Genomic DNA, 72,089 nt, shown 5'->3' with positions numbered 1-72,089 from the left:
CTAAAAACACTTAGAGTATTTCTCCCATGCAGAAATAAACACTGGCCAATTAGTGTTCTTATTTTTGGAACTATTTTAGCTGCCAGAGGAGTTGAAAATATAACCAACCAGACGTGGCCTGACACGGAGGACTGCGCTCTCAGTCCTGGACGTCTGCGTGTGGACATCCAGGAGCTGCTACCGCTATCAAGGGGGCGTACATCGGCCCCCGGGATAGTTTATGTCCCTGAAAATGAATCCTCGCCATGGAACAATAGCCCCACTATTATCCAGCACAGAGAGAGATGAATTCACATGAGGACAGGTCATCTTGATTTATGAAGTGTGAATTAGGAGCTGAGAGTTTGAGACCGAGGTGGGGTCGGTGGGGGTTGCGTGGCACAAACAGCCGTCTGTGTTGTAGGGGCTGGAGACACCGCGACCTCCCGTCATCCCCCCCTACCCCACCACCACCACCACCACTACGCCCTGACTCCTGGCCTGTTTGCTCATTCACAGGAGCCTCTGGCATGGCTACAGCTTTGGCTTGTGATGATCTGTAGAAATCCAGCCAGATTGCCATGTGGGGATCAACGCCTCAGCTTCGGCAGGGCGCTGAAATGCGCTAAATGCCCCGCTAGCCGCAGCAGACGCCCTGCTGTGTGTCTGTGCTGCTCGTCAGGCTTCATTTATATCTCACGGCAGGTTGATGGAGTGCTGAATCATCCATCAAGAGCACAAGTATTTACTTTGATTCCAGTAGAATAAAGGCTGATCTAGAACCGCTGACCTGGGCTTGCTCTGAAAGCCAACATGTTAAAGCAACAGAAAGTACATGGAGGTAGTGTGAGCCTTCGTACTTGTGAGTATTAGTACTTCTAGGGTTTTACCGGTACAAGCTGATAAGGATCCTGTTGAAGTATGGCTGACTCTTACCTCCACCATGTAGGTAACGTTTGTCTGGGAAAATGAAATATTTTCATGGGATCTGGAATCGTGTAGCACTGGTCAATGATTTTTGGAGCAGATCAGATCCCGTCATGGATACAGAGATTGTTTTACTTACTAATTTACATTCTAAGATTGGCATCTGTACTGTGGTGTAGTTAAAGAGAACATACTATGCTCATTTTCAGGTTCATATTTGTATCTTGTGCCTCTACTGTGCAACCCGGTATCATGGCAAGACGTGAACATGTGACGATTTACCATGCTGGGAGACGTGAATATGTCACGGTTTCGTCCCTTCAAACGTGACAGTTACACAGTATTGTTAACATGGCCCAACCAGTGGAGAAATACCCGGAAGTGCCAAGCAAATGCTCTACCACGACGGTCGGTTGTTATTATCAATATTAATATAATAATGATTTATTTTTTAATAGTCACACTCGATTTCACCGATTTTCTTGTTGCCCCAGCTGGTCGACACCTCTTTTAGCAGAAACAAAGGCTACATTAATGTATTAAATCGATGTTAATCCATGTGTGTGGTTGTGGAATTAACGGAGGTGACGCTGTGCGATTGCGTTGCCAGGCAACAGCTTGGGTTCATGTTAATTTACAAACTCTTCAACTAGAACCCTAGTTATATTTAAAAACATTTTACAAGGCCTCACAAAATACTTTAATGTAAATTAAAATTTAAATGTGAAGGAATGTGTGTATAACAAAATACATCCGTCATAAACAAAACCGGAAACAGACGTAGGCAAGGTCCTCAGCTCGGTGATTGGATGTTTTAGCCGCAATGCACGTTGGGATATGGTGTTTATGCGATGTGAAATCCGAAAACATTTAAAGAAATAAAAATAATACTTTATTACGAGTGTGCTTGCTTTTCTCTTTAAAAGTCATCACATAAATGCATTGTAATACACGGTTCGGCTGCATTAAATATTACACATCTGCCGTAGTTCTCTATTTATAGAGCCCTGATGAGAAGACTTCTGGACAAACTGGAAGAACTGCCGCCGAAACTGAATACGTGACGTGGATCATAAATATATCAACAATTAAACAACATCTTACATTTCTTTTCACACAATACGTCTCCTTGCAGTATCAACACTAATTCGGCTGACTTTTATATTTGATCCAATTGGTAGATAGGCTGTATTTACACCATAACGTTTTTTTTTAATGTTCAAAAAGCTCTTTATTTTTCTCATACTGCCTGTGCTGCAGCACCTCTTTTCACCCTCTGTCTGAAACCAGAGCCCAGTCTGCTCTGATTGGTTAGCTGGCCGGCTCTGTTGTGATTGGTCAACCTCTTGGAGATTTGTCGGGAATGTACACTGGCTGGAGTGCTAGCCGCTCATTTGGGATTTGAGCCTTTGCAGAACATTTACATACACAAAAACCTGGGCCTGTTTTAAAATAAGTGGATAGCCTGCATTTTTATAGCGCTTTTCCAGTTTTTAAGACTTGCTTGGCCATGCCATTGGGAGGATTAGGGGTTAGATATCTTGCCCAAGGATACATCAACATGTTGACTGCATGGGCTGGGATCGACCCTAAGTCATAGTTTAGGAATAAGTTGTCAAAATATACATTTGACCCAATTATGCGCTTTACACTTAAGCCAAACTACTGGAAACTTAAATCTTATCAACTGTGTTATCTCTCCAGGACTTGAGTTTAATATGGTGACAGTTTGGTATTTTATTCAGCTTCCCCAACAGACAAGAGGATGAGCACTGTCACGTTTGCTTGTTGTTGTTTTTTTTTCTCACGTGTATTATACTGATAAAGTCGTCTGTCACCTGAATGCCTCAATACAGACTCAGTCTGCAGAGTAATCACTGAGTACTTTGTTCTGACTTTTAGTTTAATGACTTTGTTTGGATGCAGAGGTTGTGTCTGTGAAAACTTTTATAGAGGCTTGGATGGAACACACACTGGAGCATCAACTCTGTACCTCTGGGAAAAAAGGAGCTAAATGTGCTAATTATGGAGCTTGTTAAGCCCCAAATATTTACGGGTAGATAATAGAGACTTCACATGAAATGTCCATTAGAGTAATCTATTATCTGGCTTTAATCGTTATGATGCACTACTTTCTACTTAGAAATGTGAATAAAATCCAAACTTTGCAGTGTATTTTAGTCGATTTTAGTCGCTATTAGAACATTGATTTAATGGCATTGAGAATAGGAAGGTAAAAGAGTCCTTATGAATAAAATAGTGTGACTTCCAAGAATGCAAATTTGCCATTCGTCTCTTGGTCAGTTGTCAGAAGTAGCAATTAATTTTAATTAAGCTCCCAGCAGGAGTGATTATTGTGATTGTGTGCTCTTGGATTGCAGAGGAATGGAAAATAGTGCTAAACAAACTAGCAAATTGCACACCTCCCAAGTGCCAGAGCAAACAGAATAGCACCCACTCCATGTCTGTGTGTATTCAGCTTGGCAATGTGGCCTCAATTAGCACGAGGTGTGAAACAGCGTGCTGAGGGAGATAAAGCGCCTGAAAGGTGCTTTGTGTTTTCTGAATGACACTGTAACTGCTTTCTGTCATTGATAACCTTCCGCATAGAGGTGGGAAATCAAGCCTCGGATGATTTATTTTTCGTTAAATGACTAAAGCAGTCTTTCTAAACATCTCAGGCCTTTGTTGTGTGCTCTTGCATGGAGGAAAGCGATTAAAATTCTTTCTGTTTCTACCTGAGCGTGCCTTCTCATGGTACCAGCGCTGAAGTCGCCTGCCAAGAGAGAAGTCTGCTTTCTCTCACTAAATGAGAAATCAGCAGGGAGGGCTACAATGACCTGCGCACGGCTCAAACAAGGAGATTCATTTTGAGCGCATATCCTTAAGTGCAAGGTTTAAAGGTCTTCTCAAGAACCAGACCCTGCAACAAAAAAAAAAGTTCATTACATCAGCCGCTTTATTAGCCAAAGGGAACTGTGTTTGTTTAACTCAGGAATAAAGAAAAACACCTCAATTAAGCAGGCGTCTGTCTCAAGTAGCCTGTCTTTTTAAGTAAGGGATATTTCACTATCAAAATGTTCCTGTGGTAAAACAGTAGGAAGGGATTAGAAGAAACAAAAACAACTCAGCGTTAAATGAGCCTGGCAATCCTGATGACACTTAATGAGAACCATATTTGGACTTGCAGCCACATTAGAAAATGAAATATTCCAGCCGTGTAATATTATTTAACAGGCCGGTTTTATTTTGAAAACCCTGAGAGTCATTTCGACTACCTGGCTTCCATCTTTATGGGTGTTTTGGTTTTAAACTTTGCGATATCTTGCGTTCTGAATGCTCTGAGGCTGACATTAGGTTTAATCTGCGCGTTTACTCTGCACCATCCCACAACTTGAATGCACTGGATTGATCTGTCAAGCGTTTTTTTAGGGGAACGATAGTTTATGATACGTGCTGGTCAGATGAAAAATATAAGGGTGACATTTTCCAGACTTTTCGCCATCATTTACCTTAAACTAAATGAGTCGCTCAAATGCTTGTGTGAATTAGCTCATTCAAAATGAAACAGAGATGCATTTATCTAAAGTGGATAGTTTATGGCTGATGTAGCTGCTGGCTAAGTTCTTCCATTAAATTATTTTTCAAAGAATGATTCTCTGAGCGTGAGTTTAGACAGGTTCGCAAATTGTGATACTTTCCATGGCTGCTGCTTAGTGAGCGTTGTTTATTTGGGCGCTAATTTGGCCCGCTTTATTGAGAGGCTCGCTGTGGCACCGTTACAGAAATATTGTCCCTCATGAGCTGGACATAAGCAGTAAATACCCTGCACAAAGTGGAGTCAACAGGCCATTTTGTCTCATATTAAGGCGGTTAATTGCAAGTATTCTGCATATAGTGTGCCGTGTTTGATTGTCTTGGGCCTTCTTTAAAAAATGTGAACATCGTGGAGCCCTCTACTTTTGGAAAAATTGTACAATTTATGAACAAATTGCAAAGTACCCCTTAACGTGCAGCATTTTCTTTATGATCCCTCCTAACTTCTGAGGCTTTAACAAAGTTACATAATCTTTACAGAATTATAATGTAGTTATTGCCACTATAACACATAGATTCTATATCAAGATGTTCCTCAATACCAAGACTCATTTTTTTACATCCTGGAAAATCTATGTACACAATATTCTATCTGCCTCATTTTGTATCTTTATAGACTTTGAAATCTCTACTAGAATCTTTTTATAAGATTTTGTAGTTTTGAACAATATTTGGCTGCGCAGCATTCATCCCAAAGACTGAAAGCTTATTTAATGCTTAAAGAATTATAAGATCTCTGGATGAATTAACTTATTGAGGATATATTTCTAACTTATTAAACAATAAATGTCTGAACAGGCATAGCCATTTTTGAGCTCTTCTAAAGTAAGTGTAATATACTGGAAGTGTATTTATTATAAAGTGATGTTTGGCCATAGGGACATAGGTCACCATAATGTCCAAATGAATATGGTACTAATAGTTTACATATTATTTTACTCTTTATTGCAACCTGCATTGAAAGACACATTTACATCAGATAGGCATCAAGTGGTTTAGTTGACCCATGCTTTTGATTAGGTCTGTGTTCGCCAGGTACAATTTGACTTTAAATACACCTGAAAGGTTCTCAGTTAAACCGGAAAAACTTGATATCGTTGCGTCATTAATTCTGTGCTGAAGCAGAACCATTGAACAACTGATTTTGAAGTGGTCAGAGAAATATTTTGATCCTTTTATTAAAGTAAAAGTAGGAACTAAATGCAGTGTAGCATTTTAATATATAAAGTAACATGAAATGGGATTTAAAATTCCTCAAAGTTGTACCTAAGAACTTTATAAATTAATGTTCCTGGTTATTTCAAAAAAGTTCAGAATGTTCTGGGAGGCTTCAGACTGCGCTGGGACCTTTGGGTGCTCTGCAGCTCCAGCAGAAGGATTCTCCAGATGAGAGACTTCAACAATCATTCCCACTGTGAGACTGATTTAAGGATGTCTGGAAAACCGACAGGGGGCGTCTCCTCTCCCTGCATACCCCCGCCCCCCCATCCACCACCACCACCACCACCCCCCTCAGTGCGGTGGAAGAAGGAGGTATTGGGGATCTCCTCCTAGACAACAAACCCACATTCAAAGAGGGGGCACGCGAGTTACGTCACGCTCCGTGAGGAGGATATAACGGAGGTGCACTCAGTGCTTTTCTGTAGAGGAGACAAGTGGAGCATCATGCCGCGCGCACGGATCATGAGGCGAGAATTCTGTCACGCACTTTGTCATAAAAAATAATTTTGGTTGAACATTTCTGAAACGGATTTTCATCATGGGAAACTGTGTTTTTTAAGGGACACTCGAGACGCAATTTTGGATACGGCTCACGCGTAATTGCGCACAAGAAAGTGTCCCATTAGCTTCTCCCAGTGCGCGTTGATCCCACCACTGGAGGTTTCTGCCATGGATCAGACTCAGCAGTGTGTAGCCATGTATCTTCTGGTGCTGTCCCTCGGACTGCTGATGGACAGGGGGACTTGTCAGCACTACTTACTTCTGCGCCCCATCCCGAGTGACAGTCTGCCGCTAGTGGAATTAAAAGAGGACCCGGACCCGGTGTTCGATCCCAGGGAGCGGGACCTTAACGAGACCGAGCTGAAGAGCGTGCTTGGGGACTTTGACAGCCGCTATTTGTCCGTTTTGCCGCCCGTGGACGACAAATACACCGGGAACGATGAGCTCGATGACTATGATTTCCAAAAGCCCGGTGGAGTACTGCCGAAAGAAATCAGAGCGCTGGATTTCGATGTGCAGTTCGGGAAGAAGCACAAGCCCAGTAAGAAACTGAAGCGGCGGCTGCAGCAGTGGCTGTGGGCGTACTCCTTCTGCCCGGTCCTGTACACGTGGACCGACCTGGGGAACAGGTTCTGGCCGCGGTTCGTGCGGGTGGGCAGCTGCCTCAGCAAAAGGTCGTGTTCGGTTCCGGAGGGCATGGTGTGTAAACCCGCGAACTCGACCCACCTGACGATACTGAGATGGAGATGCGTGCAGAGGAAAGGGGGGCTGAAATGCGCCTGGATACCGGTGCAGTACCCGATCATCACAGACTGCAAATGCTCCTGTTCCAGTTAATACACAAAGACTCTGAATTATAAATTATAAGCTCATTATTTTTGTGATTCTTTTTTCACGTGCACTACCGAGTGTAGGAATGTATTTTCTGTATATGCGGTGCCATGCAGTTATATATAGCTCCCTGTACAAAGTCAGTATTATTTGTAACCAGAGCCTACTTTATTTGTGGAGAATAATGGTTATATATTTTGTATTTATGGAGATATGGCGCATAGAGCCACGTGCTGTTTTTCCATATTTGGATGAAGCAGATCGACCTCAGAGTTTAACGTGGATTATTGATACAGCCGGGTATCGGTGACTTGTTTTATCCTGTAAATTAAGGAAATGTGCTATTTATTCTTTATATTCGTACAATAAAACGACACTGAAATGACTTTAAAATTATTTTATTCTGTCTCTTCTTTCTGTCAATTCCAACCATCCTGAATGAGTGGACACCTTTAAGTCACCTGCCACATTGTGCACAATGTAAAGTTCTCACACTAACACCATTTTACGCATCACCTACTTTTTTCAATCATGCACTTATATTCTGACCCACGGTATACTTTACTTTGTTTCAATGAATGTATGTGGCACCACCAGTAATAGAAAAAAGGTTTCTTGTAGATATTGGATTTATAATGCAATATCAATGTTTGATTTCTTCACCACATGTGGTCACTAGTTCTCTTCTGGTTAACCAACACTATCTAATCACTATAAAAGCGTCAGTCATACATCAGAGCCATTACATGCTGATAAAGGCAGGGGCAGGGATTCAGTGATTGAAGGAATCAGCAGCTGCTAACAGCTCTCATTCTTTCATCTGCACAACCCCTCCTCTCTATTTGAAGCCCAGCAGGAGCCCAGCTGAAGAAAAAAAGCTTATACTCCAGCAAGGAGCGTTTTACTGAATATCTTCCACCATTGAAATATAATAGATTACAGGTTATTTTCTTTCATATAAATCAATCATGGAGAAACGGTCTACAGCGCTATTCAAATACAGATTAACACCCCGGGGTCTTTGTAGGAAAACTGCAGTTAAATACACCTAGAGAAATTCAAAGGTAATTGATTAAAGGATGGATCGGTGGTACATGAAAGTGACATTGAGAAACACATTAAAACAATGAGCACTTAGCAGCAAAAAAGTAAAATAAAATAGTGACAAAAAAGCAAGAACTCCATAAAACAGATTAAAAGTATGCTCATAAAATGTGATAGAGGTGGAGCTTAACTACTTTATATACTGTTTTAGATCCTACAGTGCATCCTGTTTTATTAAGTAGCATGTGTTATTAGTGTTCAAATAGATGAAGTAAAATATAATTCAGTAACTATAGCTGTTAGATAGTAAGAAGTGCAGTATTTTCTGAAATAAAGAAGGTACAACGTTTTGCGTTTAAACCATTAATAATAGTTATTGTGTACTTTAACAGTGTGTCTCTGCTACTTTTGCTGAAGTCAGAGATCTAAATATTTCTTCCACCACTGTGTAATCTGTGATTGCTTCATATTTGGCAGGCGTGCACCTTCCTTCTCATTTTACTACCACCATAACTACTACTGACTACTGGATCTGATGATGCCAGTTAATCTCTTGCACTCTCAAACTCTACTTTCTTTTTACATTTAGAAGAAAACAAAAAAACATCATTAACAGCTTCACAGCCACATCAAAAGGAAATATTGCAAATGTTCCCATAATCTAAAGCCCTGTGTGTTTGAACCATGAGTTTATAAAGATGGAGCCACTGGTTGGTCATGTAGAATATGAGAAGTAAAAAGAATATTTTTCAATAAATAAGTTGCGTTAAGCTTCTGATTTTTGCGTAGCAGCTTCCCCCTCACACTGCCTAAACACAGCCCCCCCTCCCTCTGTTCTGCCACTGCTCAGTGGGGTAGACTGTGGGGCACCAGAAAGCCTGTGTTTTGTTTCACTTGTGTTTAGCCCCGTAATGATGCTCCTTAGCCTCAGAGCCCTCTGCACGTACACATGCGACAGACAAATCCCCTGTACTTGTCACCGGATAGCGGCGTAAGGGCGATGATCTCCACTATACAGCTTAAACTAACAATAATAAATAGCCTTTCATGTAAGAGTGTGTGTGTTGGATCCGCATTGTTTGACAGTGATCCTCTTGTCTTTTCTGTTTGTCCTGCTGCACAAAGCTCATGATGGTCAGGCTTTGCAGTTGACAAGCTGTGTGGATATCCACCTATTTCAGGTTTATGTGTCATAGTCAGGAGGGCGTTAAGGGATTAAAGGCTAGGCTGTTAACAGCTGCCCCTAAAAACACACATCATATAAACTTTCCCACCACTTTCTATTATATTTCAACCTTATTCTGTCTGTTATGTTGGTCTTCTGCCTAATCTATTACCATTCCCCTGTCACCTCACTGATAATATTTCAATATTTATTATTTTTCCAACCACATGGTAAAGATGCTGCCTTTCTAAAACCTCTGAGAAACTAAAGTTATTCCTCTTCAAATATTCTATCCTTCTCGCCATTGGTGCTGACACTGGTCAAACGATTGGGATGTTTATTCCATGAAAATGACGCATTTCAAATAAAACTGTTAAAAGTTGAGCAACTGAAAGGATAAGATGGAAATTAAGTTTTCCACTCTGTTATTGTATTATCAGATTACAAATACACACATGCATAGGACCTATGGAGATTAGGTCTGATTACAGATATGCACAAACACATGCATTCTTATAGAGAGGTGCCAGAGCGAAGAGGCTGCCAGGTTGTCCGGCACCAGGGAGCAGTTGGGGGTTTCGTGCCTTGCTCAAGGACACCACCGAGGTGGAGCTACTAGTCCACACTCCAAAATGTTGTTCTGATCAGGATTTGAACCGGCAACCCTTCAGTTCCCAAGCCAAGTCCCTACAGACTGAGCAACTGACGCCCCAAAAAGGATGAGCTGTAATGCTCTGAATAGATATTCACTAATATATTTTGACCACAACCCTATAACAAAAAGGTACACAAAGTGAAGAAAGCTACAGAAAAATCTTTGGACATTAGACATACTTTCTTGCTATCTATTATATTTCAACCTGTTTTGTCTTTAGTGTCCTGCTGAGTGTATTTCCATGTCCCTGTCATCTCACTGTACATTTTTCTTTTTTTTACAACCAAATAGTAATTTCTATCCATCTCTCCCTCAGGTTTCCTGCTGTAAGCGCAGGCAAAGTGCTGACGCCGGTCAGATGATTTGTGTGTGTAGTAATACGTGTTGACAGAGCGCTTGGTGCCTGCTAATACCAGCTGCAGACTGCAGGATGCAGGGCTGCTAATGCCCTTCGTCACTCCTGAGCCGCTCTCAGCTCTCAGCGTCGCCCGCTCAGCGTGGCGCTCGGCGAGGCTCGGCTGTCCGCACATCCCTGTAGCTCAGATGCACAGCAATGTAATGCTTTTAGCCGCCAGTAATCCATTTACTTAATGATCTCTCTGGGAATGGGCTCATTTTATTGCTCCTCTACTCCCTCCCTCCGCAGCCTAATCAACTTTCTTTTTTTCTTTGGAGATATTCTGAAGCCAAAACCTTGTTGCTGATTAAATTCTCCTACAGGGCTCAGATATTTTCCTGATCAAAGCAAACTTCTCCTTGTGAGCAAGGCCAACAATATCAAACATGAGTTGTTCATTTTTCATTACAGATGATACAATTAGTTTTAAAATAACTCAGTCTGGCTCGTTAATAGTCCAAAGGTAGCCTCTGTGGCACCTTCATCACGAATGCAAAAAGCACGCCAGCTAAGTTTGTAAAAGTCAGAGCTAAGGGGTTGTTTATTCCCCGAAAATGACAAATTTCAAATAATGCCGTTAAAAGCTGAGCACATGAAAGGATGTACTGTAACGATCAGGTCGGAACGAACTGAATACATGTTCACCACTGTACCACAACTCTATAATAAAATGATGAAAGCTAAACAAATACCTTTTGATCTTCACAACGCTGGCAGCCCAGAGAGAGATCTGACCGGACAGAGAAACACATTTCATGCAAGAGAAATCATTTGAACTTAAAAAGACATGACAAAATTCTACATTCAACACAAGATTAATTTTCAAAATGTATTTTTTTCAAGAACTTCATTTGGGATTACTAACAAATATTATGTATATCCACAGCTTTAAGTGGTAAATACAGCCCATAATACCTGCTTTAAACTTATTTATCCCACTTTTTAAAATGTTTTATATTGTAATTTAATAGTCTTTTATATGCATGGTTACTTTGGTTCATTAAACTGTGGATCGTTTCCAAAATATTCTTGCCTCAAATGAAGCACACATTTGAAAAGTTTGTATTCCTGCCTTTATATTTTTGAGATAAATGAATAGAGATACTGACCAAGCCTGCACAAAAAGAAGAATGTGTCACCCTCGTGACTCCTGGTAATGAAACCTTTTTTATTCGGTTTTCATTTAGAGAACTAAGATCTGTCATAAACCTTTCTGAGTGATGGTAACTTGCATTTCATTAGTATATGTCAGTGAAGACAAACCCTGCTTTAATGACCTGAGTGATTTGTCTGCCTACATCTGTCAATATGATCAAATATAAAGTAGCTGCTGTCCAGCTGTGGCTGCAGCAGAGGCCTCAGGGAAGCATCCCTGAATGAAGACAGGTGTTGTGGAACAGGGAACAGCTGTTATGTGGTTCACACACCTCAGATATAAACCTGACGCCTCATTTTTTCCTCCAATATTTTAGTTTATGATCAAATAGAAAGACCTTTATGTTAGTTTTCCTATACTTCCTATATATGAACTTCCTATATATGAACTTTTTGTGTGTGCCACTGGCAGTTGGTTTCAGTTAGGTCTTCTGTTGCTAGTAGCAACAAGCACAATTCCAATGGTAGTTTCGGTTTAACTGACATTTTTGTCAGATCTGTGACCAAGCACATACTGACAAGTATCTTTTTTTCTCTTCAAATTCCTTTTTGACCATTACCTGAAGCTATTGTTTTTAGTATGCCGTTTTGTGATTGTTGATTTCGTTTTTTTTGCAATCCTTATCCGCTGACTGAGCAAGCCATTCACTAGCATGTTTGAGGCTGCCTTTGCATGATTAGCGGTAAAGACGCTCTGTGCTGGCTTTGCCGTTGTTTTCGTATGGAGAGCGCGGAGCCATCCTACTAGGGGGAAGCTCTGCTTGAACTTGCCAAATAGCACAGCGTTTCAAATGATGTCAAATTGATTGCTGCTGACCTTTCATAGCCAACCAATGAGATAGATCAGCTGTATGAAAGGCTTCACGGTCTTCAAAGCAAGGCACTGCACTTTGCCTTGTGGTGAGAAAATACCAAATCTTCCACAATGAGTTGCCAATACAGCAGCCTAAATAACTGTAAACTGAAACTTAAAGGGGCCCTATTATGCTTTATGCGGTTTTCTCTTTCCTGTAGTGTGGTATGTTTTTGTGCATGTAATTGATATGCAAAGGCTAAAATCCCAAATTAGTACCTTTTTAATATATGAATCACTGTGGCTTTGTAAAAATACAAGTGATTCTCGTAATCCTCTTATAATATATTGTTTAAAACTGCTCCAGAGTGAACACACAAGACATTTTATGACTGTAATTTGTTAAAAGAAGTTACATAAATCAGTGAGCACTGATTATGAGAAGCATTTATCACCGCCCCGCGTGAGCAGTTTGTTGGTGTGCAGTCCTCTGAACGGCAGACACGTCCTGTCAGAAGTTTTATTTGTTTGGTAAAGGATGCTGTTTGGCATGCGGCCCAGTTCATTGTGCTCTCCCACACATCAGATAATTGGAGGGCTTTTGAAATATCCTCTCTGCTGCTGCTGCTCCCCGTCCTGGTCACGATCTTCAAACTACGATGCGTGGCAAGGTTGATGTTGATATTTCCAGCATTTTTGGTCCGCTGTAAATTTCATGGAGCGGGGTTTGATGACTTGTGGGGAGGGATCCTGCTGTTTGATGTCCAGAGCTCGTTAATCCAAACCTCATCTGGTATGCAAGGTCAGACCCTACTTTGATGTGCACGGGCCAGCTCCGCCAAGTCTACAGAGTCGAGAGGGCACTGTTCGTTTACCAAAGATCAGGAACTGTAGCAACCCTGACACATTTTGGCTTTTGTCCACCAACTACTGTGAGGATGAGGTCTGGTTTGTTAAAGGGGCCTCTGAGCTTTCCCGCAGCAGAAAGCGCACACATGAACATTTTCCCGAGAAGCTATATCAAATACAAATCTTTTCCCAAACACACGGGGTAACCGGAGGAATGTGTTGAGCTTTCATGTTTTCCTCAGGGAGCCACCAATGCAGTTAATAAGAAGAAAGCTCCGTGATAACACAGACAAAATAACCAAAATATTAGCAAGTATTAACCTACAGTACTGCCTCCATTTGTTCTCACCGTGGATTCACCATGATTGTCTTTGCGATAAATCTTCAAAAACAGCTTTTACTTCTCCAACCCCTAAACCACATAAAAACAAGCAGCATTTACTAGTTTATTAATTTTGGATGAAGAGTTTTGTCTCTTAAGCTGATTTGTAAGATCTTAATCCCCGGTTGCATCTTTGGTTCATGTTCCTTGGAAACAGAGAGGAATGAGTAGAAACAGTGTGTTTGTTATGTAAAATAAAGCAACAACGGCCCCCACTTTGCACCCAGCGCAGGAATTCACTGCAATTAACTCTTGAGCGTCACATGTAAATATGAAGGTTTGGGGCTCTGCGGGCAGGGGATCCTGACTCTTTGTTCTCCCGGGGCTTTGGCTGGCCGCCACACTGCCTCAGTTGGCGGCACCTTGCTATAATTTTCTCACAATGGCTGGCGTGTGAGCCGTCCATCATTCCTCTCCCGTGTCTCCCTGTTTCTCCGAAGCACCCCCCCACTGGCACCTCGAGCAAATTCAGGTTCACCCATTCCCAAGTGCTGTCATCATGCTGTCATCTTGCCCAACTACACACGCCTCCTAAAGGATATTTATTTATACTCTCTTATCATTTCGCTGTGGTTTGATCAGAAGAGATCATCTCTGTTTCTCAGATGTTCCTAAGGATTCCTGCAAATTGTTTCCAGGTACACCCCTTTTTGATTTAGCCTCTTACGTGGAATAACTCCAGAAAGTATTACCAAGGGCTGCTGCTCTGATACCTAAAATATCATTCAAAATTAATTCCAAGCCAACAGAGCGTTATTGGAAAATGTATGGTGCAAAGTGATACAAACCAGCACAGATAAAGATGTTTAATCATGATTGAATCATCATTAGGATTATTCATTATTTCTTGATTGCCACATGCTCAATATGTAGGTTTGGAGAGCTCTCTTCCCTATAGTTGTGCTGAATTATGAATTTTCAAGTTTACTAGCTGATATGATATTAATGGTCAGAATCATTTAGTCACTAAGGGTTAAAAGATGTTTTCCATAATCTTGTATCATTTGATATTAATGCAACAACAACTTCTATTAAGTTGGCATTATTTTGGCTGACATATATATATGCTCACTATGTAACCAACACAAAAACAAACAAAGATATCAGGGAGAAAGAAACCTGAAAAGCAACATAAAAGCCTGGTAATATCGTATAATAAGCATGGTAATATCTACAGGTGAACTCTGCATCAAGATGAATGGTTTATGAAGGTCTGAAGCATTTAGTAATGTTTTTCCTTTCCTAAACTTTAGCACAGAGTAGAAGCAGTGCCTGATTGGGTCTCTTGCTAGCGTGTATATCACATTATGCCTAAGTGATCAGCTAAGGTTTCTGGCACACTTCATGATGCTGAAAGACTACTGTTGGCCAATGAAGGACACCAGGCCAAACTCAGTGCTATTTGGCTGGAGGGGCAAGAGGCAATGCTGTAACAAAAAAACTTGAGGAGGGAAAGAGGAAAGTCAAAAGAGAATTATCTTAAGTTGAGCAGAAACTTTAAAAGAGAACGTGAATATAAGCCAGAGTTTAGCTGAAATGACAGTTTTGGCAGCCTTACTCAAATGCAGGGTTACCGAAAGTTAGTGTAACGTAAAGGTTATCAGGAGCAAAGCCCTCCAGCACCAGCAACGGAGACTAAAACAACTTCATGTCTCCATCCTGATGACACAGCACCCTCATTAACACGCCTGTGCGTTGCTGATATAATTGCCTTCTGTCAAGGTGCTGCACAAACATGTCACATAAATACTGTAGGTTTCATGGAAACACTGGGTGCCTACCTAATGCATAATCCCAGAACTCAGCAGTGATATGTCAGCGTGTTTGTCTCTTGCAAATATACTTATCTTCATCATACTTGTTGAAAAGGAAAACTGCCTAAAACAGTATATCACCTTTGACCTGCAGGGTTATATGCTTGCAGTACATGGCATTTTAATTTTGATCACTTGTCACAAAATAGTTCAAGCACGTAATACCTCCTAAAACCACACATTTTTAGGTTTCTGTTTTGGAGTTAAACCAACAAGCTACAACACGTTATTAGTGAGCTTTAGTTGTTGGCAAGATGTGTTATTTACTTTGAAAAGAACCTGGCTAACTGTTTCACCATGTTTCCAGTCTTTATGCTAAAACCAGCTAATCTTCTACCGTCTCCAGCTCCGCATTTTTACTGCATTTTCCAATATGCTGTGACTCGTGCCAACAACATGGTTATCATAAAGAAATCAGTTCAGAATCCGATCTTATAATGGATCTGTATTAGGTCATGTAATTCATTTTGTAACCAAGTTAACATGTTTGCACATTCTCCCTGAATACAAGTATAATATGTAACATTTCTGAACAAAAATATATAAAAACGTATGTTATATGTTTTGTTGAGTTATGTGATAATCCAAAAAGTTTCCCAAAAATATTTAGAGACTCAGAGAAATCTTTCATTTGAATCAAGGTTATATCCAATGGACTTTGAGCATGCGTCAGCATTGTGGTTGTGGACCGCTTTCGGTAAAAACCTCCTGAACACTGAAGTAATCCTAAACGGGGGAACCAATTGTAACTCACATGATCCAACGCTACTTCACGACAGCAACACACTCCCTAAGTAGTGGTTAATTACATTTTTTCTAATAGATCAAAAACTGCTGTGCTTGTATCAATGAAGCTCATTAAAAAGTGTGAGACAGCACACAGTAATAACCCTACGCACCTAAGTAATTAGACGCCTCCTTCTCTTCCTGTCTCTACCTGTTCGTCATTATTCATAACATGCGGTGGATTTGCAGTCTAATAATATTAATTGTTATTTCTGTGATAGCACTTTGTGACACCAAAAAACAAACACAAACAGAGACATTGAAGTGCTGCGTAAACTTCTGTCTGTCCACGAAATTGGATTTTCCCACGTCGATTTTGATGAAATGGTATGATCACCAGAACTGTCCAATGACCTAGCTAATGGTAAACCTGTAAAACTTCACACTTCATTTATATTGGTTAGTTTGTAAAAAGTCAGTGTGAACAGGAACCGGACCCGAACCAAAACGTATCAAGTCAATTGTAAAACATTTTGCTTTTCAATTAGACTCATTTAGAAATGTTAGGTACCTATTTTTTGGCCCGCCTCAATTGCAATGCAGATCTGAACCTTCAGCCTTTTTTGCGAGCAAAGCAACCAACTGGTGCCTGATCAGAGAGAGGAGAAGAACGCTTATAAAAGAGAGGAACAAGGGAAGCAGGCGACAGAGTTTGGAAGAGTACAGATTTATCACCCAGGCAGCCATGGAGTGGAAAGAAGTGCTGCTAGTCTGGAGAGTGGATTTCCACTTCAGTTTAATTCAGTGTGAAGTGTTTAAGACACGAATGTGGTTTCTGGAGATAAATGGGAAAGCCAGGCTTTTTCCGTGGAGACTGACACCTCTCTGTGTTCCGATCTATAATGAACTCTCTCCGTAGTAGTTGCCACAGTTAGTTGTTTATGGGGCTTTAGTGATAATTTGCTGCATGTGGAGTCTGTATTTGAAGCATGTCTTGTTTTGGGTTTAATTGATTAATTTACTTCTTCTTAGCCGGAGCAAAGTCCTATCTTTTTTTCTGACACAACAGGAAGCCATCATATTTGCATTTTCATTGAAGGAATACAAATGACAGCTGCTGCTTCATTGAAGTATTTCAGTGGATATGTGCCATCTAGTGGTACAGATGTGTGCAGATGTTTTCCATAGCTTGCAAATGTTACTGCCAGTATCGGTGATGATAGATGCAGCATGCAAACTGCCATGATGGAAAAAAACAATTGTTCAGCATGTTAACTCGGGCTAGTATTAGCACAGGACATTAGCTAAGCTTTAATCTGATATATTTAGATCCAACCAAAATGAATCATGGTATATCATGCCCTCAAAACAGTGGATCCTAAAAAAGTTGTTTGTATCTCAGACATTAGTTGTTTTTAATCATGTTACATTTATATCTATTTGTTTGGTAACATTTGATATCAAGATACAGTACATATCAAGTTAATGGTAGAATGCAGTCTTTATGCAGGCATTATCAAGTGCTTTATAATTATTAACAAAGAGGCGAAATTATATGCATGCTTATAATCAACAAGTGATTGGTTAATAGTTGTACCTCAAGCTAAAGTGTTTCCATTTCTTTTTTATAAATACACTGCATGCCTGTGTGTTTAAAGACAATTCCTTCTGCACTAAATGGCATGAACTGATGAAAGCTGAATGGCTCTCACATTCTGAGGTCATGGGCCCTTCAATGGCTGCTTTATTACCATAGCATGTTAACCTGAAGCACCGCTTGCGGTCTCAGAAGAAGCAGAGGAGCTGCATGAAAATGATTACACCGCAATTATATCAGCCACTTTGTTGCGACTCCTCACTGCCCAGCTGTCTGCCGCCTGCTGCCAAGAAATGGATTAGTTTCACTGCTCCCCTAATAAGACCGTTAGACCAACAGCGTGAGCTCAAATAAATAAATGAAAGCTGCAGATAGGGGGACAGAAATAGATTAATATTGTCAGACAACGGCTTGTGTCTTCGTGCAGTCATAGCTGGAAAACTGGCAGAAGCAAGCGGAGATATCTCATTATCTGTGAGCAACAGTGAACAGCCAGAAGACTCTCACCGCGATCTAAACCTGTCAAACGTTCTCACACAGGACAGGCCAACGTCAAACAGAGAGTGTTTTGTATCCCCGGAGGGCTGAAGTACAACCCAGGCGGTAATAAAACTCAGGCAGACCATGTTGGTCCTGTAAACGTAATCTGCAAAGTGTTAATTACAACCTGGCGCCTCTGTGAAGCTGTGTATGCTGGAAGTCAGCTGAGTCGTCAGCGGCGTCCTGATCTCCCCTCCCAAACAACACGGCCAAGCCATGGCGACAGCCTTGGAAACGAGATTTTCTCTCTGTTGATGACCCTGTTTGAATGGGCTGCTTTAAACAAATTAAGAGCCAGTCAGATGCCGTGTTTGTGTGAGCCCTTTCTCCTCAGGGGTGGAGGGTGGGGGGGCCCCAGCCACAGATCCTGTGTTGTTTACTGTCATTCATGTGAAGTGTCGAGGGCTTGTGTGTTTACCACACAAACCTTCTCACAGATGACACTCAATGAAAACGCTCTTAAAGCTGCGTGATGGCCCACAAAGCAAGGAGAGGAGGCTGCTGCAGAGCTGCAATGATTAATCCATTAGTCTATGGGCTAAGAATTAATTGGCACTATTCTTTTGATAATCTTGTACATTTTTACCCAAAAAGGCCAACCATTCTCTAGTTTCAGCGAGTTTTGGAATGCTTGTCGAATAAGGAAATTCCATTTTTTTAAAAGGGCAAATGACAAAACTGTTTAATGAATAGTCGAGAACATATTTGACAGACTGATCAATCATTAAATAATCCTTAGTTGCAGCATTAGTTGTTCTGTTTTTATACTTTTCCAGTTTCTTATTATTTTCATTCATCATCTTTCAGCTCTGTTTGATCCTGCAGAACTGTTTATACGTTTTAAGGAAATTCAACTTAATTCCAATACCTTTTTCTCCTTGCCGGCTCTCTCTGTAGCCTCGGAGGACAGGGTTCATTCAATGAGCCCCTCACTCAGATTTTGTTATTTTGTTATTGTGTAATGGCCTCCAAAGGTTGAAGGATGGCTCCTCTACAGGTCTCCCTGAGGAGCAAACCCTCTATCTAGACATTAATCTACTGCTGTGAGACAGACACGCTTGTTTAGCTAGCACAAAGCCCAGTAAGCTGTTGTCTCTGAGAAAAAAGCTGCCCGTCTCCAGAGCCACTGGAGGCTGCGATGGCTGGAGCCAGAGTAATGACCTGTGAAATTCACCGATAGAGTTGTCCTGTTGCACACAGGTCCGCCGGCACCGGGCCTTGTTTGTGGCCCTGCTGCTGATTTATCAGCGTGCCTCTCATGGTGCCACTGGCTTTATGGAGTTTTATGTGGTTTGACCAAAGGACCCCAGTTTTGGTGGAAATGAATGGCGTATTCAGGAATGTCAAAGCTTGAAGTCCTGTGTAAATATCATTTTTTACCTTGTTTGTCTATGTTCAAAAGGAACAACTAGACATTAAATGAACCTGTAACTTAAGTCATTTACATTGAAATAAATAGTTAAATTGTTTCTAAAATATTTGGCTAAATAGTCAGTATTTGTGCCCCATTTCCACAAGTGTATCATAGTAGTGGTTTTAAATATTTACACTGCTTTGTCCTGTGAAATGGTCAATATTTTCTCTCCCCCTCAATCGGATTAGGATGTGAGGCTGAGAGTTAAGGAGAGGAGCCTTTGAAGGTGGTAAGGAGAGAAGCTGTGTCTTCCCCAGAGCAGATTATGCAAAGATCAGAGGGGCAAACTTCCCGCTGGCACCTTCTGTCTGCTAGATACAGTTTGACTTTGTTACCTTAGTTTCACAGCAGAGGGAGATTCCTCCTTGTTCCTGCCCTGTGGGGGTTAAAATAAACTGCTTGCTGGAAGAGAAATGGGTCTTCTTGTCCAAAAAAGATAATACAAAAACTCCTCAGACTCTTTGTGGTACTCCCTTCGGTTATATTTTACTTTCTCTTGTTCTTTCTGTTATTTTGTAGCAGTGTTTTACCAAATTGTATTTTAGTGTTATAAGGCAACACATAATTATGTAAGACGTCGGAAGAGCCAGACCAGTTGAGCGTGTCAGCATGCTAACATTTGCTTTATAACATTAAACACAAACTACAGCAGAGGCTGATGGGTATTGGTTTTGTTTTCATGAATTAGGTCATAAATCATCATGGCAGTCCATTTATTATTGGTCAATATTTCAGTGTTGTACTAACCAACATTAAGAGTCATGTCAATAGTGTGTGTAATGAAAATGCATGGTTCATACAATGAAGAACACAAAAGTCAATTTATGTCAGTTGATGTAACTGAGTTCTGAATTAATCAATATTTCATATTAACATTGAGTCGATGACTATGGAAGGTTCATTCGCAGTGACAAACCACTGGTTTCCATATATTCTCCTTTCTTATCTATATCGCACTTTAAAATCATGCTTTTTTTCCAATCAACAGGAACACATTATTTGGGTGCTAAAAAGTCTACTTAGTGGTACTGTTTGATATTTAATGATACATGTCACTCCAAAGATCTACTAAATACATTAAATTAAAAATAGGTATTTAATACTTAACTGAAAATGTGTTTTTTAACTATGACACCTCATACGGTGTGCCTCAAGGCTCAGTTTTAGGTCCTCAAATGTTTTATCTTTAAACACTATGATGTCATCCGGATACACATCTGTTTTAATGTTTTGCAACTGCTTGTTGCCATTTACAAAACATTAGGCCCTGTTGCTACTTTTTCTAACAGTATGTTAGATAGACAGTAGTCATCTTACCACCTGACCAAGACTCACATTTTGTAAAATGTATGGGCTTCTCCGACAGAAGATTTACTGTCTACTAGGCTACGGATATTGATATTTTTACTTTAAAAAAGATAGTGTTATTATATTCATCAATTCATATTTTCCTGGTCAGTTCTTTCCCTTACACACTTTTTTTATTTATAATATGCTTCATTCTTAGCAAAAAGTCAATTGTGGTTATCCCAAATTTGACTGACCATGAGTGGAGGAAGTAAAACTGTCATTCAAAGTTGTGTTCTTTTAATATGTAAAATGTATAATTTATCTAGGGTTGTCCTGCTCATTATTCGAAGAAGACTTAACTTAAACTTGTATTCACTTTTAAATAGCTCACCCTTTTAATAGCCTCTTCATGAACCTGACTAAAGCAGAAACCGTTGATAATATCAATCACCAACCTTTTTGCTTCAGTTCTAAATTATTATTATTAACTATTTAATTCTCATTTGTTGATTATTTTCTGCTTTTGTAGGATCAAACATTAACATCACTCAATATATTGAATTGTAAAATGTTAACTTTATCATTTGTTACATGGAAGCTTTATTCGCAGAACCACCCAATTAATAAATGTCCTTATATTGTCATTCCTTACTCATGCAGTCATTCAGTTACATTATAATTACATTTGTTATGTTAAATGGGACCTATCATGCAAAATGCACTTTTATACATGAATATGTGTCCCCGGTGTTCCAGGGAACTCACCAAGTGTCAGAAAACACAACCCTCTCTATTTTCCTCCATACCCAAATCTCTAAAAAAGGGGCTGCAACGGATCTGATAAAAACTGATCCAGATTTGAACACTTTACTGACGTCAGTAAAGTGGCGCTACGGCTATTGGGCCAACTCTCCACCTATCAGGGGAATGTGGGGTTGGGCCACGGCCGGCCATTGCCGCTCGAAAGCGCTGGAGACGCTGTAGTACATATGCCAGGCCTGTAAGTGGCGCTGTAGTCTGCCACAAAAGCAGCGAAGAAGACTTCCCGCCCATAGTTACGATGGTTACCCTTCTGTTTATTCTCCGCTGTGGATTTTTTTCTCCCTCCCCGAGGCAAGCGTTTGCTCCCGCTGCTTTAATTCAATGCAATCCCTCCCCGAGGCAAGCGTTTGCTCCTGCTGCTTTAATTCAATGCAATCCCTCCCCGTCGAGGCAAGCACTGTAATTCTCTCCGGTTAGTCCACCAGCAGATGACAAACACCCACCTCTCCGCCTCTTCCAAGGAACGAGGGGACCGTGCGGCAGAGTTTCAGTTTCAGTTTCTTTCGCCGGTCAAGATGTCCGTTAAAGTTTAAATCTTCCGGACAAAATTGGAAAAGTGCCGGTCAAAGGTCTTCTTTGTTATTTATTGAGCTTTAAAACAAATGAATAACGACTCTATAGGCCTATAATAATATAATAAATCACGGAGGACGGAGATCTTTTTTTCTCCCCCTCTTGACTTGATCAGAGCACGGCTCCCCTCTCCTGCAGGGGGGCGTGGTCAGCTGCAGCTCACAGAATCAGCCCCGTAGACAGCAAACAGCACATAGAGCGAAATGAGGCATGGCTAAAATGCATGATCTGTTTGGTATTTTGAAAACAGAAACGTATAAATATTAGGGCTGTCAAGTTAACGCGTTAATAACGCGTTAACGCAAAAAAAAATTAACGCCACTAATTATTTTAACGCGATTAACGCATGTGTATTTTTTGTCCTCGGCCGCCGTAGTTTCAGAGCGCATCGAGTTTAAAATACCATCTACAAGCTGATGCTGACAGCCCCGCTCCTGCTGCCCGCTTGTGGCAGACCACACTTCCACGCTCACCGGCAGGCCCGGACTGGCCATCGGGAGGACCGGGAGGGTGTGTGTATGTGTGGCGCGAGCGAAGCACACCTTACGTGTTGTTGTTAGCATCTGGTGCTAGCTAGCTGAGCTAACGGATATAAGGAGCTGTTTCAATGAAAACAGAGGAGCGACATTTCGCCGACAACTGCGCCGAGCACTTGACTTTATGCAGGTAGCCAGACAGCACACTCAGCACGGATAGTGCGCGCAACACAGCTCATACACACAGGCATATATGCCTTGAGCTGCCTTGAACACACACACACACACACACACACACACACACACACACACACACACACACACACACACACACACACACACACACACACACACACACACACACACACACACACACACACACACACACACACACACACACACACACACACACACACACACACACACACAGTATTGTATTATTGTATGAGAGAGGTTCTAGGTTGAATTGAGGCGAATATTTGTAATGTTCAGAGGTTGTTGTGTTTAATATTCATGAGAATATTTGTCATTGTTCAAATGATAATAAACAAACATATAAAGCATAGTTGTCCACTCATATGTTGATAAGAGTATTAAAAACTTGAAAAATATCCCTCTAAGGTACATTTAGAACAGATAAAAAATGTGCGATTAATTTGCGATTAATCGCGATTAACTATGGACAATCATGCGTTTAATCGCGATTAAATATTTTAATCGACTGACAGCCCTAATAAATATACCTTATATAGGTATATATAAGAGTGGCTCCAACATTGCTCTCTCACGTTTTACAGGTAGCTGGGTAGCAGTTGAAAAAGTGTTTATGGAGCCAGGATGACATCAGATACCATGACTAATCAATAGGTTTTCTCTGCCTGCTTGCCCTTCAGGTGTCCGTGAATTCAGAGGGAAGAAGGCGGTTCATCTGGTGTAATAAAAGTAAGCTTGGAGGAAAATGTGACAGATGTGGAGAGGCCTGTGCCAGCGAGAAAAGCGAGAGTGGGACTGTCAGACATGTCGACTCCGGCGAAGTGATGGATGGAGAGTGAGGTAAGACAGATGACATCGTCTGTCTGAGGCCGTGTTGTCATAGTGGAGGATTGCCGCTTGTCTTAACCTCTCAATATCAGAGAGCAAACTGAAGTTTGTTTACACTGCTCTAGTGGAGTGATTTAGAATGAGGGGCGAGGGAGACGTGGGTGTAGAAGGTATGCTCGCTGGAGGGTCGGATCAGGTTTCTAAACATTCCCTTTGAAATCGAATAGCAACCATCCCAGGCGTTTTTTAAACTCCACCAGCCCCGTTTGGTTACAATCCTCAAGGTAGAGAGGAGGCCAAACGCAAACACAAACAGAGAAAATGAAATATCAATATCAGTTTTCGTCTTTAAATACCCATAATAGTCAACATCCAGCCTGGAGCCTGGAGAATAATAGTAGTGGGGGAAAAAAAGTGTGTTTGGTGTTGTTATGGAGCCTCATAAAGCAATAAAGGACACAATATAACTGTTATTAGAAGCCCTACTGTGTACTTTTCTGAATAGAATACATTTTCTGACCATTTTCTATATTTTGTAGTATTATTCTTACCCTGCAAATCTTTTCTGCAAATGAAAAGGTAGGTGAAAAAATAAGTTCCCAACGTCCCTAATCACCCCTCTGGTTTCATCCTTCATATCAATTGCTTACTTTCAACAATGCCTCATGGAAAAAGCTTATTTTTGGCGTTTAAACAAAGACCGGAGTTAAGCTAAGAGCTGATTGATTTACGACATCTTGTGTTGCTAAAACAATAAGGCGTCCAGGGGAAAAAACAAAAACATCCCCAGAGATGAACTTGCTGAATGCTCTTCAAAACAACATGGTTTGGGGTGTGTGTTATTGCGATGGAAGATGGATTGGAGTCTGGCTTATTTTGCCAGGAGTCAGGTGTGGGTGTGGGGGGGTGCCGGGGATCGGGGTTGGTGCATCGGCGCTGGGGGTGAGGAGGGGGTTTAGGCTCATTTCCAACCCCAGGCTGAAGTCAGGGCTGGGCTGGGCTGGGCTGGGCTGGGTGGTGTGTGTGTGTGTGTGTGTGTGTGTGTGTGTGTGTGTGTGTGTGTGTGTGTGTGTGTGTGTGTGTGTGTGTGTGTGTGTGTGTGTGTGTGTGTGTGTGTGTGTGTGTGTGTGTGTGTGTGTGTGTGTGTGTGTGTGTGTGTGTGTGTGTGTGTGTGTGTGTGTGTGTGTGTGTGTGTGTGTGTGTGTGTGTGTGTGTGTGTGTGTGTGTGTGTGTGTGTGTGTGTGTGTGTGTGTGTGTGTGTGTGTGTGTGTGTGTGTGTGTGTGTGTGTGTGGTTGGGGGGGGGGATTACACTGTCACACTGTTCATACTGTTTATGCATACCAGGCCACTGTGAGTGCCTCTTTGTCGCGTAAGTGTTTACTTGAATTTATTTTGGGAGAATTCCACATGACTGGGACGGGGATCTCTATAAATTATGGAATCGAGCGCTTTGTGTAATGATAACTTTTGTCAGTTAGTCAGCCTGTGTGACAGTGTTTTTAAGCGTGTGTAAATACAGGGGTGGTGAAGGAGGGAGAGGGGTGTCAGCGTGTTGAAAGGTGCTGCAGACGTTCTTGTTCATTTAGTCTCTTCAACAGAACAATAACAATGCTGTAAAATGAGCTTCTTACACCACTACCCTCACTGCAGTGAGGAATGTCATGCTATTAGTTATATCTACTCAAGTACTGTACAATTTTGATATATTTGCACTTAAAGGGTTAGGGGTTAGAGTCAGGGTTGCAGTAAAGAAAACATTTATGTCCTGTCAAAAACAAATATATACTCTGCTGTTACTGAGAGATTATAAACTGAGATTTTACCTTGAATTTTTGGAGAAAACGCAGTTTTTCTAGCATACCTCAACGGTGATGGGGAATCAAAAAAAATGAGTAAAGTCTTGATGGATTGAAGTGATGGTGGCCAAGTATAATAACAGCAATAGTATATCAATACATGCGTTTACAAACTCTCACACAACTCTTGCTGCATTACCCATATCTCCATTACTTAGTCGTTTGCTCACAACATATGCATTTTCACTAAAACTAAAAGTCAGGACGAAATACACCCCTTTGCAAACTGGAGACAGGTGCGTAAGTGTTTTAAAAAGTACGGTTTTAGGGAAAACCGGATTTGATAAATGAGACTTGTATAATACAGGGGTATATGATATAGTTTTCCTTCTGTTAAAGGCATGCCCCCATTTACTTCAATTCATCAAGACTTTTCCCTGTTGCTTTGATTATGAAAAAAGTTTAACGGTAACACAGGGTGAGTAATTGATATACAAATGATCATTGGGTGGCTAAAGAATTCCTTTAAGTTGAGTATCTCCATTTCATGCTGCTTTACACCACACTACATTTCCATATTGGGAAATATTGTACTTGCTATCCCAATGCATTTGTTTGACAGTTTAAGTTATTTTCCAGATTCAGTTCTTACAGTACATATGCAAAATCAGCTAGTAAAACATGATGCATTAGTTGATTAACTATTGGGTATATGTAATACCGTTTTGTAAATTCCAAGGCCGATCGTTTCATTTTCAATTATCATATTTTGTGTGAAGGGACAAACTCCTAGGTATGTAAATGGATTGATACAAAGTATAGAAAAGCTGCATATTCACTAAAGCCAGAACCTAAACATTTTGGCGTTTTTTTTTTTTACAAGTCAAAGTTCATTTGGGTTATAGTCTTATAGATTCTCCATTATTTTTCTGTATTTTGGCTTAACGAATAATCAGCCACTTGTGTCAGTAAAGAGAACATATCTGTCCTGTCACTCTGCTGTTACTGAGAGATTATTTAATTTGAACGACTGAGTGTCAAATCAAAAGTGGAGTTATTCTGCGGTTGCCTCTACTGTTCTCAGTGGAGCTACTCCAAGTTTGTGGTGTTCAGGACACAATGTATTGCAGTGCCAAGCCACACACATACCCAATACCTATATGGACCTGAGGCAAATCACATGGAATGAGTGGCTGAAATTGAATCAATGGCCATACAGTGAAAGTGTTGGCATGTCAGAGACAGGTTCCCTATGTTTCCAAGATCACGAGACGAGGATGCGGTGGAAACGCTGGACCCCTACATTTTTCTTGGCAAGCTCTTGAAATAAAAAATGCTAGTCACTCAAAACCATTGTTGAGTAAAGAAAACGTCTTTCACTGAATAGGAAATACCAGTGTATTCTGCTGCACTGTTATTATACTGAAGAGAGAATACTATTGTGGAACTGTATTGGGAGCTGGATACAAGAAATCAGAAAATTGACTGTTTTCTTTGCTGTATATAATGAGATAATGAGACATAATGGCATCATCTCGAGTGTTTAAACCAACAGATTATATAATTATGGTTAATTAGGAAACTGAAGTGCCCTTTGGTGTCTTTGCCGTTCAGTACACTAGCACCATCTAGTGGCTGTTATACTGTTATCTTGTTTCTGCACTAATGGATGTGACTAATTTAGTAGTGGCCAATGAAAACCACACTGCTTCAGAGGGGATGCAAGATCAAATCCAACAGAATAATTAAGTCAAACAAAAAGTCCATGGCATCTTCTGAAAAGACAAACATATTCTGACTCATCTCAGTCTATTCTTATTGGAGTAAATGTGAAATACCCCTAAATATTAAGAATGTAACAACTGTTTGTAATAAGATGGTTAACAAATATACAACTGAGATATGAACAGTGGTGTGTATATTCATACATTTGGGACCTTTTTAAATACACATAATATATTTGATTTCTTTCCTTCATTTTCAATTAGAAATTAATAGTCATTATTATACTTAGTATGCTCATTTTTTTGTTTTTGAGTATCAAGGGCACCTCAAACTGTAACAAGCTTAAAGGTGGGGTATGTAATTTTGGAGAAACCAGCTCGAGTGCGCTAGAATTTGAAAATACACAACCGGAAAAAATCTGCCACTTCCTTACAGAGTGAACGGAACCATAGCAACGGAACTGACAGGCAACCCTCTGAATCAGACTCCGATTGGCTGTGACTGCATCCACTCAGAGTGTCCGATTCAGAAACGTGACTCTTACACTCTTTACGTCACAAACAAAGATGGTGGATGAGAATAGATCTATAAAACGATAAGCAATGCGTCAGAATCAAGGTGAGACTATCCGCATCCTTTAAAACTCTACGCACATTCGTTTCACCGAAATAAGTAAACGACTGTATTTGAGTGAGTTATGGCATTAGTTTGCTTCATTAAAGGGTGTTAATGAATAAGTGTTCTCCAGTGCCTTTTGTCCGCTTTAAGGTATTATTAAGGTAGGGTTAATGTTGCTCTCAAAGTGCACCAGATTGATGCTTTTAACTTCAATATTTAAAAACAAATCTTCCCCGGGGAGCATGCCCCTGAACCCCCCTAGAGGAGGCGACGACCCCCCTAAAGGATGTTCGGTCCACCCCCCACTTGTACAAAATAGCACTTTACCCATGTTAAGAGCATTCCATGGAATATAACAAAAAGTTTCTGAAATAAATTACATACCCCACCTTTAAGTGTTAGCCTAGCTGTGTCAATACTTCAAACATAACTTATTATTTTTTATTGTATTTTGCGTAATTTAGGTTGAACACCACCTAAATAAATTTAATTATTAGTTTATCAACCGATTAAGTCTGTAAAATGTTAGAAACTACAAATAGCATGAGTCCAGTTTGTCAACAGTCATATAATGCAACAAAAAAAAGCAGCAAATACTCACGTTTAAGAATGATTTAAGAATATGTTTGCATTATCAAAACACACACACATCAGACATTAGGCTGAACCATTTTATTAGTACAATTTGACAAGTGACACAATACAAGGATTGATGACACCGTCCTACCCTGAAAGGCTCTTGATTTGAAATAAATAGATTGTAAGGAGAACAACATCCCATTGAGATGGTTAGTAGATCTAAAATAAACATAAAATAACAACAACTGGAAACATTTATGCAGAATTTGTTCTTTTCATTATTTAAGAAAAGCAAGAATAAAAAAACATTTCATATAAACACTGTGCATTACCCCATAGCCTATTACATGGAAGTAATAAATAACTAAACTTAACCTACTTTTCTGATGAAATTCTTTGACTTTGAAAGAAATATATAACGGAGAACATTTGAAGAAATGTATTTTTGTTTTCAACTGGTCCTGAATAGAATCTACTTTAATATCTTCATGTTTCAATAAGGCATCAAATGTGTCTGTTCTATATATTTTTGATATATCTTCCTTTTTTCTGTTTCAAAACTATACGGACGGTTTTCATGTCCGCTCTCTGTTCTCTAGGGATACTCCTTTTACTGAACAACCTGAAATGTTAGCTATCTTTGGGGTAATGCCTTTGTGTTTAGTCTTGGAGAGAGAAAAAAAGGCACAGTCTGCAGAGCAGGATTACACAGAAGAGTTCAGTCGAAGTGCTTTGTTGCTGAACTCCTCTCTGGGGAGCAGAAAGTAGCGCACATTGTTGTGGTTTCTTTTCCGTTACATCAGATAGAGATCTTTTTTTTTTTTTTTTTTTTTTTGGGAGGCCGGGCCTGCAGCTCCTGAACCCATGCAGGCGGGTGAAATGAGACGTCTGCAGCTGCGAGGAAAAAGAAAGACAACCCAATGTTGTGTTTCAGTCCTCCACATGTTCAAAACACCAGTGGCATCAGACACTATGACACCTGGTGTTTTGTGGTCAGCGACAAACAAAGCTGAACAGTTTATTGTCCACACCCCTCTTTTCCCACAGTGGTTTTCAAAGCCTTCAGTGCCCTCAAAAGGCTCATGGGAAGCCCTGACAGAGTGAGCGAAAGGCATTGTCAGGTGTACTGTCCATGATCAGCCTGCCATGTCAACACAAGCACTTATTCTCTGGGCTGTGTCCATATTCATTACAAGTCTGAGAAGATTAGAGTTGCCGGTGAATGAAGGACAGTACTGATGCAGAGACAGAAGAGCAAACCTCAGTCTTATCTGAGACACCGGGGGTGGGGGGGAAACACAGATACTGTATCTGACTCCCCACATGGTTCAGCTCGTTTGGAAAACTGTGCTGATAAACTGGCTGCACTGAGGAATAAAAGGCGCTCAGAGGCTGTTCTGATGGAGTTTTTCACAAAACAGAAAGAAAGCAGTTTTCTGCTGCTTGAACTGGCTGCTGCTACTAAACCAAGTTAAACACAGCATACGTGTCCGACACATTTAAACTATATAAAACAATTATATGGACACGATGATGGTATACCCTGCAGGGGAAGGACTTCCTATCCCATGAGAAATGAATATACATATGCAGCAAAACGTAAAGAGGTAGCTAACTTATGAAATGTTATACAAATAAACTATACTATACTAAGAATTAGAAACTGGTTTTACATTAGCTACTGATTTATATGGGTTTACACCATTGACACATTATGAACTAAATGTGTGCTAAGCATACAAGAGGATATGCTTTCCTTATTTCTTCATTTAGACATTCTTCTTAACACACAGTAGTTATTAACATGGATAAATGTATGAATGCTTATATTTCACATTGATTCAAAAACCTACACTGTGTTTTTGAGTTCCATATTGACACTTAAGAAATTAACATTATTTTCTATCCAAAACCAAAGTAGTAGCCCAATTTTGGAATGAATGAAACCAAAAAACATTATTTGATATTGTCAAGCGAGACCATACTGTCGCCTTTTGCAACCTCTTTGGACCTTTTCCTGTCCTCTGTCTTTTCTCAAACAATTTGTAGACAAATAAATAATAACAATAGTTAACTCACATTCGGATCTCTCTTTTTTTCTAAACCTAAAAAACTGGTCTTTTACTAAAATAAGATGAAGCGCAAATGAACCCCTGGTCCCTGATGCATTCTTCAGGAATTCGCAAAAGGTTTATCTAAATTCCTTCCGAACCCCAAAACCCCCGTTTGCTTTCAAAGCCCATCTGGTTTGCAGTGTCTGGAATCCCGTCAGTAGTTGCTGAAGAAGCCCACACTGGTTGGCGACTCCTTGACTGTGACAGTAACTAGATTAGCAGTGACATCTGTTACAAACACGTGTTCTATCAGACTGCGGGTGGGCTTCCAGTCCTGGTTCTGGACCGTTACCGAGCCATCCTGTCCAACGTAAGAAGAATCCTGGTCCGTGTCCGAGCCGCTCTCCTCTTCACCCGTGCTCATCTCATTAATTTTGGCCTTTTTGCCGTCTTTGGGGGACAATCTGTCTTGCTGGATCTGGACCTCCGTGGAGGATTTCTGCACACTGCCCTTCGCCAGCCTGCCCTGGACTCTGGGGGTCTGGATCTCAGTCGCCTCCTTGACCATGTCTACCCCAGACTGGCTCTTTCTGGCCTGAAGTCTTCCAGGGGTAGCAGGACTTTTTGGAGGATTATAATCCTGCAAGACAGTAGTTTTTCGTGCTGGTAGTGTTGCATTTCTCAGGCCCGATACTGGAGCAGTACCATTTCCAGGAACAGCGTTGCTTTTCACAAGTTTGTTCTGAAGATTGAGTGGCTGAGGGCCAGAACCGTGATTGGACAAGGCATTTTTAGAAGGTAAGGCAGCCACAGCTTTAGAATTTGGTAACCGCTGCAGTGTTGACACAGGGGCCTGGGCTTTCTTTTGTCCATTGGGGGAGCTTAGTGTATGCTGAGTGGTTCCTTGAATGAGGTGTTTGGATGTATTCAAATTCAACGCTGCCACCCCTTTTGATTTACTAGCAGCTGCTTTCAAATCCAGACTTGTCCTGCAGCTCACACTGGAGATGGACAGTTTACCCTCAGTGACATTCCTGCTCTGGCTGGATTTGTTCAGGGAGAGGGAGGCGGGTTGGACTGACCTCCCTGATCCCACAGAGCTTTTTACAGCCCCGCCCTGAGTCACAGAGCTCTTGTTCTGACTGCCTACTGTATCCCTTGGCGAGCCCCGATGAAAACCCATGAAGGTGAAGCTTGCTGGGTGAACAGGCTTCTTGATTGCTCCTGGAAGATCTGCATCTTTGGAAGCCTTCAGAACTTTGCGAGGGCCCTTGTTCTGCTGAAAATCCTTCACTTCAGGGGACGGAGGTTTCCTGCTTCGTTTCTTTGGGGGCTCCTGTTTTGCGACAAGGATCTGAGCCTTCTTCTGAGGGACAGGGTGAAGGTCTCGTGTTCTGACATTTGGGGTTGCTGGTGTGACATTGCTATCGTCGTCATCGTCCTCTGAAGAGGATGAAGAGGACGAGCAGGAGGATGAGGAATCAGAAGACGATGACGATGAGCCTGATGAAGAGCTGCTTGACTTTGTTGCTTCAGGCACATTTTCCTAAACGAAAAAACAAACGTTAGCTGCTGTATACTAATCCGACAAATTATTAATAATCTTCTGCTCTGATTTGTCCTTACTAGAATTTTCCGTGGTCGTCCCCTGGGCCTCTTCCCTTTCTTAAGTATAAGAAGTTCCTTTTCTTGCTCTCTGTAAAACCAAAAAACAACAACAAAAAATAAGCAAATGCTTGACAGGGGGATACATAACAACAACATTATTCACTGACTAATACCGTTTCTCCAAATCTTTCTGGTTTTGTGATTCAACTTAGATTAAAACATGAGTGGGTGAGCAAAACGAAAAACAGCAATTTATAATAGTTTATTTGAAGGATTCTCAAGCCATGATTGTGTATTCGACAGTTTTTGGGGAGGGGAAAACTGGAGCAGGGGTCACTTGTATGTGTATGTGCTGCCATGTGTTGCAACACGGACTGACGATGTGCACCTAGAGGCTATAAATAGCTGGTAAAGACATGTGCAAACAGGCTATTTTACAAAAAACAACATGCCACGACAACATTAAGGTTAGGGTTAGGGTGTTAACTAGCATTAAGTGATGGTGTGAATATGTAGACCTGTCAGAGAGGTACAGTGAATGATAGCACAAGACACAGGCTCATGGGAAACCTGGGGGAGAGGGGTCTTCTGTATCATCAGGGATTCCTCCTGGCAAGATATCTCGTAGTGTGTGAAAGAGTGTTGACAGTCAGTCATGTACTGTGAAAGCTACAACAACTTTAAGTCTCAAGATTACAGTACAGTGAGCAGTACAGCCATCAAATGACTTTGGTGTTGCTTTAATGCGCGTTTGAGCGTTACAGAGCTGATTTTAATATTTAAAGATAGACCACTCATTGGTGTTTTAATTACTCGATAAGGACACTCACTTCTTGTTGAATGCAGCCAACAGTCTTGGGTCAAGGATGTTTTCCTGGGGTTCCCAGCTGTTGTGTCTGTAATACATTGACAAGAGTGTTACAGATCAGAGTGTTAGTCAAGATACAGAACCATGGTGATCCAGCTATATTAAAATGGCCGTCAATCTCAGCAGGGAACCCGCATTTAGATAAAGACCTTGTTCATTCAGAAAACAGAAAACTACTCTCTTAGGCGCCGTTTACACGAGGACAAAACTGCTTGTATCTGCATAGTTTCGCGTGCGTATAGCCCTATTATTTACATGAGGCCGATAGAAACGGACCCCACAAACGATAACGGGTCCCAAGGTGGATAGATTTGCAAACGAAACGCTCTGGGGGGTCAACCGAGTCCGTGTAATCACCTCTATACGAATATTTCCTGAAAAAATAACGATAGCCCCACCTCTCTGCTGTAGCATGGCCAGTAGCCATCTGTAACGATCAACTATCAAAAATAGCTGTGTTAATTAAACGCACAAGGGGTTCTTGAATGAAATAATATTATAAAAGGCAAACCAGAATTGTTAACGCCCAATATACTCCTTAAACAAAATAAACAGAGTCAGATTTCATGCATTGATCCATTATATTGACAATTTTCCAGCCAAACAACACAAACAAAATTAAACAGTCCGCTCTGCGATACACCAAAATTGTCTTTACTGCCTAATCCAGGCCATTATTGTTCATTGCTCCTGCGCCCGTCGGCGGCAAAAAGAGAAATGTTTATAATCCACACAAAAAAAGGAAACACGAGGACCGGCGTGTCCCAGAGGAGCGATCTCACCCGGTGTTTGTAGAGAATATCTCTCTTTCTGAGCGCGTCCTCTCCACGGAGACGTGCTTCTTGGTCGGTCGATGCAATATCCACAGATTCGGTTTCTTTCAGTTAACTTCCCCGTTGCATTTATCCATATATTTACATGCTGAGGAAATTACTATATCCCGCTGAATACCAGCAATCGCCACACACACTTCCTCCTGTCAGTAGCTACTGCTAGTGCTACTGCTACTGACCATGCTACAGATATTAGTGCAACATCTACAGCTCCTCTACCACAACCATCAGCAACAAGTGGACATGGAGAATTACATTAACTACATGTTGCTAAATCCACCGCGGGGCATAAACAGAAGGGTAGCCATGGCAACATTGCTGCGGGGCTGCTCCGGAGTCTTCTTCGCTGCTTTTGGTGTATTTTGTGGCGGAAGTTACAGCGCCACTTACAGTCCCGGCATATGTACTACAGCGTTTCCAGCGGTCTCGTTTGAACAGACACGTTAAATGAAACGAATGCATGTGAACGGAAGACTTTTTTGAATACGCAAACGTTCCCGTGTGCACAACGCCTTAGAGATGACTTTAGGCAGCCAGTATGGTACCTGAGAAAAGCTATTTTAGTATAGGCTGAAATAGACCATTCAAGTTAGCTCAAGACAGAGCAACACTAAAAATCTATTATGCTGTGTACTAATACATTCTTCATTAGTTGATTTATGCAAAAATAATTGCAGTTAATTTTGTATTTACCAGAAATGTGCCCTTGAGTTTCTTGGAAACATGTTATATAGTATGAAAATGGCACAAAACACGAGTAATCGACAGAAAGGGTTGACTAAAACCAAAACGTTTCTTAAAAAAAAAAAAAAATAGACAATCTGACAATCACATCCATTTTAAACCGCGCCTGGCTAGCTCCTTTGAAAGTTCGAAAAGAGGTTCAGTTCTGAATTCCTCTTAAAAAGTAAAAATGTAACTAGCTTTTCCATCATTTTGCCAATTCTAAAAAATATATTGGACTATAACAGAAATATGTGGGGAATTTCTGGGAAAGTTTGGCTATTTCAGTGACAGACGGACTTGCCTCCCACAGCTACTAAATCAGATTCAGTTTTGAGTTATTTTTACTCTGAGTGATGAAAACCAGATTGCTCTTCTTTGAAGAAAAACATAAACACACCAGGAAGAAAGATCACTTTTAGGTCAAAGAAGTGTTATGACTTCACATAGCAGAAATAACTTTGTTTTTCATGGTGGCACCTGCACATTGTGATATGCAATGAATTAATCGAGGGTTACTTTTTCTTTAACTGTACTCTCCTTTCGTCGTAGATATAATAATCAGCATGTCAGCTCACTTTTTTGTACAAAGAATGTGTGAACAAATACTCACTTAACTACAGAAACACACTAAAAACCAGATCATGGTTTTTTTTCTTGAGCTGATCTGAACTACATGCATTTGTAATGACCTTTCTCCTCATCACTTGTTGTTGAATAGCCTATTCTGATCAGCAGTCACCACTGAAATAATCAACCCCCACCCTTTCCACACACACACACACACAAAGGATGTGGTTCTAACAGAAAGCTATGGAGCTGGCAGGCAACAGTGTGCATTGATGGTGGATTACAGCAACAATGTGCAGTGAACAGAAAGGGCAAGTGACAAGAAATGAAGGCAGAGTGGAGCCTTGCAAGCAGCAACATAAATGAATTATAAAAACTTACCAAAAATAACAGTAAAATGTGGTGTTATGTAACAAAAAACATATAACATGGTTATAAATTATATATCAAATAGTAATTGCAAAGTAGAGTGATTGGTTTTCGGGTCACACACAAATAACTTGTTTAAAGTCATGGAAAAAATATAAAATTATTACAATTATGTGATTAAATCCGAAGTGTGTAAAACCGGAATAATGATTTAGCCGTAAACGTATTTGCTGTGGTTGTCCGCTAACTTCCCAAATTGGAGGTGTTATGAACAAAAGAAAGTAAATGTAAAGGCAGAATTTATGAGCTGTATTTGTCCAAAACCGCCCTCGGAAACCAAATGCGAGGAAATCGCATGGTTGTTGTCATCATGACTCGGTAATTCGCTTATAATAAATAACGGTTTAGCGATGAATTTAACTGGAAGCAACAAGCGACACGTTGTTGTTGTTTTCATTGTTTCGGGCTGAGCACAGGTCCACTTGTACTTACTTGGATGACCATCCCCTCCACTTCACGAGATACTCCAACTTTCCCTAGAAGAAAAACCAAGAGCGGAAGAACATTTTGTAAACAGCCAGAAGAAGAATAACCGCGACTAAAAGTTTTGTATTGTTTCACAGCTCTGACCTTTTTCAGCCGCTTGTTTAAAATGCATTCCGCATCAAAGACCTGCTCTCCCACGGCGCTCAGCTCCTCCATGTCTGCCTTCGCCCCGAGTAACAATCCTTTATGATACAAGAGGCGCGTGGAGCTGAACCGAATGACGCTCGGACAGGACCGGATGTGCTTAGTATTGCCTTCAAAATAAAGCTCTTACTGTGTAGAAAGTTTTTTCCCCCTTATCAAATTCATTACATAGCATAAAGCCACCAAAAATATCACGTATACTTAACATTTTTTTACAGTTTTTAACGTTCTACTGTTGATATTACTACAAATGTAGTGCTTTATATTTTCTGTTTCTCTACTCCTGTACAATGAATGCCAATCATGGACTTAATATAACTGCTACTGCTGTATCAAAATCAGTTACACATTTGGTATCAATGAAGTTTATATCTGTCTATCTACACATACTGTGCAACACAATGCAATATTAACAGTATCACATATCAGTATATTCAAAATATAAACACATATATAAATAAACATAATTGTATAACTTAAAAACACAATAAGAAGCAAAGGCTTTAAAAAAGGATAATCAATTAAACTCCAAGAAAACATCAATTTCATGCAACCTTAAGGTGTTACCTTTATTTGAGTGATAAAAAGCACAGTTAGAAGTAATCCATTCACCAGATGAATGAGGGCAATAGGTAGAACATTGGTTGTGTGGAAATAAGAATGTATCTGGTCCGAAACTAATTTTCTGTTTTAATTTATAAACAGGTTCTCTTTAGTCTGACTTTGTTTATTGTGACCGTTTCAAAATACTAAGGCAAATTATTTTTATGTGAAATTACTTCGTTTCTGATTTCTAATTCTGATTTGAAATAATGATTGTAAATGTATAGGCTGATGCTTAAAATATTATGAGTGGTATTTTTAGAAATAGCTCAGGTAACTTCAACAATGTCCATTGTTTAGACAAGTAAGTTATTTAAACTGATGTGAATTTTGTAATGTGAACACTTGGAAGTATGTTGATACAAATTATAAGCAGACAAAAAACAGTACAACTCCCACCAAAGATGTCATACATCATATTATTTTGAAAGTTGTAACAGGAAGTGATCTGTTTCCGCGCATAGCTTGACACATGTTACTCGAAGAGAGGCGGGCAACTTAGAACGTGTTTGCTTAAATGTGTCCCCCGGCAGCCACCGTTCTCTGATCGAAACACTTATTCACTTAATGTAAGTGAAAGTAGACGTGATCATAATTGCTTCTTTCTTCTCAAACCAGATCGTATAAAACATTGTTTTCGAAGTTTTAAACGGAAATGTACTTATCTTTTAATGGTGCTTTTTTTTTTTTACTTGTTTGTGGTTTTAAAGTTATTAAATATCTTCTACATTAGCATTTAACAGAAGTTGTTGTATTGGCGGCCTTTGTTTAAGCAAGGAATGCTCTTATTCAAGGCAACTAACGGTATTACACAATTGTAAGACACTTCATAACCATACGTAGAAGAGAACATTTTATTACAACATGTTGTGAAAGGGATATATAATAATATACAACATGTTGTTCAGTCAGTCACTGCATCGAACAATTAAACAGAATGAGAAATCACAATAAACAAATAATTAGCAGATACTTATTTTATTAATTTAATACAATTACATTCAACTAATTTTGTTAACTTCTATTCTCCGTTTTCGAACAAACATTATATTAACAAAATGGTATGCAAAACTCTGCTCTTGAGTTCCTTTTGCATTTCTTCACATGTGATAATACAATAATTACCCAGAAGAGATTTCCAGCAAGCAGCTTTCTCAATGACAGACTGTAGCAGCATGTTTTTGTTTTGTTTTTTATTTGTTGTTGTGGCGTTCAAAGTGAAGTCTGGTATATCATTTCTTTTGCCGGAAGTTGATCTGAACTTACTGACCTGAAACACAGAAAAATAAATACAATCTGATAGATTAATATAATTGTTGTTGTTATAAGGAGTTATGTTATCGATGACAATTTTATAAACAAAACAAAAATGAAAATACATTTTTTTAATTCAATAAATATTAAGGATTTTGGTCTGATGCAATCATTACAGAGGAATTATTTAAAATATTATAAATTTATTTTGATTACAATTGCAATATTGTGACATTACTATTAATATCTAATAACAAAACACAATATTGTTTTTACCCATATTGTTTAGCCATTCAGAGAAAAAACAAGGATGATAAATAAAATAGTAAAAAATGGTCAACCATTACCTTTTATTCTTGCGTTTATCCTTGAGTAATTTATGGGATGTCACCATGATAAAAACTACAACAAGAAATCCAGCTACTGCTGCCAGTCCATTGAAGAAATTGTTCAGAACATCCACGTCTTCACCTGGAAACAGATGAAATTGAAATGACAGAGATCACATTGAATTGTTTTGCTTTAATTGTTTTTCTATACAAACAAAGTATATGGGACCATAGTATTATTTGCCTTCTTCTGCTTTTCCCCTAAAAGTACCTTGCCTAACAAAACGGCACAACAAAAGTACTGTCTTTATTCAGGCCCCACATTGCATCAACCAACCACACGATGGCGCTGTGACAACTTTTACGTTCTTTTCAATAACTTCTTTACTGCGTGGCCCAAAAACTAGATTCTCATCCATCAACTATGCTTTGGTGCTTTCAGAAATGTCCTGCTGTCAAAATACTACAGCCCTTAATCTCCTAAAAATAGTCTCCAACAAATGCACATTATTTTAGCTTGAGTAACGTTTGCTAAAAAATACAGAAAACCACTGTTTTAGAAAATCACATACACGCTCACCATATTTGTGAAATGTAGATAATATTGAGAGGTAAACCCACACATTTATTTCTGGGCATTTCATAGCATTTGTTGTGACAATTAAAACGTATAGAAAATCACCAGCATTATATTTTATTTAAAACCAGACACTTGTTGTCCTTAGTTTAGACCTCCTTTCTTAAAATCTTTCCAAAGTTACCATAAGCAATCCTCAATCTACTTTCTACTTTTAACCTACAGTGGCTCTAATTTGGACATAATGTGAAGTCGGAAATGATGGATGAATGGCCTTGTAATGAAGGAGCAGGTGTTGGAGCGACACACTTTTGCGGCCACAGGGAGAGACTCATTAGTCTGATGTAAACTCACCCTGAGTAGTAGTGCTGCTAACCAGCATGTGTTTGGTGGCATTCAGGTGGCCGTCATTGACCTCCGGCTTGATGCCCAGGATGTGACACATCAAGGCGTAGATGTTCACCGACTCGAAGGGCCCCACCTCCAGGTTCTTGTGAAATGCTGGACCCACTGCCCTGAAGAAGGGCTTCATGTCCATGTCTTGGTTGTCAAAGCCGTGCTCACCCTTGTGGAACTGAACCGGAAAATACTGCAAGGACACAGAGGGATGGATTACATAGCATGCATGACCCAGTTTGTTGGATTCAATTAGATTTGAACTGTTATAAGCCAGTGATTGTATTAATGGCAGCAGAATTGACACATAATGGCTTGCTCTTATTTAGTCAGCAGAGGGAGGTATTGTCCAAGAGAAAGAATCATTTCCATTCTGGAGGATGAATGACTGTTTTTTATTTGTGACTTCGATAAACTAAAGAGATTTGCTGAATGATCATCTCTAAAATGTAAACTTTCATAAAACAATCATAAGGCAAATTACTTTATAGATGTTCTATTTAGCACCAACACAATGTGATAGAAGTATCAGCATGCAGAACACCCTTATCTTAGCAGTTATGTAACAGCTTCAACAAGCTTATCCTTCTCTCAGATCAAACTAAGAGGAGTTAAGTGGCCATAAATAGGGAGAAGAAAGAATCAGGTCATACAATCATAATCATAACCAGTCATAACCTCTAGACTTTATCCATCTATGTTTTATCTGTGGATTCACACGGCTGATTATTTTCCACTCATTCAGCATTTAAAGACATTTTTATGATATCAGTTATTCATTTTTAAGATTCGAGGGTTCTCTTTTCTGACTGACACATTCAGATGCAAAGTTACTGCCCAGTGGAGTGAATTAATGAAAACGCTAATTTAGAATTTTGAGGCCTGAATAGCTTTAGGAAGCATTTTAGAGCACTGCATGCCATCAGCCAGGCCTGGATTATCCAGAGGACGTGCAAATCCACTTTTGATTGGAATTTTAATATAATAAGATTACAATTTAACTGCTGGTTTTCTGGTTAAAAAGAGTCCAGATTCACCACAAGAGCAAAATGTAACTGGTAATTTAACTATTTCGGTAGTCAAAGCTTGAGGATACATCTAGGGTAAATCGGGGGGCATGTAAATATTGTTTATCTGGCTATGTATCAGTGTGTGATATTTTGTTTCCCTATAATCAGTTAGTCATATTCATAATCTCAGTTGTAGTACTGTTTCCAAATGTTGTTGCTGCTTTGAAACTGCACTCTGTAGCTTGGCACGGTGATGGGCACAAATGGCAACCTGAGGTGACTGTTCACTTTAAAGGGTAAATCAATAGTATTTGCAGCGGGCAGAAAACTCCTGCTGCACATCTTTCTATGGTTTTAACTTTCCAACATGTTGCTTTTTTGGCTAAACCCAATTCAGTGATGTCAGAGAAAGCATTTGTTTGATAACGATTGATCATTTCTAACTGATTGTGTAAACAGTTTATATTTCCAGGCGTCAAACAACCAATTTATGACCAAGAAAGATTTAACAAAGGAGACTTTACTTCTACATTTCAACCTACCCCGTTGATTACATATCCAGGGTCGGACCATAAAATGATGGGGAGGATTCGATCGTTTTTGGCGAAGTGGAGGCGCTCTGGCATCTCCTCCTTCTTGAACACATGGAGGTGTGGATGTGACCCCTTCAAAGCGTCATAGACCTTCTGTAGCTTGCCCGGCTTAGGCAACAGCATCCCAGAAGGCCCAAAGTCCACCAGGTGAAAGGCAATGTCGCTGAACGAGAACCCCGGGATTTTGGACAGCGTGATCTCTTCCACTAGACCATTTCGGTACACCGCGCTCATGCCGTGGTCTGCTGTGATGATGATGTTCAGTCTGTCGTTCAGCCCGTGTTGTTCGGCCGAATGTCGAATGTAGCCCACCGTCCGGTCCACTTGCTTCACCATCTCCTGTCGCTCCGGGGAGTCGGGGCCGTACCTGTGACCGATGCCGTCTGGCTCCCCAAAGTAAAGGGATATGAAGTCCAGATCCTGGTTGCTGAACCAGTCCATCACCTTGTCTGCGTTTTCTCGCCAAGCAGTCTCATTCTGGTAGTTGTAAAATATTGGCTCCACTTCCTGCACCATAGCAACCTCTCCCTGGTAACTGGAAGCTGTTCCAGGAAAGTGTAGAGAGCCAGATTTAAGGCCCTGGAAGGGTAGGAAAAATACACATTACCACCCACATATAAATATAACACATGTACTTGACATGTTTGAAATGATGCCAAGGGTTGATCTGTATACTATGGGTCAACATACATAGAAACCAAATCAGTTGGTTCTGGATTTAAATTAATTTCTTTAACCTACCAATTTTACAGAAACAGATTTTTTTTTCAGCAGGCTTGTATAGGTGTTTTGTCAAGAGAAATGGGTTCAGTGCTGCAAACTGCAAAACAATGTCTCAGAGAGATAAGATGGGAATTGTTCTGCACAGACCTGTCGCTGCGCTGTGATCCAGATAGGCAGAGTGCCATTGTCCCACCACTCATTCACAAACTGAGTCTGATAGTAAGGCTTCTTCTCAGTGCTGGTTGTGTTGAACCACATGTTGTGGATTACCCCGTGATTCTCAATGTAGCGGCCTACAGAAGAGAATCACTGTCAGTCTGCTTGCACTCATTATTCACAGCGTGACACATTCACATTACAAATTCTATCAACTTAACGGGCTGAGTGGCATGAAGCTTTTGGACAAGGTCTTATGACCAACTTCGGAGATTAGAGGAATTTAATTTCAAGGAAGTTAAATTTATTTTAGCTGGCTCTGATGATTTGAGAGTCAAAATAAGAAAAGAAGGAGGGAATTCTTCCCTCAGTCATCCAAGTATAATTATCTTACTCAGCTATAAAAGCTGTTGGACCCTGGGACATTCAATTACAACTAATTCCCTTTTCCCGTGGCTTTTTTTCTATCCTAGCAAAGTCAATTCAGAGCAGTTTCCTATTCCACCATGATATGCAGATCCCCTGCCAACAGGAAGCACTGTGGTAGAAAATGAAACACTTTACCTGTCAAGAGGCTGAAGTGTGCTGGACTGGTGATAGTGAGGTAAGGAGGTGTGACATACAGGGCTTTGACTCCGTCCTTGGCCATTTTGTCAAGGTGTGGGGTGTCCACATCGCGGTCGTAATCCCACCGGAATCCATCGAAGGAGATCAGCAACACCTTCTGTCTCTGTTTGTTTGCCGGGGCTCCAAGAATGGACGGCGCCAAGAGGAGGCAGAGACTTGCAATCCACAGCATGGCAAACACTTCCCAGATCTACACTGACTATATCCTGCAGCTGACACTCTCACTTACAAAAAGATCCACCTCTGTGTCATCTCACCTGAGAGCTCTGAAGCCAACCGTTTGTGAACAAAGTTTCACTAACTTATCTTATCTCGTAGATTGGATAGACTTTATCATAGGACCTACATTGGGCGTGATGGTGTTTATGATTAATTTTTACGACTAACAGTTTTATTCACAGTGAATTCCCCCCCACCTCCTCGCTCTTGAGGACTGGCAGTAAAGCAGATTAATCTCTCCGGGTATCATGGCTGTTTGTTTCCCCCTAACTCGCTTGTTGATGCTGTCTTTCTGTTTGTCTGCCCGCCCGTCTGTGTGTCGGAGTTTCCTCTGAATCATTGACAATGGGGGAACGACACTTTGATGCGTTTCACCTTGACTTGGGATGGTGCATGATTGATCTGACACCAGGAAAATGAAGAGGAAAATGAGAGTATATATCTCTTCATCAGAGTAGTGGTCTCTCGGGAATAGAAGACCCTAATAGTCATATTCATTTTAATAACTCTACTAACTTTACCGCCCCAGGATATTGTTAAAATCTACATTGATTTTTGACGGTGGACAACCTATTAAATTATGAACTGCAGCCTCCTCAGTGTTTCTCCTTTCGGATAATACTCGCCGTTCTCTTACAGACATTATATATATCACCACATTTGTGATGTAACCTTATCAACGTCCATCAAATTGCTACACAAGCTAACTCTTCAAATTTGTTCTTTATTGTGTGTGTGTCCTTGACAGAGGTTCAAGGGAATTGTCCAATCTTTATGGAGATAAGGGATAACATTCATCAGCTTTCATTTACCTCATTCATATTCATTAGCTTTCTCATATTAACTCTATCCGCTCGTCTCCTCTGTCAGCAAGATTTGGAGGAGTGTTTTGGACTGCCGAGACTCGTGCAAGTGTCAGATCTTTGCACGGATAACTTTATCAAACACACACAGACTGAACTTGAGGGGCAAGAAAACTTGATCTGACCCTCTCAATCCTGCACAGAGTTCCCCTAGGGATCCTCACATTTTCTTGAAGAAAAAGGTGAAGTCTCTGCCTTTAGCACTCCCTGCTGCCCATCCACAACCACTGCAGTACACCTGACCAAGATAGAAAGCCAAAACAGTTGCATTAGTTTGAGCCAGAGAACATTACTAATTCACAAATAAATAACATGGTATTTCCCAAGCTGAAGGTACATTATTTTTTATCTTTTGGCAACGTTTCTGTTCATGCGGACTTATGCTGCATGTTGATGATACCTTAAGTTGCTTAGAACCTTTGGACATAACTGTGAGATATATATATATATAATACGTGTACTACAAACTTTTGAATCTGTCTCTACAAGCCAAACAACTTTTGAGTAAACTTGTCTTCCCGGAAGAATTCTTAGAGTTTTTGTTTTTCTAGGGTTGTCAACCTTCATCTTTTACAACATAACAACAGCCATCAGATCATTTCCATATATCGAACATAGAGTACATTTATGAAATTTAAATCATCCAATCAGAGAAATGCTAAATTATGTTAATAGGTGAAAAAAGCACACATTGAGGGTTATTTTGTACAGACAGCATCTTAAAACATCCCACAATGAAAATCTTTAAGAAATGCAAAACTAAATAATGCAAAAATAATTACCCTATTCATGAAAGAACATTTTAACAACATTCATATCAAAAACACCTGATGTTCCAAAGTCAAATAATTAGAAAATGGTAATATCAGGTATATCAAGCACCATTATTTAATACAAATATTGATCACATGTATTTGCAATTTGGGAAATGACATCACTAGTTGACTTTATTGAGTGATCCTTTGGTAATTCAACGTGTATATTATAACTATATTTAGCATGGTTGTAATGCATGTTCATATACCCGATGAAGGTTGATGTAATCGCAAATAAACCAACATTAATCCATAGTGGTACACCTACACTTTCAGGTTTGCATAGATATTTTTCAGTTATTTGACAACATATTTTCAGGTCTTTAAAGATTAGTCACATGAGATTTGGATAACAACACGAACACCAAATACATATTTTTTCAGGATGCTGTTAGCATATTTACTTTTACATAAAGTGCCTCTGAATAAACATGAAGAGTAAAGCTGCTCGGTTCAAGCCAGAGAAAATGTAAGTAGGTGTTTAGGGCTGTATGCCTTGATGTAAGGATTTATTCTAATCTTTATACAATAGACCTAAATGTCACTCGAGTTGTATAAAATGATGCAATTTTCATCATCTAAATGCGGTATTTCAGTTAAACATTTGGAGTTTTATTAAAACAAAACATTCTCAGATGCAGTATTTATGAGTATACTTCAAACAACAAAAATGTTTGAATTTCAACAATACCCATAAAATGTTTACTCTTAAATCTGACTTGCAGATGAAAGTGATCCAAGAGTAAAATATATAAACACGGCTATCCATTAAATCTTAACTGCATCTGTATTCTGCTCACTTGGCAGTTTGAATGGCAAGCTGCTTCTCTCCTGCTGTGACTGGAAGTAGACCATCAGGTTCATGCCAGCGTGCCGAGATCGATGTGTTTTGAATTGTGAGCAAACAAACTCTGAATGCATGAATGGCTTATTATCAGGTTACATGCAAGTAAGTTCAAGCGTAAAACTTCAAACAGGAAAACTCCACTGGAGGTGCACCGTACTCTCACTCTGATAAAAAGTGTTTTCATTGATACCACATCGTTTTAAAATATCAAACATAGTCGTCACGCTGGATAAAAATGTTGTTTTATCAGTTATGCAAGCAATGGAGGAATCTAAACAAGGCTGAATTTGAACTAATATCAATCTCATATTAGAATATTTGGAAACAAGGAGGCTTTTGCAAAAAACTTAAAGCATGGGTCATTATGTAACCCTTTTCCTTTAGATATGTTTGGAAAAACAGTTAATTGTCAGTCAGGTAAATGTTTTTCACTTGGATCTTTGTGTTTATTTATATAGTATATTTGTATATATATATATAGTTTTGGCTATCTTCATTTTTTTCTATTTTTGATAACCTTGTACAGGGTAGATCTTTTTAAATATTTGAACACTGAATTTACGTTACTTTAGATAACTTTATTACGTTTGATTACATTGACTTAAACTTCAAATTGAGCCAGTTGTTTTCCCTACAATGCTAATGCTTTTTTTTTAATATATGTATCGAATGTGAGAAGTATTGAAACTATTTAATTCCAAATGTTGATGATTGAATAGAAATGGCTCAAAGTTATTGTTAGGAAATGAACATTCCTCAGTCTTTATCCCCACCCCTCTATATTTGGCATGTTGTGATGCATGCTGATCCATTCGTCTCCAACCGGCACCTTTATGGAGCTTATCAGGGAAACCGACCAGATATCAGCAAAGGTCCTGGACTCCTGGTGCAGCAGAAACATGACTGTAGTGCAGCACTATGGAGCAACCTCGGTGCGATATGCTCAACAACTTCCCCGGCAAACCCCATTGAGCACATTGTTAAATGCCGTACTCTACAGCAGAAATAAAATGTTAACAGCATAGTACGAAAAACAGTTTTGGTCTCTATAGCTACAATCCTTGCAGGATGTAATTAGTTATATTACTCACCTAAAGTTCAAAGTAATGCACCATTAAGGGTGAGAACTCTTTGAGTGACAGACTGGTGCCGTCACAGCTTCAGGTCCACAGACGATCTGCGTTTTTGCCCGTTATTGGATCAATCCGTGGTGGAGGATTCGACACAATGGCACAATGGCCACAGCCGGAGCCCCCCCACTGAGCTTCACAATGGCTCTTCAGATTCCTATGGGTGACGACACAGATACTATGCACATATTTTAAACAGTCTATCAGCATCACCCAGGGCCATACATCCACAATAAAGTGACATACAAGGAGTTGATGTTTTAAAATATATATATTGAATCTATTGGGGTAGCATCAACTCTTTAGTGTTCATGTCAGCACTGAATCAAACTAAACACTCAAACTGACCTTGAGTGTCTGTCTATCCTTGGATAAAGTCTATATGTGATTTCCGCTCCTTTTATGCGTGTTGACGTTGATTTGATAACAATGAGATTAACATTTAGAGAGGGTGGCAGTCAGTTCCGCCTGAACGGCACAGTGTACGCAACTTACTGTATTAGAATTGAGCAGCAGGAATATGACAGCAGATATTCCTATAATAAAGTAGCTCTTCCTCCAGCAGGTCACTAGCATGTAATCATGTTCTCTTCCAGTTGCTAACCTACAGTGTATCAGCTTTCCTCTTCATTAATTCCCTATTTGCTCTCTTGAGCAGCCTATAGAGTCACATGACGCTTTCTTTGTTGTTTGTTATTGCAGAGGCAGTGTCACCAGCTGTTATTTAGTGGTACATCAGTACCTAGACAAAATATCAAATCTAGTTAATGATCAGCTAAAGGCTACACCATCAAATCTGTCTTAAACTTAACCTTTAGAAAATAGTTGATTTGTACTTTCCCCTTAAACCTGACCTTCAATTTACCATGATAAAAGCAAGATGATCAGGTATGATATACAACATGACCTAATTATAACACACAACAAGCTGGAAAACGAAATAAATAATGACCTCTATTTACAATAATATTTACAGAAATGGCATATGTGATGAATACAAAAAATATTCTCCTTGCAGCTGTCTTTCAAAGTTATATAATTATTATGCACTACTTGTATCATGAGTGTACCATAAGTAAGTCTGTACGAACCCAAGAGTACTCATAGCAAGACATGAAATAATATCTCATCATTTAATCCTTTGGGATGGAATTTGTTGACAAAATAATGCCAGACATATCCTTTTCTTTAGAACTGAAGTCCAAAGCCCTACATGCAAATGAAAGCGATCAAACATTATTATTTGTTCTATTTCTAGAGTATCAGCAGTAGCAAGGCTTTTTGTGCTCAGGATAGCACTCAAATGTCAAAAGAGCGAAAGGTTCATCCTTTACATTCTTGTTGAATTCCATCTCAACATTTATTTAAAATATTGATTTTTCTTGTGAATGTTCATGTGAAAGTCAAGTAGAGCTCCCCTCGACAAAAAAAAAAGATTTTGGGTGTATTGTAGAAAACTAGCTTTGTGGCCAACACACATTTATGATACTTATCACAGTTGTTCAGCAGGATAATCTCCACATATTAGCACCGCTTTGTGATTTTTGAAGCATAAATGCAATCGGCAGAAAAACAAAGCTAACCTAACGCTATAAACAAACTACACCACAGTCGCACGGCTGCACATCACAACCGCTAAGCTAAAGGCGGACTTGTGTCACTGTGATGTCGTTGAGTAGTTTATTTAGTCACTTGTTAGCAACCAATATTATTATGAAACTTCGAAGCTTCAGGCATTCACGAGTGGTTATTTACTGACATATTTTATGTCATAGAACAAAACACAGAAATCTCGTGAGCATGTGTCCTTATTTCAACCACAAACACTTTCAAAAAAACATTGACTTTGAGAGTCAACCAGAAGTGGTAAAATGCTAGCATGTTTCCAGGTTAATAATAATAATAATAATAATAATAATAATAATAATAATAATAATAATAATAATACATGAGTATAGCGCTTTTCTAAAAACTCAAAGATGCTTTGACAGAGAATAAAAAACAAAACAAAAAAAACAAACAAAGAAAAATACAAAAAGAGATAAACAAAACAGAAAATAGAGGGGGGGGGGGGGGGTGGTCAGTGGTTGAATGCAGTGTTGAACAGGTGGGTTTTGAGTGATGTTTTGAATGCTGTGAGGGAGGAAGAATCTCTGATGGATTGGGGTAATGAGTTCCAGAGGGTGGGTGCAGCAACGGAGAAGGCTCTGCCGCCCCAGGACTTGAGGTTGGTCCGGGTGGGGAGGGACAGGAGGTTGGCAGTAACAGAGCGGAGGGAGCGAGTGGGAGTGTGTCTGTGGAGGAGGTCAGTCAGGTAGGATGGGGCCAGGTTATGGAGGGCTTTGTATGTCATTAGGAGGATTTTGTACTGAATTCTCAGGACTCATTACTGCATCACATCATGGTCATGGGTAGTCTCACAAATCAGCCTCCCCCAACAACGCAGACAATTAGATGGAAAATGCAACACATTTGTATTGCATTGCTTTAATTAACATACATCTGTAGCCAGTAAGGGAACATATTTTCATAGAAGAGAGCACTGAGGATCCAATATGCATTAAATCATAAATGGCCAATATTAACCTTAAAGTATCTTTAACCCAAGCATGCGTACCATATGTGTGTACTGTGTGAGAGGGAGAATATGGGTGAGAGAATGAGTAAGAGCTGGGAGCAGAGTGGAGGAGGCTCGGCTTGTGGAGGCAGCTCGGCTGATTTGCGGCTTCATTCCAGCGCGTGGGCCCTTTCAGGCTCTGTTGCCTGTAACAGGTTGACGTGATAAACTCTGTAGCCGAGCCAGTCAGATGTGGCGCGGTGGAGGCGCCCTCCTCCTCCTCGCTCCTCTCCCCTTTGCCTGGTGTGTCATTGTGACTCTGTTGGGCTCCAGTGTGCTGGCATTACACTTTCGCACGGCAGTAATTGATTTCTTTAATTTGCTTCAAGAGAAACTGTTGTCAGCCAACCAGGCAGCCATTTTTCAGGCCACTTTAATTAAATGCCAGGTCTTTAGGTGTGATATGAAATTCGTTTGGCTCCTCTGATCTTCTACTCCTCAGACAATTCATTAACATTTTCGTTTCTGCCTTTATGTTTTACACAAAGCTTCAAAAGGGAGCTCATCAGTGACATTTCGGTTCCTGAGCTATACATTCAATCATTTATTTAAGTGCATTTAAAGTAGAGATTAAGTGCAGTGTGGCTGTTTCACATGAGATAATACAGAGTCTGTAAAGCCTCAATCAGCTGAGGAATTCAAGGGAATAAAAAAGCAGGCCTCCCGTTGGGTGTCTTTTATTGGAGGCCCTGTTATATATTGTAACTGTTTCAGGTTACTAAACTATACCTGAAGACAAGGATACAATAGAATTAACTGCAGTGAATGTCTAAGAATTATTCAGGTTTATATTCCTTCACTTTTCTAAACCTTTCTGGTGTCTGTGGTGAACAGGTTTCCTCCTGATGGCCTTTGTCTCTTCCACAACAATCTAAAATGTCAAAAGCCCTATAATCGGATAGAAATTATAGGTTTAAAAGTATTAAATCTCACATCTCACTTGTACTACCTGATGAAACAGCGGGCAGGTGTATCTTGGGCCTCAAGCAGCAGAACCATTTATTTTAGTCATAATAGCAGGGCAGCAGGCACACCTCCCTAATAATATCCTGATGCCTCCCCACTCGCTCTGACTCAGAGATCTTCTGAAAGGCCCCTCTCCACTCATCCTCTCAAAGTGGCCTTCCTCTCATGGAGATGAACAGCAGCTGCCTCTTCCTGCCTCCCACCATACGTCAACACATCAGCACCACTCTGCCTGCCTGCCTGCCTTCAAACGCCCCAAAATACGAGGCTCGCTAAACCCGAAAGCCGCTGCAGCTCATATTAGGATGGTTTATATGTATTGACACAAATCATTTTGCTGTCGAAAAGCTTGGTTACAGCTAGACTGAGCTTGCTGGTGAGGGTGGCTGATTAGTCCACCGATTTTGTACGGACGGAAACATCTGAACAACTTTTTGATGCCCTGCTATTAGATTTCGAACAGACATTCATGGTCCCAGGAGGATGTCCCCAGAAGATAAACATAATAACATTGATCCCCTAACTCTTAATCTAGTGCCACAAACAATTCAGTGTTCTGACTTATCTAGTGAAAAGTGACTTTTTACAGACGCTCTTTGTTGACAAATCTTATTGACTTTGGCAATGTACTGACCTTTTCTCAGCATTGCTATAAGGCAAACATTTGTTTTACCTTGAGTGAAGTATCTCGACCATAATACCATTGGATGAATTGCCATGATTTTTTAAAATATAGCCTCAAACCTTTGGTTCCTGACCAAAGATCTGCAAAACGAATGACATTACTATCCGCTTCAGCTGTCTTTTATTTGTAGTGCTAATCAGCAAATGTTAGCTTATATGTCAAACTATGACTGTGAACATGCTAAACATTAAAGTTAATCATGTTAACATCGTTATTGTGAGCCTACTGATGTTATATATACTCTATATTAGCATTTAGCTCCCAATACTGCTGTTTACATAGCTGTTTTTGTTTGTTTTGTCTCATAACATACATTTAGAAGTGAAACTCAATGGCGTCATACAAATTAAAAGGGCCCTATTATGCTTTTGTGGTTTCCCTTTCCTGTAGTGTATTACATTGTGTTTTGTGCATGTAACTAAAATCCCAAAGTTCCCTCCAGAGGGAGTTTCTCTCCCACACACTCCCCCCCCGCATGAAACGCCTCCACTGGACATAATACCAACACTCATGCTTCTAATTGCTGGCGTTCTAACACATTTTACGTGACAAGCTAAGGGGCCAAACACTTCGGACACATTTCTAAGTGGTTGACCAATCACAACAGAGTCTGCCAGCTAACCAATCAGAGCAGACTGGGCTCTGGTTTCAGACAGAGGGTGAAAAGAGGTGCTGCAGCACAGGCAGTATGAGAAAAATAAAGAGCTTTTTGAACATTAAAGCATGGAGACATGTCCCAGTAGAGGCGCCAAATAGAAATATGAAGCTGAACATACATGAAATATGTCTTCTTCAAGAGTTGATTCCGTGTTGTTGGACAAAGAGAGTTTAACCCTGAATGCTAGTGACGTGGTTGCATTTCAGACTTACAGCAGTCTGTTATTTAGCAGCAGCATTCCAGTAATTGTTTAGAGTTTGTTTCTTTACAGATTTACAAGAATATTAAACAAACGTTGGCAGTTCATTCATGATTGATGTGTTTACAGTCACTTTGTGGCTGGGCTAGTCATTTATTTTTTACACACAGCGCAACGTCAAGTCTTGATTTTGTACCTGCATTTTCTAAAAAGAGTACTGTATGTTAGCAAAAGGAAAAATCTAGAGTTATTTCCTTTACTTTCCAGGCTTGGAGAAGTTAGTTAAACAAAAAAGAAAATCTAGTGTGTTGTAAGGACATAAAGACTAAGTCAATAACTATGAAACACACCATTAAATATTAATGTCATAATAAATAGCAGCATTTATAGGCGTTGACTAGTGAATTTCACACTACAGAGGCGCTGCTCCAGCAAAAACAGACCCACACATTGCAGGTAAAAGACATTTAAAAATACCTCGACTATAATAAAAAGTTGTCCACACAAATGTTGGCTTCTGAGAAACTGAAGAATCATGGTGCATGCGATGTCAGGACCTTATCCTAAATGCATTTAAAGAAAGGTTTTCATCTGGAAGTAGAGCGGGAGGTATTGTAAATGGGACATTAAAAGGAATCCCACATCAATTTCCCATACCAAATGCTGCATAACAGGAGTCATTTTGACAAAGTAGCCGTGTGATTATTTTTTATTTCCATTTGAAAGCAATTAGCTGAAAGGTCCTTCCCTTGAGTTCTGTGGCAGAATGTGTGGAATGACTCAGTATAATTGCTGTGAAATGAACAGAGTGCCAAGTTGAGAGAAGCATGAAAACCGCAAGGGTTCCCTCTCCATGGAAACGCCCTCTGCCTTTGTCAGTGCACCAGGAAATTAGGCAGCAAGTGATAACGGGGCTTGAATGAGTAACAAATGCAGGGGGGCGAGCGATATTTACTCCATTTCAAGCCATTACAGAAATTGAGTGTTTCCCCACGTCTCACGCTGTGCTTACTGAGTGCTGGATACAGGAGGAGGAGGGTCATTAAACATGGCAGCCGCCAGCGACGTGCTGGTGGAAGCCGGTTGAACAACATGGTGTTCGCACCACCGATGGGCAGGACAGATATAATGAAGCCCGGCGCTGTCAGTGTATGGCACCGACTGATGATACTGATGCCTGAAAGGAGGACAAGGTGTAAGACGAAAGACAGGGCTGAGACAGTGTTTGCAGCTCTTCTCATGCCTTTGCTACAAGCTGCCTCCTCGGCTCCTGCCCTAATTGCTGCCTTGCTTGGAGGCGGCTCTCCCTCGGTATGCCTTTCATGCCTCCCTTAATTGCGTCAGCCGGAAAGGAACGTGATTGTTATTGTCATTACTCTCGTTAGTAATTAAGCAGCTATTGACTCCTTCCCTACATTCAGCCTGTTTGATTAGGCCTGAGGTCTGGAGATATGGATTAGGCTCTCACAATGTTGCAGCCGAACAACGCTGCCGTCTTTTGTTGGCCGGGAGCCACGTACAGATGAAGACTGAGGAAGAAGAGGGTGGAGAAGTGGAACTTCTGTTTACTTTTTCTGTCAGTGAAGCTTCCTGGAACACCTTTGCCTTTCACGCTACACCATCGTCCGTGACACGAGAGTGTGCACCTTCCCCCGGAAATGCAGGGATGTCAAGCATCTGCCGAAGGAATACTTAGGCGGTGGTGGTGTCGTTTTGGCTCCGAAGGGATGGAGAAAAAAGAAAGTTGTTCTACATTCTGTATAGCTCAAGTTCAAGGAAACGGCATGGAACAAATAAATCACTTTTTTGTTATGTTATGCGTCATGTTCTTGGGTCTCTCGGTGAAAAAGTTTCCTGGAAATATGGCAGTGATAGACTTTATATTGTGTGAAACTTCTGTCAGGTCCAAAAGTTCATTCTTGACCTTGGAAACAGCGCTTCAACAAAGCCTTTCTCAAGGTTCACTTTATTTGTGTAAGAAGCTAATAAGTAGACCTTGAGTTATCATTTTTTTTTTCAATTTGTTCAGCAGTACTGTCCACATAATATGTGGTTCCATAAAGCCTTTTATTTGACTATTGAATAAGCGCTCTCTCAGAATTTTGAGAAGCTTTAGCTGAACACCTTAATTATAATTTTTCTTTTTTAATATTTTGATTTTAAAGTTTTATTTTAACCTTTCCCTGTCCTTTCAAGATGTGAATATTTGTCAAGGAAATTACCTTTCGGAATACTTTGTTTGTATCACTTCTGCTGTTGTGTGAACAGTTTTTTGTGAACTTGACATTTATTTTTTTGGATATATTCCATGTTGGCAGACTTTTAACTGCAGCAGAAATAAAACTTTCTTCAGTAAAAGGCACAGTAGTCTACATGCATAATAGTACAGAGCATAGACAGTTTATAAGATGTGGACATAGTTGCCATGGCGAGTTGGGTCAGGATGGACCATGGATGTATAAAGAGAACTGGATACAGTGTTGGAGGCAGGACCCCCTTTTAAAGTTGCCCAATGGCGCATGAAGCCAAACTGACTGCAGAGAAAGAACCTCTATCTGGGCCCATAAAGTATGCACATTTAGCTTAAGCCCCGCCTCCAATCCGCAGCGTCACGTCCAATCTCTGCCCAGTCAAATTAATGGAGAGCGAATTACTCTGGCTTTCAGCGCATTTTATTACTTTATTACCAGTAGACCCTAATGATTTTTATAAGGGCTATAAAAGTGTACTTGGTAGTTGATAAGCAAAATAAAACACAGCTGATTTACAGACGTCTCTTTCCCAATGTAATTCAATGGGCCCAATGATGTCACAGACTGACACGTAAGTTGTAGTACCACCATTTGGCCACTACCAAATGGTGGTACTACAATTTACCGAAAATTTGCTTCAATGTCTGGCGCACTTCCTGGAGGCTTGGGTGGAGCCCATTGTTTGGTGCTGGGTCTCGTGTCACTGTGCCAATATGTTTGAATATCCCCTCTGATCATAAACCTGTCCAAAAGATTGCAGAAGACAACACATTGTTTTGAAAGGTAAAGCAAAGAATGTTAAATGGGAAGCACAGGGAAAATTGCTTTCTGCTAGATGCCCCTTTCTAGGGCTGTCTGCATATTTGCATCTTGTTGAACTATCTCTGGGTATTTTTCATGCACTTTCTTTCTATACTTGTTGTGAAGAACCTAATTTGTTTATCTGCTTGAAAACATGGAACAAATGTACAAAGAACACCTTAAATGAGCAACTCATTATGTAACGACTCGAGACTGTCACAGATACATTTCACCGCCTCATGTGAACACAACTTATCACCAAAGGTGTCACCACAATCAAAGATCTTGCCTGTTGCCATTTTCAAACCCCAGGGATTCCCTCTGGGAAAGCGGCAGAGAAGGATGAGAATAATAGTCTCAGCATAGAAGAGGGAGTTCAATAACTGGCAGGAGTGACAAGGACCCAAAAGCAATTCCTGACTGTGCACTAATCCGCACTTTTTTGTGGGACGCACAGAGAGTGAGATAAGCCTGGAGGTTAATGCAGAGGCGTCTCTCCTCTGTCCTCGGCGGTGACAGCCCCTGACAGGCAGACCCCAGCAGCACGCCTTGTTTATGTTAATGTAGGTGGCCCGGGCCAGCTCCCACACTGAGCAGCAGATAGAGACGTCAGAGGATCGTCAGAGTGCCACTCGCAGCCTCTCACTGGGCTACCCGGGATCTCTGCCTTCACATATGAAGGCTGTGAAGAAGTACCCAGGGTGAGGGAGATGGGTGAGGTGAGGTGAGGCGGGCCTGCTGGGACTCCCTCCCACCTAATCATCTGTGGATGGTTCATCTACTTCTCCACACTTCGTTTGAACCGCAAATGACACCTTGGAGAGAAAAGGAAAGAGGGAAGGGTTCTGCTTTTAATGTATGCGTCTTTGAACATTTTCATACTGACTCTTTCTCCATTCAGTTTTATTTTAATAGGGTCAGATACTGACAGTTACAGTTAAAACTAGCTATGCACTGCAGGTTTTGCATTTATTTCCTATGCACGTGTTGTGTTATTCATAAAAATTGCATAATTGATGTACCAAACAATTTACAGGAAACGTCAAGGGAGTGTGGGGTAAAACTGTTATTCCCTTTTAATAGTAAAAGGAAATATGAAAATGACTTATTTTTAAATATAATACTATTTTGTAATATAATCTCATGTTGGGCTGTGACTATTAATCAACTACAAATATTTCGATTAAAGTAGCACTGGAACAGTCATATTAGTTAATATAGTCATATAAGTTAATCAAACATTTCTGTTAATTTACAACAGTTATAATAATTTATTACACATATGACTAATAATTAAATATTTCTGGGTCCAGCTTCTCAAATGACATGTTCTGTTTTAATTTGATATTTTAAATGGACTGTCCTTGGGTTGTGGACTGTTGGTTAGACATTATGAACCCTTTATGCTGCGTTCACACCGGACGCGATGCGATGTTTGGGGGCGGCGCGATTACATGTAAAGTCAATGCAGAGACGCGGACAGACGCGGACAGACGCGAATTCGCTCCGACGGCGCGCATGAAGCGGTGGACGCGGCGCGAATCACGCGATTGAGGCGATTGAACGGTGCCGCGTTAAACGCGAGAGTTCAATTTTTTCAACTCGAGCGTCAAATTCACGTGACGCGTTCTCGCGGAAGCCAATCAGCGGTGAGGATCTCAGCCTGCCGTCACTGACGTTCAACCACACAACATCAGCCGTTAGCTGTTAGCAGTTAGCACACAGAGCTCACAGCTCCTCATATCTGTTCAGAAACTGGACAAAAGTCAAACAAGTACAAACCACAGACTGTCTGTGCCATGGCGAATACAGTCGCTGGTTTATTTATGTCTGTAGGCCGTTGTTATGAGTGTGGAATGAGCATATACAACGTTAGCTTAGCCTGGTCGACCCGATCTTCATTCAGAAAACAAGCATTTTAAAAGGTGTTTTGCCTGCCGTCTTGTCTGCAGACTTGTCAAAGCATTAATTCATGGTTGTTACTAACCGGTATCAGTATGTTGTTACTTCGGCATCATTTAGAAACGTGTATTACAATTTAATCACGGTAAAATATGTTCATTTGTTGTAGTTGTAGCTCCCGAGCCAGCGCGTCTTGTTTGAATGATGCGAGTAAACACAGCTGACAGCCGCGGTGAAACTCCAGCGTTTAGAGCGATGCGATAGGAGCGATTATGCTGCGTTCACACCGGACGTGATGCGAATATTCGCTTCGCTCTAATCGCTTCGCTCTAATCGCTCCTATCGCTTCGCTCTAAACGCTCGAGTTTCACCGCGGCTGCCAGCTGTGTTTACTCGCATCATTCAAACAAGACGCGCTGGCTCGGGAGCTACAACTACAACAAAATGAACATATTTTACCGTGATTAAATTGTAATACACGTTTCTAAATGATGCCGAAGTAACAACATACTGATACCGGTTAGTAACAACCATGAATTAATGCTTTGACAAGTCTGCAGACAAGACGGCAGGCAAAACACCTTTTAAAATGCTTGTTTTCTGAATGAAGATCGGGTCGACCAGGCTAAGCTAACGTTGTATATGCTCATTCCACACTCATAACAACGGCCTACAGACATAAATAAACCAGCGACTGTATTCACCATGGCACAGACAGTCTGTGGTTTGTACTTTTGTCCAGTTTCTGAACAGATATGAGGAGCTGTGAGCTCTGTGTGCTAACTGCTAACAGCTAACGGCTGATGTTGTGTGGTTGAACGTCAGTGACTGCAGGCTGAGATCCTCACCGCTGATTGGCTTCCGCGAGAACGCGTCACGTGAATTTGACGCTCGAGTTGAAAAAATTGAACTCTCGCGTTTAATGCGGCACCGTTCAATCGCCTCAATCGCGTGATTTGCGCCGCGTCCACCGCTTCATGCGCGCCGTCGGAGCGAATTCGCGTCTGTCCGCGTCTCTGCATTGACTTTACATGTAATCGCGCCGCCCCCAAACATCGCATTGCGTCCGGTGTGAACGCAGCATTAGAGCGAAGCGAATATTCGCATCGCGTCCGGTGTGAACGCAGCATTAGAGAGGCCAATTTGGATTCTAAGAACTCCGTACTATTTTTTTACATTAATAAAAAGAGAGTGGGAGAGAAATTTAGTCTGGAGGGAACTTTGGGATTTTAGCCTTTGCAAATTACATGCACAAAAACCTATATAACACATATCACATATAACCAAAAAGCATAATAGGGCCTCTTTGATAGACATTGATGTTTCTTGATATGAATGACATGCTCATTTGAGTAGAGGAGGAAATATGTTTTGATCTTCCTTCATTCATGACTATTAGAAGGCACTATTTGACCAAAAATAAAACCGACATTATTCGGCATGGCATTATACGGAAAAAAACCAACAACACCGTAGCTCCGGGTGTATCTGCACCGTATCAGCTCTGCACCAAGCACACCTCTCAGTTTGTGTTGTCCCCTTGTTTATGTGTTTGCTACTCTGAGGTATCATTCTCATCATATGCCTTGTCTCTCACTGATGAATGGTTGCGCCTCAGTGACCTGCCCCCCCTTCCCCTTGTTTGTGTCAGTGTGATGTAGGGCTGACCCGTGGAGTTGGGAGCGGGGTGGGGACATTGAGACAGATGAAGGGTCACACTTGTGTGCAGAGAAGCTTCTCCTCTGGGTCTCCTTCACCCCCGCGTGCTCGACCCTCGCCAGCCTTTCATTCTAATCTGATGATAATGATATTTGCTCAGGACGACCTCTGCTTGCACAGTGTAATTACCCCCCCAGCTTTCTATGATCTCGGCTATTGGAAATCGATGGGCCATAAGAGTGCCCCATCAGAGCTTATTATTATCACTGCTCGCTTTTTCGTTACGCCGCGATCAGATTTAATATGTTGTTGAGTTTCTTACCGCATGTTTTTCCTTGATTTTCACTTTGACTTCTGTCAGTGTGATAGTCCGTGTCTTGCTATTCTTCGAATTCTTGCAAACAAATGTGATGCTTCGTACTACACATTAAGTATGTTTGTTTTATCCTGCAAAGATAAAATGACAGACCATTAAAGGTCGCAGGGTTAATTGAAATGATGAATAATCTTAATGTTTAAGAAAATCTTTTCTTTATGTCACGATACTTAACTATCTGCTGAGTGCACACCAAAACAGCATCTGTGTATATTGTTGAGTGTTATTTTGTCCCCTTAATGGCACCTTTGGCTTCGTAGCACTCAGCAGTTCCACGCTTCTCCGTGCATTTGTGAGTGGATGCCTATTTAAATCGGTTAGGTGAATCCGCTCTGGATGACTCCCTCCATTAGCTACTCATCCAGGGTTAAGTACCCTCAGGAACACACGGCATTGGCCATCAGGTGATCAGGTGCTCTGCCTTGATTGAGACACTTCAGTCGAGGCCTTGCCTTCGTGACCTTCTGGAAGCCTCCGGCAAATAGACGTTTCTTGTATTGTCAAGGGTATGAGTGTGGTCCACTGATCTGGACATTATTGCCAGCACTTCAGCCTTATGGAACCCAAACTTGTTATTTCAAGAGTATAGCAGTTTGCACTGACCTTCGCGCTTGTTATTGTCAGTCTTGTCAAAGAGATAAGAGGATCACAGGTGAGATTTCATCAATGAGGGGTAAACGAGGGCAGAGTTAAGACACACTTTTTGAGAACAAGACTCAACTAAACAATGAAACACCAAATATGGACTTTCTCTGTCATTAGAAAGACGAAGGGCCTTGAAGGCGTGTGTTTGTTATTTATTTCTCTTTGGATCAGGCCATAGAGTTGTCTTAAGTCACACACCCACTGCTCCTTTGAGCAGCAATTTCCTTTTATTGACCCCTTGTAAAGTCCCTGGCTCTGTAAACACCTAGGGGCTGTCATGTTTTTATGAGCTAAAGGAACCAAATAACACAGCAATCAGCATTCATTCGAAGACGGCACATTTCAGGGCTTTCACAAAGGAATCCACTCTAAATGCACAGGACAGCGATATTACCTTACGGTCACACGGTGTGGAGGAGGTTGTGAGACGGATTTTGATGAAACATACATTCCAGACAGAAATATGAAAAGGATTAAAGCTGAAGGAGAGGGGTCAAAGGATGAAGGAGAGAGGATTGGAGGTGGACGTCAGCGACACGCATTGCTTCTGAAAGTGTATTTTTAGCCCAGGACGGCAAAGGTGACAAAGGAGGAGAGGTGGAAGTGATCGATATGTTTGTGCAAAAGGCAGAGGACTGCCGAGACACAACAGTGGAAGGCATGAGTGAAGCAGTCCCTCAAGGGGACGGCCGGCTCGGCCAATGTGGAGGCACAACAAATGAAGAAATGGTAACAGAGAAATGGCTCATGAGCAGGGGGTGCGCTGGGAGCGCGGGGGTGCTGCTCAGTGACAGGAAATATTTGTTATGAACAAACTGAAGGCCATTTGAACACAAATCCAGTCTCACAGTTACCACACTGAGAATAGGCAAAATCCAAAGAAACAGGTTGGCATGGACAAGAGGAAGATGGTCCAGTTCTATTCCGAGAGAGGAAGTGAACATGGGAAGTTGTTCCAATGCTTCCATTAAGCTTTGTTTATTTGGAAAATATTATCCAATTATGGCTGATCCTTAAAATGTTGCACCCCTATTGCTTATTTTCTAAAAGATCTGACCCTTTCTTAACTGTTCTATCTCTGACAACTGATTTTACTTTCTGAACAGACTGCAGGTTTAGAGGACAGAAAACTGAGATGCACCAAAGAAGTTGATGTAGAAGGATGCCAAACTTCCTTTTGGCAATACAAGTGCTGTAACTAAAAGTATTTTTATGCTTTTGAGTTTAAAAATATACATGGTGAAGTGTTCAAGCTCACAGCACTAAAACTATAGTTTTTAGATGCTTTTCCTTCTGCTATCCTTCCACTGCTTCACACTGTTCCCCTTTACTGTTCAGGCAGAACGCTTTAAACAGATCACTGACCCACTGTGGGACATTTTGGTCAATAACTTCCCAACCATACACTGTGAAGACATTTGTTTTCCTCTCAGAATCAGTTGCACAACATATCTGACTCTTTAAAATAAAACTTGAAACTTCTTAACCATTCCAAAATGAAGGCAAATCCTTTTCTTCCTCATATTTTGCACATTTGATTGTTCTTCCGCAAATATGTGCACACATTCACTGTCGAAGGTGATGGGAATTTCACAGAAAATCCACATTATTTGGTCATATGCTCAACCTCTTTGGTGCTGTCCATTATTTGTCAATATCCTTGTTGATTGAAAATGATTTGGCTTTTTGTTGTTGTAAAATAATTCTTTTAACGACCTGGATTGGGATGATTTTGTCAAATATTGCTTCATCATTTGATTTACAATAACATTTTACCAGGCTTGGGGAGTAACGTATTAAATGTAACGGGATTACGTATTATTATTGAGTAAAAAACATCTTATTTTCTCTCCTATTTATTTGCATTGATGTAATCCAAAAGTAACAGAGTAATCAGGTTACATTACTTTTATATTGTGATACTTATATAAAGTAATAATTTCTTGACTAGTAATTGTAACGGATTATATTTTTAAAGTAACCCTCCCATCCCTGCATCTTACATTTGGCTGTTTTTATGGAATCCAAAGCCTAAAAGATTTACAAATATATATTTTTTGAATAACTTCAGTATTCAGAGTTCAAGCAATCCTGAAACAGAAAACGCAACTTGTGCGTATACTTAAATATAAAACATTTGCGAAACCACAAAAGATCACTGTCAATCTCACAGCCTCTGTATTAAATAGTGGCTTTGACATTTTATTTCACTGTCACTTTCCACATTTTTACACCTTACACCTACTGTGAATCACAACCACACAACTTCTCCATGCTTACATGTTCCCAACAACTGATTTGTCAACATGCTCCCCACTTTCAACTCATGGTTAATGTATACCCGCAACCTTTGGTCTTTACTGTACAACATGTGTGTGTGTGCGACTTTACGAGTGTGTGCATGCAAGCTTGTATTCCTCTCAGCTGTGACTCGTTAAATGATTTCTTGAAGGGCTATAGAGCGGCCATTTCATTTTGGCACCTAATAAAAGTCAGGTCACACTGTGCCCCGGCTGATCCTCTTTGATATGGTCCCTGCACTTGCCCAAGACCTCTTTCACAGGTGCCAATCATTATAATCAAGCCCCCCACCTCCAGCCCCAACACCATCTCCCCCCTCTACCCCTGGGGGCATGTGGGGGCTTTACAGCAGTTGTTTTGACCAAGAGGCAAGTTTAATCTGGCACACCGACCATATTCCTTGATACCATGCTTACACCAGCTTCATTCCCCATCTATGCTTTGTTAAAATAAAGTCCAAAGCAAAAGATTATCTGACCCCTTCACTGAATATCTAAGCATATAGCCACTGACATATTACATATGGAGCTAATTGTACAGGTTCTTACACTAAAGCAGTTGCTTTCTGAAGGGCATCATGACAGTAGGAACTAATGTTTTCCCCACTCATGTACCCTAGACACATTTCCCAGCAGGTGTGGGGATTTAAACGGGTCACTCTGCAAAGGTTGGCCATTTCAAAAAGGCCAAGGGTCGAAGGTGAGCCTGGTTTCCAGATCCCATGAATCGCTGGCGGCACATTAGATTTAGCGATTGGCTGGGTCTGACACTGCCCTTTTCTGAGATGTATTACTAACTTCATTGCTCTCCCCCAAAGGACTGGTCAGTGTTAAACCAATGACAGCATGACAGAAATCAAATTGAACTTGAGATCAAATCAGGGCAATAGACGCCAAAGGCAGCCTCACCTTTAGCAAGAGAAAATTGTAGACCAGCTGATTGCTGTTTCTAAAAAATATTTTGGAAGCACTTACATTTCTAATATAGTGGTGAAACTGCCATTTAGCTTGCAGGTGAGTCTTAAGATTGCACATGTTTAATTGTCAGCTTCTGCTGTATCTTGTTATTGTGTCATCAGCAGTGTTGGGCAAGTTACTTCCAAAATGTTATACAGTACATATTACTTATTACTGTATAAAAGTGCTGTTTTGTAAAGCACTTTGAATTGTCGCGTACAGAAAAGTGCTATATAAATAAACTTGCCTTGCCTTGCCTGCCTTGCCTTGCCTTGCCTTGCCTTGCCTTGCCTTGCATTGCCTTGCCTTGCCTTGCCTTGCCTTGCCTTGCCTTGCCTTGCCTTGCCTTGCCTTGCCTTACTGTCTTTTTTAAGTAATAAGTTACATTACAATATTACTGTCTATTACTTTACCAAAATAACCGCAAAAGAGTGGCTAGGTATTTTAAATGCTAAAATGTAGTTTAGTGCAGCTCATTATACATCCAGTGAAGGGCAATGTGGTATAGCATAACAACTGTGTAGGCCATTAAGGCTACTAACAACTTTTATTACACGGCTTGGTTGAATACTCGATTCTGATTGTAAATTCTTAACATGTGACACGTTGTTAATACAGTAGTACAGACCACTGTCAAGGACTATAATGAAGGTGGCTAAGGAGGATCAAGAAAGAGAAAGGAAAAGAGGTTAAAAGACGGAGCGCTGGACGAAGTCAGAGAGGAAGTAAACAATAACAGGGACACGGAATGGGCTCTGTAGTTTGTTTAGTAGGCCTATATGGCAGTGTAATAAGCGGGATATGTGCAGTGAAGCGGTCATTATGGGGAAAAGCACACCCGACAGGCTGAAGGGTAAACACCAGGCTTACTAATCTACCCGCACTATTTTTCTCTGGTGTCGGAATGTCTCGCGATGTTAGTGAATTCTTAAAAAACAAAACACCATTACTGTAACTCCGTTACTTTTGTAACGCGTTACACCCAACACTGGTCATCAGTAGGTCTGTCCACATTTAACCATCTCCACCGTCCCCTAAATACTACACTCATGCAGTGATGGAACAAGTATTCAGATCTTGTATTTAAGTAAAAGTAGCAATACTAATTTGTAAAAATACTCTGTTCAGCATTGGAAATCTCACTTAAGTGAAAGCAGAAAAGTACTGCCATTAAATTGAACTTACAGAAAATAAAATTACTCGTCATGCATCATGGCCCATTTCAGAATAAAATATGTGAAATTACTGGATAATGATTACTTATGCATTTTCATCACAATTAGTACATTTGGAGCTAATTGGACTTACTTTGTATACGGCTTTTGGATATCTTAACTTGAAATGAAATATGAATCTGATTTGTATTTGGTTTTAGCTATTAATCTGAATCTATAAAGTAACTAGTAACTAAAGCTGCCAAATGATGTACTTAACTTTAGAGTACAATATTGGCTGCTAAAATGTAGTAAAGTAGAAGTACTAATTAGCATAACATGTGAAGACTCATGTAGTGTACAAGTACCTCATATGTGTACTTTACTACATTACTTGCATAAATGTACTTTATTACTTTCCACCACTGCACTTATGCACCTCTAACTTGCAACAGAAAAGTAATTTTAAAAGAAGTGTCACCTTCTTCGAAAATCAAATATGAATTTGGTTTGCCTACATTATATTGCAATATTTGAAGGGTTATGTTTAATCACTCAAATCTCCTGTTTAAGGTTAGGCAAAGACGGTGGTCTTAGATGAATATTAACATGTCAGTCCTGAACAGTGTGCTTTTTTACTTCTGGGAAGAGCTTTCTCAAAGACTGCTAGGCTAAGTATATTTACTTTTTTATAAATACAGTTCTCTGTCTCTGCTGTTAACTTTATCACATATCATTCCTACGGTTCTAGTAGACTTTAATCCAGTTGAGTCTCTTGCTCCAGCTTCTTCTGTTTTATTGTATTCTAAAAAATTGCTAATAGTAGATTGTTGTGTTATTGGAGTAGGGTTTTGGAGCTAGTGTTGGCTACACTTGGGTTGTGGTAAACTTGTTCTGGAAGTGCAGGGTTAAGATACATTTATCTAACTGAGGTCTAATCACACCTCTCCCCTGATCTGCAACCTTTCTGTTCGGCTGAAATGTATTTATTTATTGGTTTATTTGACATATATACTGTATGAAGGCAATATTACATTCACATGAATTGCGAGCAATGCATTATGTGTATGTATTTCTATCAATAGCTAGTGTGAAGATCTTGTCCATGGTTAGGATTTTGGGAATAAAAACAAATAATACGAAAAGTTAAAAGACAGCTGACAGTTGAAACAACAATTAAGAGCAATTGTGGGAAAAATGACGATTAAAAACAGCAAAAATGAATGAAAATATTTATACTATATGTTAAAAGTTTAGTATTGGTTCATGTTTTTATTTCTGATGGAAGAGTATTTCAAGTCTGTTGGCCATTAACTTTAAAAGAAACTTGTTTAGCCATTAGCAGGTTTGTAGTCTCATACTGACTCCTGTACTGATATATTTGACAATCAATGGACTTGGGGTAAGGCCATTCACACACTTGAAAATCAGTTTTAAAAATGAAAGGTTTATACAATTCTCAAAGCTCAATAGATTATACTTTCTTTGTATTTTACAATGCTGCCATTGTTTGTTTGTTTGTAGCCTTTATTTATCCAGGTTAAAAATCCCATTGAGATCAACGATCTCTTTTACAAGGGAGACCTGCGGTACATTGAGTTACACATATAAAAACAAACAGAAAACAAAAAGGACATCACAACATAATCACAGGGGTATACATTAGCATCTATTTACATTTACAGGTATCCAATAATATTTCATCCAGTCGTGCTTTAAAATGATGCAAGGGAATCAAAATGCTGAGTTTCAATATTTTTTGCATAGTGTTCCAAGCTAGAGGAGCAGCGCACATAAAAGCTTTAGCACCTAAAACAGTCCTAGCACTTTGCACATGTAATAAAAACACATCCTGCCATTGTATTGGCTTCTGAGTAAAAAAGGGTAGCTGAGTTTATCAGACGGTCGCCATATCGCTCATTGTACTGATGGAAACCCATTGTCAGTGTTCCATTGTTGATTGCACTTATTGTGACTTGCTTTGGATAAAAAAAAAGATCTGTGGATATCTTTTAAAAAAACAGACGATTGACTTTGGTAAGATCCATTGCTTTTGTCTTTTTATTTAATTTTTTTAATCTTTACAATTTAAATGCCACTCAAATGCTAAATTCAAGGTATAAGGGTGATTTAATACATTGAATGTCTCAAAATGTCTTTAGGTTAAACCAAACCTACTGTATCTGCAAGGTTAAAAAAAAGGTGAGTTGGCCCTTTAATAATGTACATTCCACCTTTACAGCATACTGCACTGTATGCACAAGGCAAAGATGCTCCTCAAATATAAAGCATCCACATAACATAACAAAGAGCAGTGTTTCAAACACCTACAGGTCCTGTATAAATAACCTAGGGCAGGTATTTCCTTTGGTGTATTGAAGACAACATTTACAATATATCACATCGAGGTCTACTTATTCATTTATTTATTCATTTATTCATTCCTGCCCAAGGCCCTCCGTCATATGGTTTACGCTTATACCCTACATGTAACATGGGAAAGGTATCTACAGTCTGTCATAAATTGATTTTTCTCCCCTTCAATGTAGTCTCTTAAAGGGGAAATATTTTTGAACCAATATAGAAATATGGATTCTTTGTTTCTCATGTCAGTATTCCTGAAATAAAAGTATATTACAGTGTACGAGGCTTTTCAAACACTCGTTTTTGTATGACTTTACTATGTCGTTATTTACATTTTTAATTTCATGATCATATAGTAAAATCCATTGTGATACATTACTTTAATTACTGGAATTCACCTCTATCGCACAGTGAAAGCTTTACCCATAAACCACCCTGTTTCCTGTCACACACAGGACTGTTCTCCTTGCCCACCCTCCCCCGGGACACATTCCCTCTACCATCTGCTGTTATCAGAAACTCTAAAAGCTTGAGTTGTTTTTCTGCCAGAGGAACAGCACCCTCTCCCTTTTTTATGCTGTAAGCAGAACCCCTTTTTGCCTAAAAACGATCCAGCAACTTCCCAGCCAAATCTCCAGCCTGGTGCCACACAGTGTGGTCTGAGGGCCAGTGCAGGCTTCCTGTTTAGTTTTTCCTTTCTTTTTTTTTTTACAATTGCTTTTAAGTAAACAGAACCACTGAATGCATACCCTAAAAGCTCTCTAGTCTTTTTATATAACGATTCAAGGTCAATGAGTATTACTTTATTGGGTAAAATAACTACATTTGATTCTCAAGAGATGAAAGTGCGGGACTAGATTTAGCTCATAATCCTGTGTCCAATCTGTTGTTGATAATTAAGAGTTTGGAAGTGGCTTAAATAAAGGTTGATTTAAGCAGCCTGTCTTATAAGGATCTCTCGATAAAGAGCAATTGGATTTTCCCATTGGATTTTGGAATATTGCAGAAAAGAACCTCTTTGGCAAACACACATTGATTTGTGTGCATCAGCTAAGCTAAAGGCAGTCTCATATGGGTGTGATGACGTTTTGGACTCTTTTGTAGTCACTTGTTAGTAACTTTATGACAGAGAAACTTCGGACATTCATCAGTGAGGTAACAACTGACGTGGTTTAATGTTGTCGAACAAAACATGGAAATCTCCTCCGCAGATCTTATTTCAGGCTTCTAACCACAAACAAGTTAAGGGGAATCGTGTGATAAAACGCTAAGTTATTTCAGGGTTTTAAATTAAATTAAATTCTGGGGCCTAAGGACATTAGTTTCAATGGCAGTTCTAGACCAATTTGACTATGGGGGGCTGTGCTGGGGCTAGTTATTTTACAAGGGGCACTTTTAATGTGGGACAAAAGAGACAAAGATAGTGCTCAGTCATAATGCATACTTATATTTTTACCATGATTGGTTTTTGTTTCATTCATGGTATTTGTGTCACTTAGTCAAATGTTATTAAATGACATCATTGAAAACAAAACACATTCCTGTTCACTTCTGTTTAAGTTACAGTGTCACAAGGGCACTGGCCCCTGTTGGCCCCCCCTAGAACCGCTCGTGGTTTTAATGGCTGTGTATAGATTATGGAATTGCTAAAACGTTTTCTTCAAAACATTTCTCTGCTGGTTCATTTGTTTGTTGATGGCGTTCATGACAAAAAAACATATTTGTAATTACTTTTTTAGTTTGACACAAGTTTTAAAAAACATTTTAAAAAACATTTTAAAACTTACATTTTTAAAGTTCAGTTTCTCTCTTGTGTAAACAATTAAATAACCTTTCAAAAGGTCAGATTCAGCAGGTTTTGTTTGTCATCCTGTTTCTACATGTGATGAGTCCATTTCTAAAAATGGTTAGAACAAGCTGTTTCTGAAACTCAAGCCTACATGTTGCACCTTTTCAACATAGAAGACTTTATTCCTGTTATTCTTTATTTATTTCTGGTCCTCCTCACTGGCGTATCTTGGTGGAGGCTGGAGAGGCTGAAGATGTGGTAGCAGCATGGCCTTAACCTGTGTTTTAGACCTAATCTGTAATTGCATCCAGTGAAGGAGGACCAGCCTCTCTGACGTGACCGGCCATGGAGCGCCAGGCCTGGAGCCCCCGCGCAAATCCAGAGCGAGATGGAGAGATTGAGCAGGACCAGCAAACACAGATAAAAATGAAAAAAAAAAAGAGAAAAGCAAACGGATTGACTTTGGTAAGAGGTCACTTTTGAAAGTCCTCCCAAGTGATTGTTCGAAAGTACCATTTTTTCTCAGTTCAGGACACCCCTGAGATGTGAAGTGTAAGGTTATAGTATGGCCCAGTGCTCTATATTAATGGTGACTTTGGCTCACCTAATACGGATTCTCAGGGTTATAGCCCCCGGGTGCCTGCTGAGCAGAATGTGAATGCAAAAAGAGCCTATCCCTCTCCCCATCCCCTCCCTGGTCACCAGGGCCCCACCAGCCCTCGCTCAAGGTTACAGCCCACACTGCCTGGCAGTGATGAAGCCATCAGCGCTGATTTTAAATGATACCCTGGACTAGCCACCACTTAATGTGTTCCCTCTCCCTTTACTTTTCCTTTAAACTCTTGATTATCCCCCTTTTCAAGTTGATATTGTAATGCATGATCAGAGGAGAGGCTGAACGGCAAAGACACGTTTCTCCTTGAGTCGGTCGCAGGAGTTCCCGCTGGTAGAAAAAAAGAGAGTTTATGATCAAGGGCCTGCCTCTTAAGCCTAGAGCTATGCACAGGATGTTTTTGTATTTTGGTGTGTGTCAATGTGAACCCAGCCTGAGTATACATAATGTAATATGCTAAAGTCCTGCACAACAAGCCTCTGGAAGTCTCCATGTGTACATTTTCTACACGGTTTACAATCCCCTATTTTGTAATTACACCGAAAGATATCTCCCTGCAGAAAAAAAAGCTCCCTGGCTGTCAAGCGATAGTTCCGACGGACATCGACACTTTTTCTGTGTTCCTCCCTTCTCATTGCTCATGTAGATTCCACTAATGCTTACTTGACGAGTAAAAATGTTATTCTAATGATGGTCGAGGGAGCAGGGTTTTTGCAGGTAGTTGTTATGGAAACTGCAGCTGCAGCTTAACTGTACGATAAGCCTCCTCTCTTACCACCCCCCCCCCCCATCTTCTCTTCCTTTTCGATCTAGTGAACACAGCATGTTGGAGTCATTACCAGAGTACAAATGGTTAAGGACAGAGCCGAGACACGGGGGACAGAATTCACTCAGAGATTGTGTGCAAAATGGTCAGTGCTGCTATCTATAAGCCACAATCTGGCCTACACACAGGGGGACTGTGATGTGTTTCTCTCCAATTTTAGTTAATGTATTCATTTTTATTTTAATGTATCCCTCATTAATAAACACAGCCTAGTTGTAGCTCAATCCAATTACATTTTAACTCCAGTGTTTTTCATTATTGTATTACTGTAATATATTTACGTGTAAAATGACTCATTTATCAATTCTTTCGATTTCATTCATTATTTAATTTGGTATATCGTGAATTTGATTCACAATTCCAAATGTGGGATAATTGTATAGTGTCTGAGAGAAACTCCCTCTGGGGGGAAGAAAGGGATTTTAGCCTTAGCAGACCATTTACATGCACACAAACCTATATAACACACTACAGGAAAGGGAAAACCCCCCCAAAAGCATAATAATGCCCCTTTGAAACAACAAATAGGTGAAATTCTAGCTAGAAAACAGGATGTCAACCGCACACTCTTGCTTTAAATGCTTAGGTCACACTTTGTTGACCTGGCTATTTAGCCCAATATCCTCCATTCCTTGGAGCTGTTATAATTGGCATCGCCACTAGAGGTCCTTGCCAGGTAAATATACATATAGGTCATTTCAGGGTAATTTATCCATCATTTTTACAGATAGTTGCTTTTAATAGAGTTAATGACAAGCTGAAAGAACACTTTACCTTGCAGGTAATATGGACTTGAATATGTAGCATTACTTATACAGTAGGCGTCTCTCTTTGTGACCTCACCTTGAGGTTCAAGGATCTACATGACATGTTCAGCAATTCATCCAACCCTCACCGTGCTCGCGTGTGTGTTCGACAAGAGAAAACCATTGTCTGTTCTCTAGTTTTCTCATTTTTCTAATTGAAGCTATGAATGGAGGGTGAAAAAGTCATTTTTTAAGGGTGTAATTTGAAGAATAATACGTGCTTGTCTAGGCTGAGTTTATCCCTATTCATTATGTTATTGATTAAATGGACTTGTTTTACTCGATGGAGGCATTATCATAGGGTGCTCAAATGATGCTGAGCTCCCCACTGTGAATGGAAGAAGCTGTGGGAGAAATGTATTTCAATTTAGACTTCTTAGTCTCACCACAAGCACTTCAATTATCAGTGATGGGAACCTTTTATTAAAAAGAAAGCTCTCACATTTCTGGCACAGCTTGTCTTTCACCGAACAAATGTTTAATTCCAAAAAATAATTTAAATTTAAGGTGAAGAATTTCAAAAGAAGATTGAAGGCCAAACAAAATGTAATTACTGTGAATAAAAAAGTGGATGTTTCGACATGGCTTATTGAACTGTTTGCAGTAACTAATGAGCTCCATGTGAGATCACTCAAGGTTATAGCCGGCAGCATTACAGCTTAATGTGACTCGCTGTGTGACAAGTTCCCCCAGAATCCATCCAGGCTCTGTTTTACTGAACTTCCACAAACTTCAGCTGAAAGTGTGGTGATGTCAGTAATGATCTCCAAGTAAACCCAGCTAAAATAGCACAGTGACCTCATTATTGTTTCCATAGTTACAGAATGGCAGGGTTACAGTTCCTATCTATAGCGGCATACACTTCACACAAAATACTGCATTTTCACAGAGTTTAACAGTTTGATTGTGAAAAACAGCTCATGGTAATGTGACTTAAAGGTGGTGTGTGCAAGTGCTGGTCATTTTTTCAGCTGGGTCCCAAAGCACGTAGTAGAGTAGGGCTCCGATTCTCAAATTAGGATCAAATTCTATAAGAATTGCTTCATCAAATTGAACATTTGTGCTAGATGATGTGTCATGCTGTTGATGGTAGTTTGTTTTTCGTAGTGTTTATCAAACATTATCATCATTTCAATAGCACAAACAATCATATCAATTCCAGACCCTGAAACTGCTTCACTGCCACCCACCCACCTATTTCACTTTCTGTGCCAGAGATAGCATCGCACTCTTAATTGAACCAGCTGGCTTTGTCAGGCATGGATCCAAAACATGGATCTATATTTACTAGGTTATATCATTGTAAATTATTCAAATAAAATTCAACTCATGTAACGATGAAAGACCTGAGTTTCTCTCAGGCCTTAAACATGTGGACACATGGCAAGCTTCTTTGTTATCCATTTAGCTACAAAGCTAAATGATGTTCTTGAATGTGATTTCCAGCATTAAATAGTGACATTAGTTGTGCTGTTGTTTGTGTTTTCCAGGCACAGTCTTGACCTGTTTCTGTTTAGTATTTTGGTGACTCATTGTTTAAACTGTGCCAAAGGTGGGGGAGAGGCACAGCAGTGGGGTGTCAACAAAACTGGTTTAGATTGGTGTCGAGAATAACTATGACTTTGTTTTCTGCTTGGTCTAATTGTTTGTATCACAAATTGGGGATATCTTCGATATTTATACAACATCTCCTTTCATAACCACTGGTATTGATATGCTGTTAATCGTTACCAGAGCAATGCTAAGGAGAACCAACCATTGGTAAGGAGGATCAAGGGACTGTGTGCAGTCATATCAATCTGTAGAAAGAAGTTTGGTAAATGTAACATTAGTTATCAGAAAACAGGTCCCACACTGATTGGCTTGCATAGGGGGCGTCCAAAGGTGTAGGGTGAGGTTAAGGGCACCAACTTATAATTTCTCAACAGATCTATCTTTGTTTCAAGGGCCGTCCACCACACTGTTGCCCGAAAACACACTTTTTTCCAAAATGTCATTGTATGCTGAATATTCAGGATTTATTTTCATTGGAGGCAAGTGGTACAAACTATAATAGCATCATCACACTTACTCACACAAATGTAAGTCAACAGGAAGTCTACTTAATTACTTCTACTAAAACCAGTGAGTTATGTTTTTACCAGAAGCTTTAAAG

General features: G+C 40.2%; 3 protein-coding genes across 4 annotated transcripts; 1 reads left to right on the top strand and 2 right to left on the bottom strand.

Moving 5' to 3' along the window:
* Positions 1–6,393: 6,393 nt before the first annotated feature.
* On the top strand, positions 6,394–7,422 carry nog1 (noggin 1). Its single transcript, XM_034143763.1, has one exon. The coding sequence runs from the start codon at positions 6,394–6,396 to the stop codon at positions 7,060–7,062; it is 669 nt and encodes a 222-aa protein (XP_033999654.1). The 3' UTR covers positions 7,063–7,422.
* Positions 7,423–28,586: 21,164 nt separating this feature from the next.
* On the bottom strand, positions 28,587–36,248 carry cbx2 (chromobox homolog 2 (Drosophila Pc class)). Of its 2 annotated transcripts, none has more exons than XM_034144034.1 (5): positions 36,164–36,248; positions 36,026–36,069; positions 33,001–33,066; positions 32,189–32,267; positions 28,587–32,108 (listed from the first exon to the last, which is right to left on the bottom strand). In XM_034144034.1, the coding sequence occupies exons 1-5, from the start codon at positions 36,233–36,235 to the stop codon at positions 30,777–30,779; spliced, it is 1,593 nt and encodes a 530-aa protein (XP_033999925.1). In that variant the 5' UTR covers positions 36,236–36,248; the 3' UTR covers positions 28,587–30,776. The 2 variants fall into 2 exon arrangements, with proteins under 2 accessions (XP_033999925.1, XP_033999926.1); XM_034144035.1 differs by having other exon boundaries at positions 32,189–32,258.
* A 1,565-nt stretch (positions 36,249–37,813) lies between these two features.
* Positions 37,814–42,743, bottom strand: LOC117493177 (ectonucleotide pyrophosphatase/phosphodiesterase family member 7-like). Its single transcript, XM_034143609.1, has 6 exons — positions 42,429–42,743; positions 41,856–42,001; positions 40,935–41,564; positions 39,341–39,575; positions 38,428–38,551; positions 37,814–38,096 (listed from the first exon to the last, which is right to left on the bottom strand). The coding sequence occupies exons 1-6, from the start codon at positions 42,661–42,663 to the stop codon at positions 38,039–38,041; spliced, it is 1,428 nt and encodes a 475-aa protein (XP_033999500.1). The 5' UTR covers positions 42,664–42,743; the 3' UTR covers positions 37,814–38,038.
* Positions 42,744–72,089: the final 29,346 nt, after the last annotated feature.

The sequence above is a fragment of the Trematomus bernacchii genome, unplaced genomic scaffold, assembly GCF_902827165.1.
Source record: "Trematomus bernacchii unplaced genomic scaffold, fTreBer1.1, whole genome shotgun sequence".
Taxonomy (NCBI): domain Eukaryota; kingdom Metazoa; phylum Chordata; class Actinopteri; order Perciformes; family Nototheniidae; genus Trematomus; species Trematomus bernacchii.
Note: the sequence above shows the minus strand (reverse complement) of the source record. Positions and strands in the feature narration are given on the sequence as shown.

Coding starts and splice junctions, on each gene's coding strand:
- nog1 (XM_034143763.1), top strand. CDS start 6,394: ATGGATCAGACTCAGCAGTGTGTAGCCATGTATCTTCTGGTGCTGTCC.
- cbx2 (XM_034144034.1), bottom strand. CDS start 36,235: ATGGAGGAGCTGAGCGCCGTGGGAGAGCAGGTCTTTGATGCGGAATGC. Junction 32,268..33,000: donor TTGGCTGCATTCAACAAGAA/GTGAGTGTCCTT, acceptor TGTTGTTTTTTG/GTTTTACAGAGAGCAAGAAA. Junction 32,109..32,188: donor GACGACCACGGAAAATTCTA/GTAAGGACAAAT, acceptor TTTTTCGTTTAG/GAAAATGTGCCTGAAGCAAC.
- LOC117493177 (XM_034143609.1), bottom strand. CDS start 42,663: ATGCTGTGGATTGCAAGTCTCTGCCTCCTCTTGGCGCCGTCCATTCTT. Junction 38,552..39,340: donor TAGCAGCACTACTACTCAGG/GTGAGTTTACAT, acceptor ATCTGTTTCCAG/GTGAAGACGTGGATGTTCTG. Junction 38,097..38,427: donor GATAAACGCAAGAATAAAAG/GTAATGGTTGAC, acceptor TCTGTGTTTCAG/GTCAGTAAGTTCAGATCAAC.